Here is a 72,089-nt window from a genome sequence, read left to right as displayed (position 1 = left end):
GCTGTTTGATTTTATGTTTGTTTTTGATATAACAATAAATTCTCCTTTTATAGATGATTGCATACTATTCATACCGCACAGAAGATTTTTATATCTAAACAAATCCACAGAGAAAATTTGCAAAAAAGTGGGTTTTAAAAAGTGGGGGTTACAAAGAAATTTGGCAGAAATATATACACTCGAGTTTTTGAATATTTGCCCCACCATAAATCTCAATTATGAAAATCAACATCAGTGTTTTTAAATATTCTTAGGTATTGAAGAATAAGAAAACCATAAGCAGTATCATTCAGATACCCTTGAGTTTGGACCCCCCTTAGAACGAAAAAAAAAATTCGACTTATTCAATAAAATTCTTTTTCATTTCTTTATTTTTATCTACGACAGAGCTATCTACTGACGACGCTGTCGCCTCATTAACTGAAATGCAGGATTGCATGGGGCATTTACTGCAATACCGATGTTGCCAAATATGAATATCAAAGGATGACATTTAATATATCCTCATTCGGCAACGTTACCTATGTTGAGCGGGATTGAACATGGACTAAAAATATACTCCAGATTCAGAACGGGACTCTTCGACGTTAATTCCTATGTCGGCCTTGTATTTTTTTCGGGGATATCAGAATAAGCGTGAAAATTTCATTTTGGGAACAACTCCGGTTCTCTTTGGTGTGTTTGTAAACAGATGCCCATGCACTGCATATTCGAGAGAAAAACAGTCTGATTAATACATGTGCCATAACAAAACCACCATAAGCTTTCAAAAATCATCACACCATCTTTGGATACGTCTAAAAATCAGTATTAGCCCTACTAACACTGCTACATTTCCGGGTTGTAAAAAAGTGAATCTGGGCAGCGTTTTCCTTATTAAGCTTTCTTATGGTAATTGTGTGTAAACAAAACAATAACGGTATCATCCTTATTGAAATTTTGGAGCTTAATGGATAGCTTTTATAGATACAAATAATTTACTTGATTTTCCGATATCTTCTACCAACACATGAAATCGACAAAACTTTCTGGAGACCTTTCCTATCACACATAAATGTCAATATCAATGCAAATCAGTGAACAATAACCTATTCTATGGTAATTATGCAAGATTACAATTCATATGTAATGGGTATTGTATAAGTATGGTGCGCCGTTTGTGGCAACGAAATACAGAATCTTTTATTCTTCATACATTTCTTTCTACTTTGTCTGCTATACTCGTCTGCTTACAACTTTGCCATGTATTCTTTTTATGACTTCTTTTTTTCAATGTGATGGTTAATACTACCCCATAATTTCAAAAATAAATAAACCAAAATAATTAGAATAATTCTTTAATAATATTTTTCATTTTCCCCCTTTTGCAGTTTATTATTTTAAACTGACAATTATTAAACGAAGCCACCTAGCGGTTGAAAACATAACCACACACCGCATTCACTTTCCTCTTTATAGCTAGTGAATATCGGAACGTAGGGTCGGAATGCAACGGCAAGTTCCGTACCTGCTCACTGGCGGAACTCGCCTGCCAAAATTCCGTACGCGTAGCCAAATCATATTACTGAGACAAAAAAAAATTGCGACGACTAGTTGGATGAGTGGCATGCCCGCTATTTTATCACAAAGGGCCGCCTGTCCGTTGTTACAGTCGGGTATCTACGCGAAAATAATGAGGTTAAATATTTCACACTAGAACAAGCTCTAATAAGAGCGCAAGGTGCTAATTATTAAGTTGTGCACGATAGGATCAATTTAGCGCAATTCATTTCATCGTATTATCACGATAAAATAGGAAAGGTATACTCTCGGCTATCCCTAAGACCGGCGGATGTTTAGTAAAGTGTCCTAATATTCCCCGCCAAGTTAGCTAGGTTAGGTTATAGGGGTATAGGAAAATTAGGGGTTTTTCTTTCGTTATCTATAAAATTACTAATGAATGTGTCCAGAAATTGATTTAATTTAAGCTTTATTTAATTCACTGTCGTTCAATACCAAATTTATCTAGATTAGGCAATTTTTTATATGTTAAATTCGTGATTGAAATTCTCAATTTTGTGAAAATTAAGCCAAAAAACAAAAAAATCAAATGTGTTTTTAATAACTTATTTTTGTTTATTTTGTTTTAAAATATTAAAGATGAATTTTCAAATTCACTTTTTTCAAATTCACATTTTTTTTTCATATGAAAACCGTACTCCACCGTACTCCTTAACATATGCGGTCTTGCACTAAACGTTCAAGCGTTCAACAGGAGCGTATGAAGGCAGACCAGTATTTTTGTATTAGACGTTCACTCACACTTGATTGTTGCCTTTGCTGATTTTTCACATCTATCACGTTTCATTGTTACACAAATTAACAATTATTTCTATACGTGGACTTTGATGTGTTTTATTACAATTTTAAATTTGGACATAAACATTCATCATCCTCTTGAACAACCTTCCATTCAAAATCCTTTTAGAATACTTTATCGCCGACGGTAATGCCCTTTGGCTCTTATGGAAGATATGGGTGGGTGATCTTGAAACTTTGGTATAACTAGAGATGCAAAAGTTCTTTCTCTACCTCCCCTTCTGCCGCGTTTAGGTACAAACTCTTCAATACATGCTATAACTTGTGGTTTCAATCGCTAATTGGCATTAATTGTAGTTATAACGGCAATCTCGTTAAGCTTTTGCAAACGCAAATACTATTTTTTGCAGTTGCATCCGCAGATAATAAGATAATATAATAAAACGAATCGGTTAGTCAGAAAATAACAGAGCTATATGTTATCTCGGTTTATTCAAAATTCTTCCCGAAGAAGAAACCCCCTCACATTGCTGGCTTCCCTTAAAAAGTTCAAAAAAAAATTGGATGAATATGTTTTATTAAAAATGTCTCAATAAAATAAGATTTTTTAATCCGTGAAAAAAAGGAATTAACGAGCTTTAGTAATTGGAAGAAAAAATGTAAATTTCATGTTCATGTGAATCCCGTATATACCGCGATCATGACTATATAACTTCAAGCTCTAATTGTAAAATGGAAATAATAATCAGGACTATTGCCTTAGATCAAATTCTTTGAATTAACGATAACCTTGATATTAATGTCTTTTATAATCACCATCTATATAATTGCATAATATAACTTGGCGTGGCCTTTCCATATGTTATTCTTATGAAACTATGAGTTGAATCGATATTTCATGTATCAATAAGATACAAAAAGACATCTGTTCATAAAATAACTTTATCTATCCCTAAATATATCCTAAATACTTTTATCTTCCCCATTGTGACTTAGCTCCCTGCTCCCCATAACTGAATAGCTCTCATAGTTTTCTTTAAACAGGTTTCAAAGATGTTTTCATGCTTCGATTTGATTTTCTTACATAAAATTCTTTTTCTTTGTTTATAAGCTCATTGCTATTTTTTTCGAGCAGAATATATTACTCGATTAGCTTTCTTAGACTGATTAAAAATTCAAAAAAAATAACTGATACTGATGCTAGTAATTGGTTCCATTGAAATAATTTAAATCCGATTGGATTGCAAAAACTTTCGTGTTCTTCTACATGAACCCGGAAATGGCTAACTTTAATCAAATATTTTTTAAAAATTCCATCTAGATTAGTAAATAAAATAAAAATAAAATATTTCATTTTACCTGTTGAACACGTAATGAATGTATCCACAAAAAAAATTTCGTTTACGTTGTATAAACGAAAATCCGAAATTTGAAACATTGTTCATTGGAAGTCTTTGTCGATTAATATCAAATCCCTAAATTCTAAGCCAGTTTTGGTTTTTTGAATAATTCCAATCTGAAAATTGTAAATATATTTATGCCTAATTCTATGTTACAATAAATTGTTAATTTTATGTAAATAATTTGAATTACCTTCATTACAAGAGCAAAAATTGTAACGTATTCCTCGTTATTTTTTAAATGAAATATTATAAAATGATGTGACTGTCATTAGTATTTGTAACAACAACTTCCATTGTATTTTCGGGGCCTTTCAAAGTAGAAAAAAGATTAATATCACCATCCAAATCAATTTATCGAATCCAAAACAACCTTTCTGTTTGGAGATGCACAAATAATGGATGTTGGCTCATGGTGTACCGTAGGTAGTTCTTTGTCATTTTGAAAGTGGAGAAGGATTTATCTCTCGAGCAATTCATAACAGCTTTGGAGAAGAAGATTCGAAGGGCTCTCCATCTCCATTTGGAAAAGTAACTGGCAATGCCTTTTTTGCATGATCTTCAGCTTCTTTGGCCCGTAACCGATTACTATGAATGAAGGAAAGAAACTCTTGAAGTGGAGGCATTCGTTCTGTTTTGCGCAACATTTTGCGTAGCTTGTGTCAAAATATGTCCCCATTCAACGCTTTCCATGCGTTTATGAGTATATCGGTCTATGGACCAATTTATTTACTTCAATCTTTTCTTGTCCAGTTTCTTTTTGGGTCCGTCGCCATAAAGACAGTAAAAGCGCATCGATAAAAACATTTTACAACTAAAAATATACCAAGTTGTCAAAACTCACTAGATCGCTCCGATTCCCATAGCATTTTATCAGCTATCCTGACCCAGAGATTAGCTTTATTGCCAATCAGAATTCTCGTTACACGCGCGTATACTGGAACATTGCAGTTGGCTAAACGATTTTATTATCACGGGGGGATTAGACTATACACGGCAATGACATTTAAAGACACTGAAAATAAAAATAAAAAAAAGTAGCTCCACTTACATCAGATTCTGAAACGGCAATCGAATAGCGAGGAGGTCAAATTTTTTCCGTTTAAACTTGAATTTGAATATTTTTCAAAATAATAACACTGCTGTCAAACTTCCTTCGAAATTTTTTGAATTTCTGTTAACTATTTTATTGTCAATGTGTATCGATCGATTTCTTTAATTTTACACGGGGGGAGGAAACCGACTTTGCAGAATTCAATTTCAATTTGACAGATAGCCATAAGTGAAGCCGTGAAGCCATGTGTCGTCGTCGTCGACAACAAATTGTTCTCAGGAAGGACTTTGACCAAAATGGTAATTGTCACAATGTTTATTGACTAATTTGTTCTATGTAGGCTATGTATTGGATAATATTAATTTTAACTCATTTACTTTTTAACAGTTTAAATGACCATAAAGGATATGCTCGTCAACAAACAATAGATGATTGAGAAGTTAGAACTTCCATTTATTACTGCAATTTTGAAGATGCCATTAAACATTAAGAAAATGAAATGGGAAGAATATTTGGTATGTAAAATAGTACACACTTTCAGAGAATGCATTTACTCTATCTTTTCAATGAGTTTTTATTTTATAGAAATTAAAAAAAATCAAATTCAAGAAACTTCCAACACTTTACCTTGTCTCGTCGTTGGCGCTCTCTCATCTCACACTCTGCAGCTAGCATCGCCTGCTGGAAATTCTTCCGTTTGATTTATCAAAGCTTTTTCTTCTTCTTCTTCTACCATAATGTCTAAATGGGGAGAGAGAGTTTCCTTACACACTCAAATTGATTGGTTTTGAGAACGACTCCAGATCAGGCTTGTTTTGTACCTGACAACTTTTATCTGTGGATAAACGATCATCGAATTAAAAAAAAATTATCTTTTAACAATTCAAGTGAAGTGTAACTAAAAAGTTTTATGACCCGCCAAACTGGCACCTCTAAGCTTAAACCATTCTTATCTAATTACATTCAACTTGGCTATATTATTTTGGCGTCGACGTGAATCATGTCATAGCTTAAGATGGGATCCACGATATACTTCGAGACATTGACCTACATTTCGGACAATTTGTAGAAAAGAAATGAAATGCAATCTCGACCTTTTCAACCATACCCAAAAATTCGTTTGTCTTACAATCTCTTTAAACGTAACCTTTGCTTCCATACGTAGCGTGAATGGAATAGAAGTGAAATCTAAACTTTAATAATTTGCATTACCTTCAATACAAGAGCAAAAATTGAAACGTATTCCTCGTAATTTTGTAAATGAAGTATTATATAATGATGTGACTATCATTTGTATTTGTATCAACAACTTCCATGTATTTTCGGGGCCTTTCAAAGTAGAAAAAGGATAAATATCACCATCCAAATCAATTTATCGAATCCAAAACAACGTTTGCTGTTTGGAGATGCACAAATAATGGATGTTGGCTCATGGTGTACCGTAGGTAGTTCTTTGTCATTTTGAAAGTGGAGAAGGATTTATCTCTCGAGCAATTCATAACAGCTTTGGAGAAGAAGATTCGAAGGGCTCTCCATCTCCATTTGGAAAAGTAACTGGCAATGCCTTTTTTGCATGATCTTCAGCTTCTTTGGCCCGTAACCGATTACTGTGAATGAAGGAAAGAAACTCTTGAAGTGGAGGCATTCGTTCTGTTTTGCGCAACATTTTGCGTAGCTTGTGTCAAAATATGTCCCCATTCAACGCTTTCCATGCGTTTATGAGTATATCGGTCTATGGACCAATCTATTGCTTTCAATCTTTTCTTGCCCAGTTTCTTTTTTGCAACCAGCACGTATGTTTCAAGCTTGTATAACAGTTCAACAATTCGATTGGTTTTCACTCTAGTCCTTGGAGTTTGAGTTGATCAGCTGCCTTAGGACTTACTGGCGTTCTTCTTATCCACGATATCCTTCTTTTCCAGCAATATAAGACTTGTGTTCTTCGTCAAAGAAAAAACATGGCACTCAGGAGAGACTTCCACTTCTATTTAAAAACTCCAACCAATCATGGTCCGGCAAAAACGGCTATTAATTGATTTGTGAGCCTACTGCTAGACGTCGTGTCGTTCTCTCTCTGCTAGTTATGTAACTTTCTTTCTAGAGATTACTTGCCTTGATTGTGAATTCATGTGTGTCATCTTTTTTCTAAAGGTTCGTTTGTTGTTTTAGAATGTCTTCATGTTTTGAATTTAACATTGTTTTGTGTCTGCATGAAGTCTGGAAAGGTGGCTGTCTAAGTGTCTATATATTTGTATCTTTATTTTTTAGTTTGGTTGATGTGAGAAATTTCTTTCTGCTCTTGATAATTAATCCCATGCTTTGGAAATGCTCTTGATGCCGCCGCTTCTAGAAATATACGCCTGCTGGAAATACTCCTGACGCAGCCGCTGCGGGGAAGGAGCCTGTCAATGCCGCCGTTTGTAGTTTTGTTAAAAGAGCAGGTCATCGCGAAAGAGCAGGCCGTGGCAATAGAGCAGGCCGGAGCGGAAGAGCACGCTGTGTCAACAAAGCAGGAAGTGGCGAAGGAGCTGGTTTTGTCGAAAAAGCGGGACGTGGTGAAGGAGTAGGCCAAGGTGAAAGAGCAGGTTATGGAGAAGATCTGCCTCCATCCGATAACCTGCTGAAACCAGCTTGTGAAATAAGAGACGATCCTGAATGAGGACGAAAATTCCAAAATATTTTGACCGCCCTGGATGCACAACACCTGCGCAGGAGAGAAAATACAATGTAAAGACTTTAACAAGATTGTCTAAGAAGACAACAAGAAGAGTAAATATTATTTGACCGAGAAGTGGCCATGATTGAAGTACAAGAGAAAATTCGCCAAACAAGGAAACGGCAACGATTAACTTGTCTTTTTCTGTGGTAACATCTCTGTAGACTTATAATGAAATGGGCTGATTGTTGTGTAAAATTTTTGAATCCGAGCTTACTTCAATGCGTTTCTCTGCGTCTGACTGAAATACTTTTGTTTGACTGTTGCTTCCAGAGGCACTAGCGAATTCATTATAGTCTTCTAAGGGTCGTTTAAGTATGATTTGAAAATTTAAAGATTACTTATTTAGGAATACTAAATGAAGTTTTCGCAACGGCATTTTCACGACGAACAACTAGTTCCATTCCACACAACGGTTGCTTGAACCGAACACATTTTACGGTTAAAAAAGCTCTATTGTAGCCCAGGTTTTAGTTAATTAAAAACATTTCCTGTCATTTAAATTCACGAATAATATTATCGATTGGGATAAGTGTTTTCAAAATTCTCCAAGAGGAACATCGACATTCGTTTCTCTGGATGGAACAGACTTCACAATCATGGAGCCAACAGAATTCGATCCCAAATGTTGGTCACACAAATTCAATTGCTCTTGTTTGTGCTATGAATTAGCTTTTTGTATTCACACTGGGGACATAGTTTTGGGCAACGGTGGACTTCCTTGTGGCGAATGACCTGACCTTAGATTCGCTCGGAATGCGGCTTTTTCACTGTAGAAATGTGAAAACAGCCGGAAATCGTAAGTATATTTTCTGTTTTCACATTTCTACTATTAATCTACCATAACTGTAGAACTATGCAAAACAGAAAGTATAGTTACGAACCTCTGGAATCTTTTACATTTGCCCAAACAGGGGTAGCCAGGGCCAGCCTTTAGCTCTAGGCCGTAACTAGAATAGGCAATGCTCGGCACTTGGACTCGGCAACCATGTCTTCTTTCGTCCGAGATCTTTATTTGCTAATACTAAAATTAATCCCTAAATTACTTGTAATTCATTTTAAAGCACATTGAATGTGACTTATTCATTCTAATGATTTTGATTCATAGCAAGACTTAAATTATTAATTATACCCTTACCTTATCACATTTATTATGATAATCATGCAGTTTTTTTATTTTTGCAATTCGTTTACGTTTTAAACTTTACTTTTGCATTAGTACGAGTTCATTTGTACAGCATCGATATTTCGTTACATCCTGATGCAGTGGAAATTGTTTCAATTACACGATTTTAGCCTTTTATTCAGCAATATATATTCATCAAAGGTTTAAACCATCAAATGTGCTTTGAGAATTTGACGTTGTGTATCTAGTAAAATTTTAGTAGAGCATTTGCGATTAATAATTCATCACTTAATTACTCAGTGTTGGGGTTAGTTTAAAACAAAACGAGCAGGGATTCAAATTGTAAAGCGCAGCAGTTTGGATGTATTAACAATTGAAACTTTCTGTTATAAATACGGTTTATAAAATTTATTCTTAGTAAGTGTAAAGTTAGGATTAAAGTAGATTTACTTAATAACATTAACGGAAAGTAAGGCTGTGCCAATGAAATACAACGAAAATATTCAATAATTCTTCGATTCACATTTTTTTTTCTTTCATTTTACTTAAAAATATCTTTTATATTATATTATCTTATCTTTAGCAACAAAAAATCTGAAAGTATCTTATCTTGACCGTTGATAGACAGATAATTACTTGTATTGTCTGGTCTCTAAAAACAAATGATTTTTTCTGAAATTTCAGTTGAAAATGAAACCACCATTAGTTTTTAGAGATTACGTGACCGAAACTAATTTGAGCAACGAGTGCTCGACCGTAAGTCTTCTTCGTCTTTCCATCCTTATGTGTATTTTATTGTGTTGTAGTTTGTGAGATCCTTGGTTTTTTTTATTCCCTCCCACTCATTTTCTTTCTCGTCTGGTCGGCTTATAATTTAATTTCTTTTTATCGCTGCTGAGGATTTTCTAACACTTTTTTTATTGAAACTGCGAGACATATCAGACGCTCTTATAGACAGGCGCCTTCATGCAAGTGGTCTCTCTTCTCAATGACTACGTACACACACACACAATCGATGATCTGGAAATCTCGGTGGAATAAAATAAAAATAACAGGCTAAGTGTTTCACGAAGAAGACGGGAAAAAATGAAAAAAATTTAAAAAGGAAGACACTTGAGGAGGATGGTCGAAGAGTCGATCATCATGTTCGTGACAAAGAACAGCAGTTTCAGATGGGCTGCTACCTTCTCGACAGAGAAGAGAGTTTTTTTTTACTTAACTAAAGGTCCAGATGTTGATATTGTTATTGATCTCTATTTATAAATTAAGTGATACGGTAAGGGAAATAACTTGACGGGCCGGCTCCTGGCACGTGCGCCTCTTCTGCCTTGTAAAAAGTGAAAAAGAGTCAACAACAATGTTGCTTTCTTGCTTCACATCTACTGCGAAAATGTGTTGACAAAAAGAAAAGAACTGAAAACATTTCTCTAAATAATTAGCTTTCTGTCAGTAACTCAAGCATTATTTTCGAAGCAGTGTCGATTTTTGGTTACTTCTTTGAATTTCCTTTACCCCCTAAAACAGTAAGCAAGCTGTTACCATCAATAAATAAAAATTACCAAAATACTTAAAGTTAGAAGTCCAGTGTAGTGGCAGGTTACCAATCTTAATCATCGGTGGTCAGAACCAATAACTCTCTCATCTCTGATCCATCCTGGGGATGTCTGGTTACAGGCCAGTTATGGAGATGTGGAACTATTTTGGATCACAAAAATATCTCACAAGCCCAACGTAAATAATCAAAATCCACAGCCGATAACCCTTTTCGACGGTACAGAAAGAAAATTGATATGAAAATCAACAAAAAATACAAACAAGAAACAAAATTTTTGTAGGGGGAAGGGATAGGGTTTAAGTGGGTGAACATACCAAATATTGAAGCAAAATTTTGAAGCTGGTTGGTTGAGACATAACAAGCACCAAAGTGTCAACTGGTTGGTAGCAATTTCGGCAACATTTTCATCGGATGCCTTTGCTGCCAACTTTGAAGTTCGTTCTTATCTTGGGCTCATGTCAGAGGTTGCCGTGGAATGTGCGACAAACTTGTCAACCATTTCCAGCTGTGTTGGGAAACCGGGTCGGTTAAATCGACCGAACAGCCCCGGATTTCTGCACAAGAGTTAAACAACAAAAAAATCTCCCTTTCTTATAATGATGCGCTTATTTGACTGTCACCGTAGAACTCGAGTCGAGGGGCAGCTGAGGCTCACCTTTCACTCTGGTGCAGCAACACAAACAATTTTTTGAAAACTTCCTTAATAGCGACGCCACTTGATTGTCAGGCACAAAGGAAAGCCAAAGTTACTTTCTTCCTCCCGTCGTGTTCGTCCTACAGACGGCCCAGTCAACCTGATTTTTTCAGCATCCTCTTCTCGGTGGTTGGCCGTTGTACTGTTTCAGTGGCTGTCGCTCATCGTCCATTGGACATCGGATAGTGGTCGTTGGCCATCGGCATTCAGGCCGACGTAACACTTTTGCAGGACGTTACTATTTGCTGAAAAAAAAGAAACCCGAAAAGCACTTGAGTTGGGAGACAACCACCGTCGGCCATCACGACGTCGACAGACGGCCCTGTCATTCTGATAATGTCAGCCTCTTGCCCACGGTAATTTGTCTTACGCGTGGTAAATTGAAACAGTTCTCCTGAACAACTAGCTCTATAAATAAACTCATCATAAGAACGTCATCTTCTTTCTATAAATAGAACTTTGTTGTATATAGATAAATAAGTAATTCAATACTTACGTTCCTATTTTTCATTGTAACTACCTATTGAGTACGTAGTAAAATAGGTAACCAATTTATTATGCCATAATTTTATACATTTTTAAGCATTTACATGTTCGGTACGTATATATAGTACGACAGAATGTCTATTTTAATCAATCATATCTAGCATCGCGCATTAAAGGTACGGGTTTCAATTATTTTACCACTCCGATGGGCTTATTAGGACTTTTTCTGTGAAAAGTTTATAATACATGTGCAACTCTGGCAGTTATATCAGAAAATGTATAGCAATACCAAGTCAAAGCTTGTGTATTTTCAATATATTTTTTAATACATCGTTTATCTTTAGCTAACTTTTGGGGTCTCATATCAAAATACATATTAGAATGATCTACTGTTTTATATAGCACGATTTATTATACAATTTATACTTACATAAAATTCATAATTAATAATTTAAGGAATAATGTCTTTAAAAATTTTGTATTACTATAACAAAAAGGTTTTTCTCTTAATATGCTATCCAGCAATAACTAAACCATTCAACAAACTCTGCAGTAACCATTTATAATAATAATTATTACTAAAATGGCCCATGCTAACTTTGTACCTAAACTATGTAATAACAATGTAATAATTACATCACATTTTTACCTGGGCCTAAATATTTTTTAGTTAAAAAGAGACAACATTATCCTTAAAAGTATCGTTGCCAATTTTAAGTAGCGGGCCGGCATCCATATTTCCCCATTCCACGCATAACGCACTACTTCTTAATATTTTCTTCTTTCTGTGTTTTTTTTTGTGGTTCATTTGAGAAAATAAAATTAATTAAGATTTATTTAAGAAACCATTGAAAAATTAGCCCTGGTTTACACATCGCTTACATTGCTATCGGAATCTGATGATGACGCAAATTGCTGTGCAAAGCTTTGTTATGTGACATTGCTATCTGATAAACTGACTAAAAAAAACGAATGGAAGAATGAATTATTCTTAATAGTACTGAGTATAAGTGTAACATTGTCAGTAAGTCGGTATAGGGTTTTCATGTCAATGAATAGCAGGGAAACAACAAATTATTTTGTTATTTTATTTGCAAAAAATGATATAAAATCACACAATCAAGATGATTAACTTGCCACGGTAGGCAAAGAGAGAAATTCGTCGTTGTTTTGGCCAAGTGCCAAATTATTATAACCAATATGAATGTATTACGAATCTTGGCTTTACTATTATTTCATTAGAAACTTCTGAGTCTGCTGGCTCATCCCGCTGTAGTATCGTTTCATCAGTTAATACGGTTTCATCTGGGACAATGTCAACCTCGAGTAATAATCTAAATTTATTATAATAAAATTAGTTAAACCTATACAAAACAATTTGTTTCAGGCACTTCAGAAGTACCTTATGGGAATTTGCATACTCTTTCCGTGGAGTAAAAATGAAGGAATTTCTCTGGGTGCTGACCCTTTACATAGTTCAATCTATACAGCTACGGTCGACCGTTGAGGATGTACACTTTCGAGCACTTATTCATCAGAACGATCCCCGTCTTTTACTACCAAGCCGCAGTAAACTGACTCATTCTCTTTCACCCGAGTTGTATAGGGAGGCGAAATTAAAACTTATGCAGAAGTTATCAGCCGTCAAAGGGTTTCTCTCACTGCAGATGGTTGGACGTCAATTACTAATGAAGGTTATCCAACGGTTAACGTTCATTACATAAGCGACAAATTGAAAACTGTTTTCAAGGTACTTTCTACTTGGTTCATCGAAGTAAGCCACACTGCTGAAAATCTTGCTAGATATCCCAGAGATTTTGGTGTCCGAATGGAAGTTGACCGATAAAATAGCGGCAGTCGTTACTGACAATGCTAATAATATCGTCAAGGCCGCAAATGACATTAATACTTGGAGACATGTTCGGATTGTACCTTATTGTTTTGTCAATACTATAAGTTTCTCATCAGTGAAAGATGCTATTAAGAAAAATCTTCATTTGTTACGTAGATCAAACATTTAGGAATTAACTTTGAAATCAAACAATAATTACATTTGTTTTTTAATCAAGTCTCGTGAAATCGTGGCATTGTGAAATCGTGACATGTTTTCGCCATAATCCAGCCAGTGTGAAACTAATGAGTATCTGTTTCGCAAATGACAATTCTTGGTCAAAGCTCCATCAAGAGAATAACACCCATTCACTATTCACCATGATTGAAAGCCTTTATTTTGCCTTGAAGGACGAGGATGATGGGACTCTTTTCCTTATGCATCGTCCCGATCTGGTGTTAAGTGAACTTGAATGAAATACTCTGGCTGGAGTGAGAGACATCCTCAAGCCATTTGACGATGTAACGAGGGATCTCAGTTCGCAGTATTATCTTTCCTTCTGCAAAGTTATTCCTTCTATAAGGATTCCTCTTTTTTACCTTGGAGTGATGCAACTGACGCAACGCAACAAGGAACCGGAAAAACTGGTAAAGGACCTAACTGACAACTTAACGTCTCGTTTCGATTAATCACTCCAGAAACTCACGTCGACCCTTGTTACTACCTATCTCGATCGACTCGATCCTCGATAACATTCTTTTATAGGCATTCAAGTGTTCCTCTTTTAATTGCAAAAATGATTTATCTTCTGTCAGCTTCAAGAAAAATGAAAAGTTTCTGACAGAGGGGAGGAGTCTGTCTGCCGAAATTGCAAAACTCAGTGTTGAATCGGAACTGAGAGCAGCAGCTAGTAGATGTTCGTCTCCGACCATGCAGAGCTCTGTTGTAGTTCCATCAACTTCAGAGAAAATCATTTTCCAAAGCTTTCACGACCAGTTCGTTGGCTTTGAAAATGCTAACATGACGGGTCAGAACTCCAACATGACAGTCAATATTATCATCAATCTCAAAGATTACCTATCGCAACTTTTTATGCCATGGAGTTCTGACCCTTTGGAGTACTGTAAGTCGAAGCAATTTGACGGAAATTTGCTTCCTTTTATCGGAGTTGTAAAGCAATTCTTCTTTGACCCGATAACTTCCGTACTTTCATAGGCATTTTTCTCAGCAGCTGGTGACCTGATTATAACGAAAACCGGAGTCGGCTAAATTCAACTATCACAAAAATTATTTCCAAAATGGCCCTTCAAACCGGTTCACGGTACTAAGAACGAAACTAACTTATTTCCTTTGGTTCCTTGCAGTGGGAGGAACTGAAGACTGTACCTGCAACAACCCGGTGGCTCAGTTTGCCAAAGCCATTAACTTAGTGAAGGAAGCTTCAAAAGTACTCGTGGATACCCGTGACACTGGTGCGTGCTGGGATCTCCTTGCAAAACTGCTTGAGCTCCCTTTCTTTGAGCTTCTGCAAACTCAAGCCCCGCACTCTCTCTTGGTGCATCGATCATCAATTGAAGGGAAAGAGGCAGTTGCTGCTTGATAACGCAGAAGTATTGAACTGTTACCTGCGCATTACAAAAAGAGCTCTGCGCCACAACGCAGATCTTTTAGAGTCATACCGAGCCGCTGCTTGCGCTACCACAAAAAGTAAGGCTCTAGTGTTCGAAGAGGCGGCTCTTATCCTAGAGGATATTGTTGTTGAAAAGGCAACTGAGAAAGATGAAGAGCACGGGTGATTGTAAAATGAAATCTCTCACTCGAGTTCTTACATCTTTAGTAGCAGAAGTAGAGCTCAGCAAAAGTTTGCTGGCCTTAGGTTTGAAACCGGGAGCTAGTGTTAGCTTCGATATCGACCGTGAAGCTGATCCACCACCGCCGGAAATGGGAAGCTCTTCAACAAATTTTGGAATGAAACTTTTAAAAAACATGTACCTTACATTATAAGAATAAGCATAAGCACAAGCATACGCATAATCATAAGCATAAGCAGAAGTATGACTGTATATTTCCCTTCAATTTTTTTCATCATGGATCTGTCTTATTTAGTAAATCCGTGTAAGTTTGATTGGAATCCATTTATACAAGAGCAATTTAGTCTGCACAGAGTTTCTCCAGTGTATCTTCGATGAAAATATTTTCAAATATGTGTTTCATAACTTATTTCATTATGCAAGATGTTTTAATATTTTTCATCCCACTTCCACATATATCAAAATTCTTCTTCCCTGTTTTCTGTTTCCATAACTTCATAAGAAAGAAAGAAATTGAAGATTCTTTAATTTTTTTACTAAATAATTATTATTACTTTGTTGATAATAACGAACATCTCGCTGACATATTTTTTCTAAGTGGTCGTCTTTTTCATCCACTGTGAAGACCTTTCTAGAGTACTCGCACTTGAGGACTTCTTCGCGGTCTTCCTCCATGACGTTCTCCAGGTTGATATCACTTACCATCGCCACAAGGTAAAGGGTTTTTGATAGTTGCTAAAAATTAGAAAATTGTTATAACAAGTTGAATGCCAACAAATTAGGTTGTAAAAAATTACAGTGAAGGTTGTCCCAGATGCTGGTCCCACATTCACCATTTGTAACTCCTGGCTTCGTCCTCCCCTTTTTCTACAAATGTAGTACTTTTGCACGTACTCGCGGAAACGTGGATAAGGCTCCACTAGCTTTCCGTTGACGCTGTCCTTGAAATAATTTACGACCAAATTTTTTCACCAACCGAGGCCGTTTGCTTCTAGAACCTCTCAATGAAAGAACTCTGGTTCGTAGTAGGGTTCATCAGAAGTAATATCGTGACGAATAACGCACAAGAAGAAGTCATTTTTTTAGTTTTCTTTCTATAAAAAACATGTTATCATTAATAAGTATATTTCTTCTGTACGAATGGCGACACCCATAGGTACATATGTTATTGGAAATCGTGGTATTAGTTGATGTTTTCGTCATTTTCCTACGAAGCTCCCCCTTCGCAGTGAAAGATTTCCTTCTCTCAATAAGAAAATTTTGGTGGCGACCACGATCTCCTAGAGGGTCCTGGTCTTGGTTACGTTGATTGGGTTTACGGACCTGGCCTTGATGACAGGGATAGTCTAGATGGTCCCGGCTTTGGTGACCCTGCTCGTAGAGACAACCCCGACCTTAGTGAAGATGGCCTTCCTTGCCTATCTCCAGGCAAAGCATCTTATTCCCTCATTTCCATTGGGTGTCCCGGCCAATGGTGACGAATAAACCCATAGAAATAAGCTATAAACTCGCGACGAGGAATAATTGGAATATATCTTGTACGTACTGGCTTGTATTCGACTAGTTACTAGAAACTCTACGAGAGTGTTCCAAACCAACTGCATTTAACCTGAAACGACAAGAAAACACGGGCAGCATTTAAGAAAGCGCCATCATTTAGGGCAAACACTATATAAATTCACCTCTTCCACAGATATCAACGTAAGTGGTAGTTGTTGGCAGACTAGCAGAATTCAACGGCCGATTTCAGCTGATCGTGTTCCAGATAGCATTTGACCAGCACGGCCTCAGTCAATCACGCTGGTTACAGCCATTTCATGTTTCGAATGTCTACAAAATGCGCCGTTGTCCTCAAGAGCAGCAAGCAGTAGCCATGAAACCAGCGACAGAAAATCTCGCAACGCAGGGCAAAACTCGATCCAATCACACATTGGTACTTTGGAAATTATAAAAACACTAACTGTGTGGACTTTGCATTTAGCTCGTTTTTTCCGGAGATTCCGGTATAATTACGTGTATTTGAACCATAAACTCCATAGCGTAGAGTATCCTACCAAAAAAATCCAAACAACGAATTTTTATTTTAAAGCCACCTATTCATATTGTGGGAAACTGTGTTTTGCTTGTTTTGCTTTATTTTGCACCCCAACTACCAAAATAACAAATGTGGATGAAACCAGACAGGCTTTTGGAATAGCCTTTGATTCACTCATAAGATGAGATTTATTGAATCAACGTTTGAACGTTTCTGTTTCCATGAAACCCACTTCCCATCATGAGGCCCACTTCCCCATCATGAGGCCCACTTCCCCATCATGAGTCCCACTTCCACAAAGATTCTCAAAAATCCAAAATTAGATAGTAGAAGGGGACTTAATGATGGTGAAGTGGGCCTCTCAAAATATCTACATGTAATTTATATCGGCCTGATAAGAATTGGCAACCTGCCCATTTCAAGAAATTCCCGAATCTACAGAAAAAAGAAAATCCCCAGTTTTGTGGCGCAATTGTGACAAACGGGAAGGGAAGTAGTAAACAGCGTGTGGTGTGAAACATTATTACAATGCAGAGCACAATCTAACGCACAATTTAGAAAACTAAAATAATAATAATAGCTAATAAATATGTCGTAATCATGGTAATTATGTAACTTATAATTTCTATAATACATAAATAGTTTTAAATCAAAACCATATATTTTACTCGCTTTTTGTCGATATTAACAACATTACACCCTCAAGGTATTACATTTCCAAATTTTTTTCATAAACAGATTCCAAACACATTTTTTAAATAACTTGTATCGCTACGTCAAAAATTATAGCCTCAAGGTGTAAAATCCACCCCATTAACCACTAACAACGTCTAGTTACCCATTCCAGACAGTAAACCAGAATAACGTTATAATGACGAACTTAACAATCAATAACTGAATCAGTAATTCTATTGAGTTAGTGCAAGGTGGTTTATTATCCATTGGGCAGTGATTGTATTTAAGTGACATTGGCATGGTGATTCAAGTTTTCAATTAAAAATCTTGACAAAATGGTTTTTCTGCTCGACATTTTAAATGAAGTGACCATAAATCATCCACAGGGATGATTTACAATATGAACCAGAAAAAACAACTCGAAAAAAGGATAGTAAAGACCCATTTCCAGTGTAATAATACTTCCCTTCTGGTTCCTTGTCGTATCCTCTGCCCTGCAATTAGGATCACATGGATTCCAAAATGTAATATTTCTTTTGCTTCATTATTGCTAGACCTTGGTCTGTTGGGGTGGTCTCCCTCATAACGTTAGCCTACACCTAGTGAGAGGGGTGGCCACCCTAACAGACCCTAAACGCAAAGAGGGGAAAATGTTGTTTTCACGAGCGCTAGGTGGCTTATGGAATTAAGCCCGGCATAGCCGAAAAACGAAGAAATTTTAACGAAGAATTTTTTCAAAAATTTCAATCGTTAATATCTCGGCTTCTGAGTATCGAAAAAAAAAACAGTTTGAAGAGGTGGGCTATCCCATCATTTTGAAACAATTAGAATATTTTTAGGTGAAGCAGTTAACGAGAAAATTGCTGCACATGAAAAAGTGAAAATTTCGACTACCCCCTCTCAGTTTTTTTCAAATATCTCCTAAACTAAAAAAGCTAGGTGATTGCTATTTTTACCAATCGACTTAAATTTCACACACAACTCATGTTTATTTTTTATTTTTAGGACCCCCCCAGTGATGATTTCCGCAAAATCAAAAACCCCCCAAACGATCTCTTTGAGTCGTAGACGGCTTATTTAATGCAATGCATTATGCATTAGGGATAAAAGACAAACATTTCCATTAAAACTCTGCGTTTCTCTTTTTTACACACACTCCATAAATTAAATTAAATATTTTTACCAGATAGATCTGGAAATTCACTCTTAATTAGGGTTGACACCACATGCATTCGGCACAAATTTATAGTCGTTAAACTTAATTCACCACTGTATTTGGACCACTAACTTTGATTTGTAATTGTTTTCTTTTTTGTGGCCATAATTGGTCTTATCTTTAACTCACGTCGTGTTCAGCCCCTACGGCAGACATGCAGCAAGCGGTGCCTCTGTCTTAAAAACGACTTGAAGACCTTCGTTTATCGTACGGTTTGAAGAAATGGTCGATATCTTTACACTTTGTTTCTCGTAAAGCTGCATACGCTGTCCCCAATTGCAAGATAAAGCTTAGAAAGGACTTCAAGAATATTGTTCATAACAAAGAACAACAATATAGTACTGGAAGCATGCCTTTAAACACCGAAAATACCCAAAAGTCTCATCATTTATTTTTGTTTGACAAAAATTCATTTTGCCCATCAATCTATGGCATCTTACCACCCAGCCTAGTCGCCATTATTTATGACTCTCCCTCGCGTTCCTAGCGGATGACAGACGAAGCATGCGAGTTATCTACACCTCGGGCTTCATATTGCCGGCCACTAGACTATATGAAAAGGCCTACAGTATGTCCCCCGGTCTAAAGTGAAGGCCAGGAAAGCGTAGCTTCATCTGTCATCCGCCAGGAACGCGAGGGAGAGTGATAAAAAATGGCGACTAGGCTGGGTGGGAAACTGGTCAAAATTACACTTTACTAGATTGGGAATAACTCGGTCAATCTAATTCGGAATGTAAATTCCTTTTGGATTGGTATTAAGAGATGGCCGAGCAAACTTTTGGTTGAATTTGTTTTTTTTAAAAGGTTAGCATTTACCCAAAAAGCGATGCCAAAGACCCCCTAAAATTGTTAAAATTTGAAAAAACTCAAACTTTAACATTAAATATCTCCCGAACGGCAGAGAATATTTAAATTCTGCAAAAACAGGTGAATCCGGAGTAAAAAACTGGATATGCCTGAATTATTTCAGATTTCTTGGTCCCATAGCGGAATGGTAAAAAAAAGTGGGGTCCATGGATTTGGTGCGGTTGATTGGTGGATTGCTTGTTAAATATGAGAAAACAAGAGAATGCTCCTCTTTTTCCTTTTTCAGTGCGGTTTACGTACGTAAGGCTTTACACACTGTTCGACTCTAGCTCTGGCGTTGTATAAGCTTTATTCTCCTGTACTGTAATGTCGTACTGTCTCCTCCTTGGTTATCAAATATAAAGTCTATGTACGAATTAATATGTTCACCAGGTTGGAATTCAAGAGTCATTGCACCGAATATGTGCAGGTAATCAAGATTCAGCATTGCTAAATAGTAATAAATATGTAAAGTTGAATATACCTAATACAAAATGTTGGGACAAATAGTTACCACAAACTAGAACAGTGAAAAAATGATTTCCATTTATTTTGGTTGATCGCACTATTGGTGCAGTTACTACATGTCTGGTTAAAAATGCAAACAATTGAATCCTCGAGTTTTGTCATAAGGAAACGCCATGTTGTCCATGAAACCTAAAAGGAATGATTAATTATGACATTAAGTTAGCGTTTTGGCGGAATTCTTGAATCTATCACCCCCGCCCAGAATCATTCTCTCATTTGGGGCTTTGCAAAAAAAATTTCCAGCCAAGCGTTGTTTGAGTTGTGGTTTTTTTTTTGTTTAAAAGGCAACAGAAAATAGAGGAAAAGCACGGGACTATTGTTGAGTAAAATGTCAAAGTGGAATGGAAAACTCAGAAATGAAGGCCGGAAAAGAATTGATTTCGGGCATTAGACAAGAGCAGGTTTCACAGCGTTCGGTCCGAATCCCGCATGTGCGTACCACGCCAAAAGCGTCAGCGTGTTTGGGGGTATTATTGAATACCTCGCAACTGTCCGGAATCATTCTTTCATTTGGGGCTTTACAAACCAAATTTTTTTTTCCAATCGGTGTTTGTGTTGTGTTTGTTTTTAATTAAAAAGGCAGCAAAAAATAGGGGAAGAGCACGCGGGTATGGCGGGTTGGGTGAAATTTATAAGGCGAGTACTTACCCCTTGTAGTAACAGAAGTAGAGATCCGCAAACGTTTGCTTGATTCAGGTTAGTTTGAAACCGGGAGAGAGTGTCAGCTTCGGCATGGAGCGTGCTGAACCACCACCAACGGAAATTGGAACCTCTCAAACAAATTTTGGAATGAAACCTAAAAAAAAACATAGATCTTACATCATTAGCTTAAGCGCAAGCATAAGCATAATCATGACTGCATATTTATAATCAATTTTTTTTCATCAGGGATATGTCTAATTAAGTAAATCCATGTAAAATTTGTTTGGAATTAATTTATACAATAGCCATTTAGTCTGGACTGAGTTTTTTTCAATATATTTCGAATGAAAATATTTAAAAATATGTATTTCATAACTTATTTTATTATGCAAATTGTTTTAATATTTTTCAGCCCACTTCCACATTCTTCTGTTCTTCCCCTTTTTCTTTTTTCCTACCTTCAAAAGAAAGAAAGAAATTGAAGATTCTTCAATTTTTTTTGCTAAATTATTATTATTACTTTGTTGATAATGACGAATATCATTGCTAGCATATTTCTTCCAAGTGGTCATCTTATTTGGCCATTGTGAAGACCTTTTCAAAGTATTCGCACTTTAGGTCTTCTTTGTGGTCTTTCTCCTTTACGTTCTCCACGTTGATATCCCTTACCATCGACACAAGGTAAAGGATTTTTGGTAGTTGCTAAAAATAAGAATTTTTTTTACAAGTGGAATGCCAACATATTAGGGGTAAACAATTATAGTGATGGTTGTCCCAGATGCTGGTCCCACATTCACCATTTGTTACTCCTGGCTTCGTCCTCCCCTTTTGATACAAATTTAGTACTTTTGCAGGCACTCACGGAGACGTGGATAGAGCTCCACCAGCTTTCCGTGGACTCTGTCCTTGAAATAATTTCAGACAATGTGTTTTCGCCAACCGATGCCGTTTGCGTCGACAAATTCTCAATGAAAGAATTCTGGTGCGTGGTTGGGTTCATCAGAATTAATTTCGTGACGAATACAGTACAAGAAAAAGTCATTATTTTACTTGTCTTTCTATAAAAAAATGTTTTCATTAATGTCTATTTCCCCTGTAAGAATGGCGACACCCATAGGTAAATATGTTACTGGAAATTGTGGTAGTAGTTGATGTTTTCGTCATTTATCTACAAAGCTCCTTCTTCATAGTAGAATATTTCCTTCTCCCCATAAGTAGATTTTGGTGGTGACCACGATCTCCTAGAGGGTCCTTGCCTTGCGTACGTTGATTGGGTCGACGAACCCGGCCTTGATGACAGGGATCGTCTAACCGGTTCCAGTTTTTGTGATCCCGCTCGTAGAGACAACCCCGGCCTTAGTGAAGATGGCCTTCCTTGCCTATCTCTAGGAAAAGCCTCTAATTCCCTAATTTTAATTGGATTTCCCGGTCAATGGTGACGAATAAACACAAAGAAATAAGTTATAAACTCGCGACGAGGAGTAATGGGAACATTGTAACGTACTGGCATGCATTCGACTAGTTACTACAAGAAGATCCAATACAGTGCAGTTATATGCTTATTTAGTCGCTGGTTACTACTCAAAAGCTAGATACTACTCAAAACCTTCGATAAATATCTTTGCAAGATCTTTTATAGTGCTTAGAAAGAAAAAAAAAATTTGGTTTCTCCTTCCAATCCAAAATCCACCAAGACTTATTACCTAATTCTCAGTTGGTTTTCTTTCTAAGGAGCTCGTTTATGACGTGGTAAATTGGCCATATATTGATATTGTAGAAAACTTGTATATAGAGGAACTCTTGCATATAGGATACAGGAATTGATGCCCTACATCCTCGACGAAGCAATGTTTTTCTCGAAGAGAGCAAAGAAGACTTCACAAAGTTAACAGCAGAAATATCGAATTTCTGCCTTACCAGGAAATACTTTGCAAGTACAGGGTTTTGTGCTTGGCCCAATTGTATTCACCCTGTACACTGGTCCACTATATGACCTAATCTGTGCATTTGGTATTAATTGCCATTTCTTCTCTGACGACACCCAACTCTACAAAATCTTCCAGTTTTCGCGTCGTCTTGTGCGTCACGGTGGTTCCCAGCAAGAAACCTGTAGTCTTCTTGCGAGCTGCATTGCAGCCATTCAAGGCTGGACTGTAGAGAACAAGCTGTCCCTGAACGTGGCGAAGACTGACTTACTGACTGTTTCTACGGAGAAGGCTGCAGTTCCGGCATCGAAGATTGACTTTGGGAAGAAGGTAATAATCTCATCAGCGTCAGTTATAAATCTTGGGGTAATCTTTGATGCTAACCTCAAGATGGAAAAACCATGTGAGTGACCTCTGCCGTCGTGGTTTCTATCACATACGTCGCCTCGCTCTCATTCGCAAGTATCTTGACCATGACGCCACTGCCCACCTTATCTATGTATTTGTACTATCTCTCCTCGACAATGGACACTCTTGGCTCGTCGGCCTTACTGAAAAGAAACTCGACAGGCTGCAGTCAGTCCAGATTGCAGCTGTTCGACTCATCAATCGATCATCGAGAATGGATCACATCAAATCGCAATTGAAAGCACTTCACCGGCTACCAGTCTGCCCCCGCATAGATTTTAAAATCGCTACATTAGCTTACCGCTGTGTGCATGGTCTAGCTCCCTCCTATCTGGCTGAACTGGTCAGTCTTCATGAACCGAAGCGCTCTGGCCTTCGGTCTGAGACCGACATGCTGAAGCTTGTCGCCCCCCCCCCCAGCAATAATAGAGCGATGGGGTGAACGAACCTTCTCCTGTTGTGCTACTAGAATTTGGAACGCATAACCACGTCTGTTTAATGTTCAAATGGTTACCGGTTAACAGCGTTTCTGTGAGTATTGAGTAATATACGAAACTCATTCTTGTTTAAAGGTTTACTCGACATTGATTAATTTTCATCTGATGCAAGTTTCTCAATTTGCTATGGCTTATTTTGAAATGGCAAATTTACACAAGGGTTGTCTTATGGAATGCTAAAGTTGCACAAAATTAACTGCTTAAAATTTAGTTCTCTCTAAAAATAAATGCTCAAAATTAACTGCTCTCTCGCCCTACCTTCTAGCGGGCATTTTTTATCTTGAGGGAGGGCTATCATTTATCAGCCTTCTTTTGGGAGGATTTCTTTGCTATATTGATTGAAATTCGATTTTTAGCTTGCAACTCGGAACTGTTGGAACTCGGTTTGAACTTGTGAATGAATCGTACTAAAGAAATGTAACGTTTTTTTAAGGTTTGAATTTCTAAGAAGCAAGCGCTGTCTATAAATGAGAAAATAGATATTAGATATCAATCAATTTTTACAAAATTTAAAAAGAAATTATGCGTTTATAAAGGTTTTACTATCTTGGGGTCTTGAATTGACCGTTGATTACAATTGAGTGATTATGTTCAAATTTTGGGATGGTTTTAAAGTGAAGTATAGTTTTAATTTTTATAATTAAGTATCTCCATTTTGTTGAAACACTCACTTACAGAGATTTTTCATCATTCATTCATTCATTCATATCACTAAATAGACGACAGTAGCTGCCAAAAGTGATAATCTGACATAAAGTTACATCAACAAAATACTAACGTAATCAGATCATCTGAATACGAACGTATTCAGCGTTTTTGCTGTAGGCATTCGGCATTCGGCATTCGGCAGTCTTTGGATTAGACTATGCCGGATTTGCCGGTGAATAATTAAAATGATTTTGATACAGTGGTAAGAAGTACTTTTTATTGTATTCTCTAACGTGGCTGTATATGTAATGAAATAACGCTCCAAAAATATGTTAAACCTAATTTGATCAAAAACTTTGTAGTATTTTCCAGTATTTTGTTTTATCGATTTTACCATTCCGATCGATTTGTTTTTTTTCTTTCTTTTTTTTGTGTTGTCGTGAATCACGAAACTCGCCAATAAACGGTGTTTACTTTAACAGTCGTGTTGGTGTTACATGAACAATGAAAATAAAAAAAAAACATTGTTACCAGACAACCAACTAAGGGTAAACCAAATCATCATTCCGTCATCTGCATCTCTAGTTTAATTCGAACGCTTATCTTTTAGATTTACAGGCCCGCGCTTTACTAACTGAGCTAACTGAGCTATTTAAAAATAAATTGTTGAGGAAAACTAAAGAACATACTTTTTTTTACAACGGGACACTACGAATCATTCATGGCCTTGTACCCCCATTGATAGCATTCCAGCGATGTATTTCCAAAACAGCCTGGCCTCTGCTGGTGCGCAAGAACACTATTTCAATCAAGGACTGGCGCAAATTTTCATGGACCATTTTACTTTGAATTTCGAGTGGAAATAAAATTTTCAGTTCAAACAGTTCACAACAGGTAGCTTCCTCAGTCTTCCACGGAAGCGTCAGGAACCCCCAAAAATGAGGTTGATGGAAAAGAAACTATTTTCTTGGTATGGAACCTTTGAAAATTTGCATCGCAATCGAGCCACTAATCTAACCACTACACTATTAATATTTTATAATAGTTTATACATTTTGACGTATTTATATTTTTCATTATTTACTTTGGATTTGCAATTGTTTTATTTATGTAATCATGCTCGACACTTAGTATTGAACTCTGTATCGACGCATTAATATGTTAACTGGTTAGTGAGATTGAAATATTTATTGCTATCAAACATTAAAGCCATTATGAATGAACCTGATTCAATAGAGATTTTTCGGCTGGCTCAAATTGAATTAAAGTGCGGGAAGAAAACATGTACAATCGTTTTTTATCTGCCCTACAATGTAGCTCGTTTGCGTTTAGTTTAAATGGCACGGTTTAATTTATCGGTTTAATGATAAAAATGCAATTTTCCAACTAAAATTTTATAAAATTTTAATGTAAATTTGAAAATTATATTTTTATATTTTTATTGTATAAATGATTTCAACTGCTAACTTGTTTTAATTTATTTGGAAAAATTCCGAACCTAGATCATTGTGATTCGAATTTTTAAAAAAGAAATCTGCACATCTTTGGGTGGAATTTTTCCTTCCAGAGCTGCAAGTTAGTCTACCTTAATAAGTAATGATGCCTATATAATATCTTGAAAGTATAAAGCATTCATAGCTTGAAAAGTTGTGTTTTGAATTGAAGGTTAGGTGTGCAATACATGTTAGTGCGTTAATTCAAGTACTTAAGAAACTCTAGCATTTAGTTGACAACCCATACAAATTAAAGTATTAATAATAACACGCTAATCTATTTCAACATTAGCATCAGTCTTGCCACAAAATCATTTCTCTTTCGATAATTTCCGCTAGAAGTCGGTATAGAAATGATTTTTTATTTATTTTAGATCATTTTTTTTCGATAATTTAGTGAAATCTATCAATAGAAGGTAAAAGTTTGTTGAGGTTTTTATAGGTATAGAGGGGTGAAATGTGCGAAATGACAAAGAGATAAGAAAGACGGGGAAAGTTACAAAAACTCCCACATTTTAAGGGAAAGGGGTCACAAAATGATCGATAACAAAAATTTATCAAAAATGATTTTTTGGCCTTCTGAACGCAATTAAGATCATTTTAAAAAGATGTGATTTTCGATTAAATATTTGATCGAAATTTTGATCACGATTATTTATGAATCGCGATTGTGGCAGCACTGGTTAGCATAACGCAACAAAAGATTCCATTAAATGATTACAATTCATTCATTTCGTTGAAATAGATGTTGTGTCATCGTATCATTTTTTCCACGACCGCTAGATGTCGTGCGACTCGCAAGCGTCGGGACTTGAAGGAAGCGAGCAGAAAGAAGGGCAGTCTCCTTTCGTCTTAGCTCGCGGTCGTAAGCTTTGTTTCCCGTCTCTCGATTCTAATACAATTAGTTAACCGGAGATCGTTTTAGACTCACTAATCTAACAATTGAATAAGGGGATTATGGAATATCCTGCATTTTTCACCCCAAGGCTCTCTTCTGGCTTAACTCGGATTGATTCTGTAATTGACATTCATAGAAAAATTGGAATTGGAAAAAATTGAAATTTGCATTGTAAGCTGACTTAAAAGGGTTGCCCGGTCATTTCTAAGATCCTTTTTGTTCCCTACAACTTCTATGGAACTTAAGGACATTTTTTTTCAACCTCAGATATCCACCTTTGAGAAATGTTTAGAAGTAACTGCGGATTATCTACATGCAGGCTGAATTTATAGTTAGAAATTAATTCTTTCTCCTCGACATTTTGATTCTCCGCCCTTCTAAGGCTTTTTATGAGAATCAAACTGCTGGGAAAAACAAAAAAAAAGTTACTCTTCTGTCCCCTTTCTTGGGGAGGATCTTAAAAAGTTTTTCTTGGGTATCCAAAATAGAAATTAATTCTTTCTCCTCGATAGGACATAATCAACCAGTCTTCCTTATCTATGATTAAAAAAACACAAAATAAATAAGAAATTAATTTAACGGGAAAAAAACTTAAGGTCCTCGATTTGGTGAATCAGATACTCGATCTGTGCATCAATAATATTTCGGTTAAGCTGTAAACCCCTGCAATTAAGCAACAGAGTGATTAATAGCAACACGAAAGAATAATTAAATACCTTATTTTCTAATAAAAGTTACCTTAAATTTATTTCCTTTTTTTCTATTTTGACCGGCAATTCTTACTGAGGGTTTTCTTTGCTTGGGTTTAAGCAACTCTATCTGAGTATAGCGCACTTCATCGGTGTATTAGATTTTGCGCCCACTTTGGCCTCTTCGACCAGTTTAGCTGCTCGCGCTTGTCGCTAAAAATATATTTTCAAAATGAGTATGGATATTAAAGTATGGAATCGTATAACAATTTAACATATAATAAGAAGATTCAGTTAAGAGATCCTTAGCATCTGCAGAATCTGAAACATCGTCGTCAAAATATTTGTAACAAGGAAATAAAATGATAATAACTTAATTATGACAAAAAAAACACAAATAAAACTCATCAACACTGTCCAAATCCACATATTCAGCGTCTTAAGGCAAATCTATCAGCCTTTAAAAAATGAGAACTTCGGGTTCTAAAACCTACAAAACAACAATATCAACGACCAAAATTTTGTTGAAAGCATTAGAAACCCTCCGCGACAAAAAATGTTTTGCTAGAAGATTCAGATAACTAAGGTCTAAAGGTCTATTGATCACTGAGATGTCGGTATTATCCTAGATCATCATCTAGATCAACTTATTCAGACAAACAAAGTGTATCACATTAGTTAATTTCCCATTACTTTAAAGCTTTAATCCATCATTGATTCAAATCTGTCATTCATTATCTTTTATGTTTTAGGTCGCTTTCTGGTATAATCTTAGTTAACATTGAATTTCTTTTCTATTTTTTTTTCAAGATTTTAAAGGTTCTTGAACCACCAAAACAACAATATCAGCTACCAGAAATTTGTGCAAAGCATCAGAAACCCGCCAAAGCTCATAACAAATGTCTTACCAGAAAATGCTGATCGCTAAGGTCTAAAGGTCTACTGAAAACAAAGATTTCGTTAATATCCTCGTTCATCATTGACAAAAAGATTTTCAAACCAATGCAACGCCAAGTTAGTGAGTATTCTGAATATCAAATGGGAAACGACCAACTGTCGAGCTTAACAATTTGATCACTTTGATGTCGTCCATAGACAGTCCGATTATCGACTATTACCTGTCTAATTGTAATTTAAATATTTTGGCGAAAATTGGTTTGAAGAATCATTTTTTAATGGTTTCTTACTGTATTGCAGACGGGCAAGAATGGAAAAAAATAAGTGAGCCTAACGAACAGACCAAATCACAGCGGAATTTGAATGACTTTGCATGAACAAATGTCAGTACTACTATTCTTAAATAGGAATAAAAAAGAGAAATTTTTTAGCAATAAATATTGTCTTTGTTTATGTGAGGTGGGTTGTGGGTTAAATTAGACTGGGTTCGACCATGATAGGATAGGTTAAGATAAGTAGGTTAGTCTAGAAAAGGTATGGTTCCGTTAGTTTTGCCAAAGTTAGGTTTTTTAAAGTATGGTTTGGTTAGGTAAATTTTATCTGCATCTTTGCTTTAGAGTTTGTCGATGGATGATGACACATCCGAAAATTTCGTTCAAGTTATCAATAGATAACTTTCCACTACTTAAATCTCCCGAGAGAACTTCGGTAGCTAATCTCAACTTCTTCACTTGAATTTTGACTAGACCTTCTTCCACAGTTCCTCTTGTTACAAAGCGATGTAATTGAACGGGTTTTTTTGTCCAATACGATAAACTCGGTCAACCGCTTAGGCCTCCAGTTGTGGGTTCCAATGTAAGTCGGCCAAAAAGATATGATTACCTTCAATGAGGTTACTGCCAATTTTTAGTCGTTGGCTTAACTAGGGACGGACACGGGATAGGATGTAAATGTTAAAAGGTGTATCGTGCGACGCTTCCCTTTTTTTTGTTGGCTGCTGCTTCCTTCTCCTTTTGGTTATCGATGGAAGTTTTCATCGTGGCATTACCTACCTAACCTAACCTAACCTAACTGACACCACCACATCTTTGTCCTTTGCACGAAAAGTCATTCATTAGAAAAAACAAACGATTAAATATAAGGTTGTATTACCCGAGTATGTGATGACTTTTCTTGATCTCATTTCATATTGAACTGGTCATAATCTAGAAGTGGATGTAGAGTCGACTGGGAGGCTCCCACCAGGACTGATGGGAAACTTATGCCGAGTAAACAATAAATAGACATTTAGCACAATAAGAATAAATCAAATAAAAAGTTAGATGCTTAATTGATCTCAACACCTCTTTATTAAGAAATTATCGCAATGGAAATCTTTTGGCTTCCAATGTACCAAAATTGCCAACCCATCATTTTGAGTGAAACTTTCATAAACCACTGGGCCTGCCATTACAAGGCTACTGATACTGAAAACAAAGATTTCGTTAATATCCCCGTTCATCATTGACAAAAAGATTTTCAAACCAATGCAACGCCAAGTTAGTGAGTATTCTGAATATCAAATGGGAAACGACCAACTGTCGAGCTTAACAATTTGATCACTTTGATGTCGTCCATAGACAGTCCGATTATCGACTATTACCTGTCTAATTGTAATTTAAATATTTTGGCGAAAATTGGTTTGAAGAATCATTTTTTAATGGTTTCTTACTGTATTGCAGACGGGCAAGAATGGAAAAAAATAAGTGAGCCTAACGAACAGACCAAATCACAGCGGAATTTGAATGACTTTGCATGAACAAATGTCAGTACTACTATTCTTAAATAGGAATAAAAAAGAGAAATTTTTTAGCAATAAATATTGTCTTTGTTTATGTGAGGTGGGTTGTGGGTTAAATTAGACTGGGTTCGACCATGATAGGATAGGTTAAGATAAGTAGGTTAGTCTAGAAAAGGTATGGTTCCGTTAGTTTTGCCAAAGTTAGGTTTTTTAAAGTATGGTTTGGTTAGGTAAATTTTATCTGCATCTTTGCTTTAGAGTTTGTCGATGGATGATGACACATCCGAAAATTTCGTTCAAGTTATCAATAGATAACTTTCCACTACTTAAATCTCCCGAGAGAACTTCGGTAGCTAATCTCAACTTCTTCACTTGAATTTTGACTAGACCTTCTTCCACAGTTCCTCTTGTTACAAAGCGATGTAATTGAACGGGTTTTTTTGTCCAATACGATAAACTCGGTCAACCGCTTAGGCCTCCAGTTGTGGGTTCCAATGTAAGTCGGCCAAAAAGATATGATTACCTTCAATGAGGTTACTGCCAATTTTTAGTCGTTGGCTTAACTAGGGACGGACACGGGATAGGATGTAAATGTTAAAAGGTGTATCGTGCGACGCTTCCCTTTTTTTTGTTGGCTGCTGCTTCCTTCTCCTTTTGGTTATCGATGGAAGTTTTCATCGTGGCATTACCTACCTAACCTAACCTAACCTAACTGACACCACCACATCTTTGTCCTTTGCACGAAAAGTCATTCATTAGAAAAAACAAACGATTAAATATAAGGTTGTATTACCCGAGTATGTGATGACTTTTCTTGATCTCATTTCATATTGAACTGGTCATAATCTAGAAGTGGATGTAGAGTCGACTGGGAGGCTCCCACCAGGACTGATGGGAAACTTATGCCGAGTAAACAATAAATAGACATTTAGCACAATAAGAATAAATCAAATAAAAAGTTAGATGCTTAATTGATCTCAACACCTCTTTATTAAGAAATTATCGCAATGGAAATCTTTTGGCTTCCAATGTACCAAAATTGCCAACCCATCATTTTGAGTGAAACTTTCATAGACCACTGGGCCTGCCATTACAAGGCTACTGATATTACCTTAATTCTAAATTATAACGTAAGTCTTTACGTTGAGTGAACTAGACAGACATCAGACATCTTGGCTCAGGCGGCGCCAAAATTAAGGCATAGCTACCCAATCTTTAGGTAGAGCACGCGGACGATGGGTGGCATTTGGAATACTAATAAGCCAAGTAAAAAACTCTGCTATTATGGAATGGTCAATAACGTGAATGACTCTGTTTTTAAGGATATTGTCGCGTGGTCATGACCATGCAATACGATCTGGTCGGTATGCAGGCCAACCGGTAGTAGGACGTTGACATCCGCTGACTTCCAGCGACTAAATAACCATATTACTGCACTGTATCGGATCTTCTTGAAGTAACTAGTCGAATACAAGCCAGTACGCTACAATATATCCATTATTCCTCGTCACGAGTTTATAACTTATTTCTCTGGTTTATTTGTCACCATTGGCCGGGACATCCAATGGGATTTAGGGAATTAGAGGCTTTCCCTAGAGATAGGCAAGGAAGGCCATCTTCACTAAGGCCGGGGTTGTCTCTACGAGCGGGATCACGAAAGCCGGGATCGTCTAGACGATACTTGTCATCAAGGCCAGGTCCGTAAACCCAATCAACGTAACCAAGGCCAGGACCCTCTAGGAGATCGTGGTCGCCATCAAAATCTACGTAGAAAAAAAAAAGGAAATATTCTACTGTGAAGGAGGAGCTTCGTAGGAAAATGACGAAGACATCAACTACTACCACGATTTCCAGCAACATATTTACCTATGGGTGTCGTCATTTGTACAGCGGAAATAAACATGAATGAAAACATGTTTTTTATAGAAAGACAAGTAAGATAATTACTTTTCTTGTGCTGTATTTGTCACGATATTACTTCTGATGAACCCTACTACGCACCAGAGTTTTTTCATTGAGACTTTACTGAAGGAGCAAACGGCCTCGGGTGGCAAAAACACATTTCCGTAAATTATTTCAAGGACAGCGTCCACGGAAAGCTAGTGGAGCTCTATCCACGTCCCCGCAAGTGCCTGCAAAAGTACTACATTTGTATAAAAAAGGGAGGATGAAGCCAGGAGTTACAAATGGTGAATGTGGGACCCGCATCTGGAACAACCGTCACTATAATTTTTTACCCCAAATATGTTGGCATTCAACTTTAAAAAAAAAAATTCTTATTTTTAGCAACTACCAAAAACCTTTTATCTTGTGTTGATAGTAGGGGATATCAACGTGAAGAATGTTAAGGAGAAAGACCGCGAAGAAGACCTCAAGTGCGAGTATTCTATAAAGGTTTTCACAATGGCGAACAAAACAATTTGCACAATGAAATGAATGCTTATGCTTGCGCTTAAGCTTATGATGTAACATGTGTGTGTTTAATAAAGGTTTCATTCCAAAATTTGTTGATGAGGTTCCAATTTTCGTTGGTGGTGGTTCAGCACGCTCCATGCCAAAGCTGAGACTCTCTCCCGGTTTCAAACTAACAAAAACAAATTTTTTTGTAAAGCCCAAAATGAAAGAAAAATTCCGGACAGTGGCGAGGTATTCAATAATACCCCCAAACACGCTGACGCTTTTGGCGTTGTATGCCCATGCGGGATTCGGACCAAACGCTGTGAAACCTGCTCTTGTCTAATGCCGGAAATCAATTCTTTCCCGGCCTTCATTTCTGAGTTTTCCATTCCACTTTACCAATTTACCCAACAATAGTTCCGTGCTCTTCCTCTAATCTCTGTTGCCTTTTGAACAAAAAACACAGAAAACAAACAACGATTGGCTTGAAATTTTTTTGCAAAGCCCCAAATGAGAGAATGATTCCGGGCGGTTCCGATAGATTCAAGAATTCCGCCAAAACGTTACTTCATCTCTTAATTAATCATCTCTTTTAGGTTTCGTGGACAACATTGCGTTTCCTTATGACAAAAACTGAATGATGTTATTGTTTGCATTTTTGACCAGACATGTAGTGACTGCACCAATAGCGCGATCCCAAAAAAAAAAATGGAAATCATTTTGCCACTTTTCGAGTTTGTTGTAATTATATGTCCCAACATTTGTTATTCGGTATACTTAACATAATATATTTATTACTATTTAGCAATGCTGGGCCATTCTATGGTATTTCAATTTTTTTGTCGCGGTACCTCGCCGATTTTTTTTTAATACTTTGTGTTGCCTGTAATGATTATATTACACTGTAAAAATTTCAGATTTTTTTTTATCAGCGGTTGGGCGGGAATTCTCATTCCAATTTTCAGTTTTTTTGCGGTTGCGTAGTACGGAATTTGCTTTAAAACGGTAATAAAACGGCGGAGGATTGAGCGATTGAGATCGGACAAAAACCAAAAAAAAAAGGAAAAAAAAATGCTATGTTTTGGTTTTTGTCCGAGTTTTATTAATCATTTGCAAGATTACACAATCTTCATTAAAAAAAAAACTTTGATGGCAAATATCTCCGTTCTCGAAAGGCGGTTGAAGGGTCGCGACTTGCGACATTCGATAGACCGTCTTTATTTTTATTTATAACTGTAATAATTTTCGTCCTTCCGGTCTTAACATTCTAGTTATGAATTTTTAGAATTTTAGCGAAATCCCTATCCTTTAACACAGGCGGCAGCGCCCCTCAGAATTCGCCGAAAAAGGGGAGCCGCGCGCGAACCGCCTCATCGTTAACAGCTCCCATGGGTCTTCTCGACCTTGTATCTAGCTTGTTATGTATGACCAGATTTTTACGAAAAAAGAAGGTTCTCTTTCAGCGTAACTCTTTAAAAAAAACGGCAGGGTATTGGTGAATTGAGGTGCAGTTAAGTCATGCTTTAGTGCTGTGCCAGTTTAGTTTTTGAAAAATTGAGAAAAGTTGTTGTGTGGGGGAAAATAGTTGAGAGCCCATGCAATTTAAAGCATTATTCGTCGATTGCTGAAAGTATCTAGCTCTATAATTTAACATTAGATGAGCAGCGAGTGATAAAATTACGCGTTAAATCAGAAACATTTTTTTTATTTGCCGTCATCATTTATTTGTGTTCTTCACTTACTATGATAGGATTTGGAAGAAGTCTATGCTGTGATCCATATTCCAAACACGGAAATAAAAGTGTGAAAGGCTTGGGTTCCCTTCGGTTTGCGTCTCGCTTTTTGGCTTTGAATGACCTGAACCACTATGAACTATGAACTATGAACCACCTGGATATCCAAGAAGAGAAGAATTTTCCTCCTACGCCAATCTCCTGGCTTTCGAATTTGACCATGATGTACAAGATGACGATGATGTAAGATCAACATAATCAAGATCAACACCATCAAGATTACATTGATGTCGATGGACTCCTTGAAACGTTGACAGAAATTTTTGATTCTCCCTTCGATTTACAGTACAAAGGCTTTGCAAATATTGTTTGCGACAAGTCTTTTCTTCTGGATTAAATATATCTTCTCAATTAAACGACCAAGAGAAAAGGAGATTGAAAGAACATTTCTCCATACAGTCCCGTCCATAAGTATGGGATCACCCCATGCCGTTCCATAAGGTGGCGTGTATTTTTCTAGTTTGTTTTTCGGGTGGCAAAAAGGGAAAAAATGACATAATTCACAAAACTTGGAATTTATGTCATTTAATCTCTTTTGTTTTGTCTGAATTTTTTTCAGATTTTTTCGTTCATGGGTTAGGCCTCTAAATGTGGCTCCAAAAGTATCAGATCACTCCGACGCCCACCGTGTTATCTTACGGCCCAAACTTGTTTTCATATTGATTTTTATATATTTAATTTTCTAGAAGGAATTTTTATTTTCAAACCGTGTACACAATACCCTTTCATAAATTAACTGTGAGTTTTTCATGATTATCTGAATTATTTTCGAATTTTTCCAGATTTATTCATTTTCCGAGTTTCTGAAATCAGAGACTGCAGAAGACTTCATTTACGGTTTACAACCTCTATCAGCTGGCGTAGGCCGGAAAATTAGTTTCGTTTTTATACACCACTGGCGCTCTGCTTCCTTTTTTACTTAAGGGGCGTATAGAAACGATACTAATTTTCCGGCCTGCGGGAAGCTTGTTTCACAATTTGCTTTTAAATCTTCTAAAACCCACGACCACGATTTGGGTGTAATGAGATAGGCCAAACGTCTTCCTAAAGTTGGACAACCGTAGAAAATCTTGGATAGCTTGTAAAAATTCCTGACAGCTACCAGTGCATAGATGCTATGAGCAGGAATCACAACTAAATAAAACTAGTCTTATTTGAATGATTCGACTGCGATAACAAACACATACCATGGGCCAATTATAATAAGAACCTTTTCATCTTGCAAAATTACTTTTAAAGTTTAAAGGGATTTAAGAACATTTTGATGGTCTATGCACGGTCTACCAGGAGAGGTACCCAAACGCCATGGCAGCAGAATGTCCATGGGACCTTGAAGTTTCCCTAATTTGCCGCTTGCATTGCTGGCGTAGCTTGGTCACAACTCTTCAATGCTGCCATTGCCACCAATTGCCGATGGCGGCTGAGGGTGGGATTCCCCGAATACCCAGAAGAGGGGAAGACCACCCCCACCCTCCCTTTATGTCACACAGAGCTAGTGACCAAGCTACGCCCACGATCCAAGCGGCATTTTCATTGAAGCTTCCAGGTCCCTTGATTATTCTGGCTTACCACACAGATAGGGCGTTTGGGTACCTCTCCTGGTAGACCGTGGTCTATGCAGAACATATATTGATCCTCATTATCCTTTAGGCTTACCCAAACTTTAAATCCCTTTTTCACCTTTTCTTTCTCTAATTCTTTTCCTTAAAAGGTGAAAAAGGATTAAAAAATGGGTGAGTAGTTTGATTCCCAGTATACCTTCCGTCAACTTGAAATAAAAACACATAGAGCAATTTGCCTGCTCAAGAAATTAACAAGTGTGACTGTATTTAGCTAAAAACATTATATGCGGTTTGGGGTAGTTAGAGAGTCGTAGAATAAACTACAAAGAAAAATTTGAGATTCATTATTCATAGACTACAGTGTAAAGACTGAACTCCCGTACAACCCTCTTATGCGTATAACCCCCTCCTCCTATAACCCTTCTGAAGCGATGCGCGTGCGTGCCAGTAGGGTCAAGTCATCCGCCATTAGAAGGTAACATGTTTTCCCGCTTCCCTACTGTTTACGTGCTTCACACACACGTATTTTTGGGTATATCGTATATTTAATTCATATGGATTTTTCGATTTTACACCAAAATTTGACATACGCTTATCAAAATTAATAGTATTAAAAAAGTCATTTTAAAAATTATTTTTTTAACATAAAAAGATTTATTTCTTTTTCCACGTGATTATGAAAATTCATTTGACACTATTTTAAATTTAAGTTTCAAACTCTATGATAACCGAAAGTATTTACCTTAAGCAAATTAAGCCTCATCATAAGTTTCCAGAGGCATATTTAAATTCGTTTTCTAACAATCCCAGAAAAATCAGTCTAATCAGTAGTCATGAAAAAAGGAATTTTGCGTTGGACCAATAGAGTTCCCAACAATTCATTTAGTGATGTTGTTTTCAACTGCTTCATTAAATGAAAACGATCCACTACTTCTCAAAAAACTCTTTTGTAATTAGTTAAAAATACAAATTTGGCAATGCTGGATGTATTTCGAAATTAAAATTTTATAAAAACTGTCGGCGTTCCCCATTCGTCGGCCTAAACTATGGTGAATTTTAAATTCCAATTGGTAATGCTGTATGTTTTGTCTGCAATAAATCACAGTAAAATTTTTAAAATCGTAAGTAAAGAGCTCCCGTCTCTCGATAGATACGGTTCAATATAGTTTTATTTGATTGCTTAAGTTAAAAAAATGAACAAAAGAAACAGTTAAGAGGCCATATATTGGTTGGACTCATGAATTGTTATTCAACACCAATAAATGTCTATTGTAGATTTTTGGTCTTTGAAAAGGTTTTCAAGTACTATATTTTTTAACTTTGTTCGTAATAGCATTGTCGGGGATTTGTGAAAGATACTATCTACCACAAATCCCTTGGCAGGCATTTTTTGTACTCTCCGCCGCGCCCCTTGCGGAAGCCAGCTTGGTTCCACTAAATATGAAGGCCGATATGACTTCTATGGGTCTAAAATGAAGGCCAACAGATAAAACCTGCTGCTTGCTTCCGCAAGGAGCGCGGCGGAGAGTACAAAAAAATGGCTGCCAGAAAGAGAGGGAAAAGGGAAAAATGAGCCTCTCAGAAAATTAGTCATATCTCACCCAATAAAATTCGGAAAAAAAATTCCTTTTGGATTTTGTTGGTTGACTTAGCAATAAACCTTTCTATAAAATTAGTTTTTTCTCTAGCTCCCCCGCTTTTCCGAAAAGTGATGTAAAAGTCCCCCACTTTCTGACAAAATTCAAAAAAAATCTCGTAAACGGGTGGGAATTTCGTTTTTCTGCAAACGCAGGTAAATCCGGCGTGCAGAGACGAACATGACTATATTTTTTATATATTTTTAAGGGCGTTTCCGGATTTAGATCTGGAAACCCGCTCCGGTATTTCGGTCTACTTGAGTCGTGGATCGCTTGTTAAATAGTTCCTTGAAGACCTTGATCTCAACGTTTTACCCCAACCCTATAGCCTCCCGCCTAACGATTCAAGAAATTGTGAATATGGTAGATAGTCTCATTAGTCTTTCAGCTGCACAGACAACTTACATTTAGTTTGATTGTGACGAAATAATTGAATTTAACTTTTTAATTTCAGGTTGGGAACGAGTCGAGTGAATTCGGGAATTATTGTGTGAGTCACACGACGAACATCCCTGTGGCCTCCTTTACATAAATAATCGGAATCCTCATCATTGGTGGACGCTCAAATGCGTCCGTCGAAAGACTCGAAACCCACCCAGCCGACACTTCCCTGCAAGCCAAAACATCGGCCCCCAATCAACAACAACAACGTCAATCTCGATCAAAATCGACAAAGCGGTGACTATAAAATCGGCGGGTGTTGGATCTCGACCTACTTGAGAGCAAATAATAACCAATAAAGTTGTTATTGTTTGTATCGTTAAATACGGTTAAATAGATGAATGATAATTCGTCGTAAACAGAAAATCTCGGAGACGGAAGGGATGTCTCCGTCCTTTTTTGCCGATTGTGAGAAAGTTGCATTTACATTATTTAAGTCCAGTGCGGATGGGTGGTCCACCGAGGTGAACATATGTAGCCACATAGGACATACCAGATACCACAAGCAATTAAGTAAGTTACTTTTTTCCTTTTTTTTTTACCTGAGACAGGGTTAGCTGCGTTAACATTTGTTGAAGTTAATTATTCAGCCAGTAAAATAATTCGTTGTACAGCGCTTTTTTAAGGGATTTTCGGACTGATATATTTGACTAAAATATCAATAATTCGACGTTGAGGACTGAGGAGGTGCAGGATCGTATAGTTAAGCTCTTTTTCCGTTAGTCTACAGTACCCACCAAACTATTAGGTACACCCCCCTTTTTTCAGTGCATTCTTATGGCACTACGTGTTTTTAAAAAATGCAATAACTCTTGAACCGCTTGGGCTAGATTTTTTTCCTTTTTTACATGAGTAGATCTAATGATGATCTACATTTTTTATACACATGAAGTCGTCGTAGGATTAACCCCCACGGCGCTACGGTATCGTTCACTTTATTAGGTACACCCCGTTTTCCCTCATATACGCCGTGTTAAATACGGCGTTTTAAAAAATTTACAAAAAATACAAAAAATCAAGCTATAATCTTTTTCTTTGTGCCAAAAGATGCACAATTATTCACTCTATACGAATCTGAAGAATTATTTACAATAAAATCAACTCAGAGAACCCTTCCCTATACCTCAAAGTTTTCCACTTCAACATTTTTACGGCAAAATCATAACTGGCGCTGTCGCCACCAGAGGCACTGGGACGAATGGGGGAGAAGAGGAAACGTGGGTCCCCTTTTTTTTCGTACGCCCTCCTCCCTCCCGTTCTCCCTCTTCTCCCCGTTCTTCCCTCAAAAAAACAAAAACAAAGTTTTACATTTAAATTTTTAGCCGAAAACAATTTTTAAGTCCTAGTAAATTATACATAAAATTAACGACCGATATCTTACCTAGAGCACTGTGCAATTCTTTTGAAGAAATATTCCGAATTAAAAACACTAGATTTATTTTATTGAAGCAACTTAGATTTCTTATGGCCTTTGCCATGTAAACGGAAAAAGCTGCACACATCATGCGTTGCCGGATTTCTGGAAGTCGGATTTTCGCGACGTGAAAAAGCCCTATATGATTCATGACTGAAAATGGTGAAAATCCTAATTAAACGAAAATGAATCCTACCAAAATTATTTTTTTTCTTAAAAAGTCATAAATAAATAAGTACTGAATGTAAGCGATGTAAGCATGTAAGTTACAACTTTTACCAGAGCAATAGATCCCTGGTCGGTTCACGGCTGTGTTGGCTTCCCCATCTCGATTTTAGGGTAAACGTAAGCCGATTTTCAGGGGGTTTTAGGGCGGGGCCTGTCAGAATTGTGAAGTGGAAACTTTAAAAAGAGCCATCTAGGCTCTCAAAAGTAGCTGGACGTTGTAGCTGACACACTCACTAGAGGCGCTTTTTAAAGTTTCCTAATCGGCTTACGTTTACCCTGAAACCGGGATAGGGAAGCCAACACAGCCGTGAACCGACCAGGGATCTATTGCTCTGCTTTTACTTTCTTTTTTCTTTAGCGGTTTTCATTTTATCAACTTGACATTACGCATGTTTTGAATTGTCCTCACCCAGCTGATCAGCTTTAAAAACTCACAGGCATGGACTACTTAAGCTAGAGGACGGGACACTCGTCCTATCCCGCCGTGTTATAGCTTGTCGGGTGGATTTTTAATCATATTTTTTTAAGAAGGGTCAATCGATAGAGATTTAAAAAGCTATTCTAAGTCTCCAAAGCACCTTTCTTGTGAAGCTATTAAATTAAAAGATATTTGCGGTTAAATTTTGAGGGGACGGGAGAGGTGTTCGTTGGTTGTCTCCACCTAGCGCTAAGAATTCTAAACTATGATTTTTAGAAACAAACAGAATCCAGAGAATCACCAGAGAATCACAGATAGCAGACGCACCTAATCAAACCAAACCAAAACAAAACCAGAGAATCATAGAGTGGTAAACCAACAATCACCGCTAGGCGGCGACAACTAACGAACACCCACGTCAATTTCTAATTAAAATATCACCGAAATTAAATATTTGCCGCATAGGGATAATTTAATAGACTATAGCTCATTTCTAAAGCTCTATTGATTACTGTAACAAAAAAAAAATGGTAGCCGACATAGGAATTGACGAAGTGTCCCGTCCTCTAGCTTTAGTAGTCCATGTCACAGGTGGTCTAAAGTCTCAACTCTCACTCTCTCAGGAAAGGGGTTTTGTATGCCACAAATGTGAAGTAAAATTTTAAACATTTGTCATCAAAATAAATCGGTTTAAAACATTGGTAAAAGGTATTTTACATTGTAATAAGGCAAAGTCTGAAAGATTATATTTTTTATCCCTTAATTTGAATGATGAATAAAACAAAAAAGAACTCGCAGGAAATGAAGGTGTTTGTGGTAAAAAAGCAAACAACATTATCGAGCCATCTTTCATAAAGTGGATTTTTCTCCATTCCCAAATTTTAGCTATTACGGTAAGATCTGCTAAGATTGCTTTATACATCAACATTCCAATTTTCACCTTTTTTTTTCAAAATCTTGTGAAACCCTTGTACTGGTGTGCTCTGGTACTTCCCATTTAAAAAAAACATCTATTGGTATCCATTCCCTAGTCAAGTTTAAGAGAAAAATAATAGTGCTACATTTTTCCGTTCTCTTCCTTAAAATGAATTGGAAGTCATGAATATGCCATTTAAGTCATCAGATTTTTTACTAATTTGAACAAGATCTAAACTGAAAGAATATGTGAGGTTTTCTTTGTTTTTTGAATATTCATTGATTTCTCCTGATTTTTTCGTTTGGCAGGGAAGTGACTGCCCTCTTCATAGTTGGACGTGTCGTCTTTGCAAGGAAATAGGACAAAATCACACCCATTCTCTCTGACTGTCACGGAGACTCGCGACTCTTGAGGTAACGACGATTGATTTTCAGTTATGCCATATTATTTGTGTCTAAACTAGATGTTACCGTCCCTATAGGATCGCTTCCTTTTATAGTTTGGTTGCCTTTTTTACCAATGCCATTGCGTTGCGTTAATCAACATAGACGAAAGACCCTTAGAGTCAGGATGGATGGCGATGGGATCAGCTGGATCCTTTTATTCCGATGAGAGTATGTACCTTTTTATTTACTTAATGGTTTTCAGTGTGACGTCATCCGCAATTTCTCCTCCCATAACCACAGACCATTTAGCATTCATCTTCCATGAATATTCAATGCAATGCGGCGGTTGTTTGTTTTTATTATTATTATTTTTATTTTTATTTTTTTTTCAAATTTGCATATCTTTTGTGGTGGAAAAGAGCGAGCTCTGATTGTGCAACAGTAGGGAATTTTGGATGTTGATGTCAATGTTGGCAATTCTACTTTCAGCCGAATACTTCCGTCCGTCTGTTTCGCTTCAGCAAACCCTTTTGATATCTCGTTCTGGCTCTAAAACTGAATGAAAATGAAATCTTTTTTATTTTATGCATTGACATGCAGCAGCTATGCGAAGTTAGGAAACGCAGTGGGAGAAGGCAGAGTATTTTTGTTAAACTAAAATTATATTATTTTTTACGGATAGTGTCTTATTATTCCAACACGATACAATATCTATAAAATTTAAATTAGATTTGATCAAACAACTAGTGAACTCGAGTGGTTTTGATTGTTTGCTGTGATTAGCCACGCCTCCAGTCGAATAGAATCTCGGAAATTCGAGTCTTCTCGCGTGAGTAAGGAACATTAAAATGACGGTGGTTAAAGCACACGATCCGATAAATAACGACCTAATAGAGTGAGGTGATTTTCTGCCAAATCATGTTTTTGGTCTTGTACAAGATGAATATTTGATTGCATACAGTGGTCATAATTTCTTGGTTGACAAAGATCAATTATATGATCCCATCAACAAAGTTCCTGTAAATGAAGTGAAGTTGTCAGACTTTAATTTGTGTAAGTTTCCCGTTTTATAATATCCACGCAGTTAACTGTAATCGTTTGTATTTTTCTTAGGTCGCCAACATCTGGTTCTTTTTAATGTACTGTACCTAATAAGATGCTTCTAGAAATGAAAGGCTATTTTCTACAAGCTGGCCATCCACCCTGTTTTGAGACACAGTTTTCATCATTCAAGTCCGAGGGGACATTGCGCTGGATAAGATAAATGCTCAAATCAAAACATTGCCTCAATTTAAAGACGTACGGCGAGAATAGTTACAAAATTTTATTTTGTTAGTAATTTTTTTTTTTCTGTAATTTAGGTTGAGTTTGGTGAATTGAGTGCTCAAGCCATTATTCCAGGAAGCCATCGGGTAATTTCTGCCATCTCTAAACCTAGAACGGAACACGTATTTTTTAAAACTTCTTTGGTAAGTTCACTGTATTTTCTCCAGCTTTCTTCTCATTAACCGATAATTGTTTTTATTAGCATATTATAGCGCAGTTTTTAAAAAAAGACAGCATCGAACGTATCCTGCACAATGTAAAGGCAGTCAGTTGCGTGAAAACCCAATTTAAATAATTTTATTTTTTCTCCTTTCTCGCTGATCTGCAAATCACACCATCCTCCCTTAAGTGATGACGAGTGTTAGAAATGTTTTATGGCTCTGTATAGCTCTACGCTACGCTCTACTTCATCAACAACGCACTTGATTCTTTCTGTTGGGTATTCTTCGGAATAAACTATAATTACCTAAAATGTAAAAAGATCTAAAAAAAATGCCACAACTAAATTAAAATGTTCTACGAATCTAAATTTTACTTAATTGAATTTTTTTTCCCCTGCCATTGTATTTGCTGCGAACCTAAAGCTGGGGATCATTTATCGCGACGTCAAACTGGAAAACATTCTTCTTGATTCACAAGGCCACGTTGCGTTGACGGATTTCGGACTTTGCAAGGAATTCCTTCCACATGAAAAGGTATGTCGATATAGAAAACAAAAATCGAAATTATCACAACTAATCGACGGTCCTACAATGTCCTTTTTCTATTTTGTTATTGACAGAATGCCAGGGCTGATTCGTTTTGCGGTACCAGTGAATACATGGCCCCAGAGATTGTGCGAGGTGGAGGCGCAGGCCACGATATGGTAACATCTTTGATTTCATTTGCCACTTCAGTTTCAATTGAAATTTGAATATCTTTAAATTTATTCAGGCTGTCGACTGGTGGGGCGTTGGAGTGCTAACATACGAGCTGCTAGCAGGCGCCTCTCCCTTTACAGTCGAAGGAGAGAAAAACAACCAACAGGAGATTTCCAGGTAATGATTCGTACCTAAAAAAAAAACGCTGTTCATGACAAATAACAACATGCATTTGGTTAGCAATGATGATGAGACATTTGAAAACGGCCGTAAGACCCGAATTTGTTTGTCATTAACATTTGTTAGATTTTCAACATTACGTGTTGCATGTATTGATTATTGAATTGATAATTTGACCGAAATTATTTTGATTTTTGTGAAGACAAGATGGCTGTAACCAAGTCTGAATTATGGGAATATTATATATATACAGTACTACAATGACCTAATGCATTTATTTTCGTCCCATGTGAGTCAGAAATCAGAACCGACGAGCAGTGAATTTTTTAAAAAATTCGTTTCAAAAGTGTGATCAAGGAAAATTAAACCACTCATATTTCATACATACCTTGATAAGCGTTCTATATTTAGTTCTACACCCAGATCACACAAGAAGCCTGAGACGGGCACGCTTGGTCCTTGGTGGAAATAATAAACCAAGTTAAAAATTTCATATGCAAATTCTCTGACAAGAATAGATAATCTGTAGATGATTAGATAATAGCTTAATTATTTTAAAATTAGATGATTAGATATTAGCTTTATTATTTTAAAATGTTCTTGTATTTTTATTTCCAAAAGCGACAGATCAAAGTGAAAAAAAAATTGTTGCTTTTGTCTGTTCGAATACAGTTTGACAGTTCTACCGCTTGGTGCAAATCAGTATGAACGTCACTACGGCACTGATTTCATTTTACTCGCCCTTTCCATTTTAGAGGAAATCCAACTAGGACTACGTGACTGTGTGTCAGACTCCTGAGAAGACTGGTTTACATTTTTCATATGTGGTATTAGATCTAGATTCGTATTGTCCTACTGCTACAGTGGTTTGTGGGTTTTTGTTTCCAATCTACGAGTCTGTAATACTGCATACACCCTCATAAAGTGCATAGTTCCCAAAACCACCAAACGGTGGCGAGATTCCCGGTTTCCATACTCGTTATCTCTGGGGCGTTTCGTTGCAATATGGCGACGGTAGTGAAATTTTTGGAATGAAGTGCCAGGGATTCAGAGTCAAAGACGTATAAATTCATTAATTACCCATTGAGTTCTTAACTTAAGTAATTGTGCAATCTTTTTCTTGAATTGTCGCCAAACGTTTTCTTTCAAATAACCCCAAGTGAGAAAAGTTTTCTGTGTTGGTATGGTACTGGGTTTCAGTGAAGTGTCAATTGATCTTTTTGGAACTTCACTCAAAAATAATCTATGCTCGAGAGATTGAACTCGACTAAATATTTTCATCGATGTTACGCCTGTAATTCATGGATTTAGCTGAACGGTTTCAGAACAAACTGAGCATGGCATCAAGACACAGTCCGCATCAACAGCAGGCTGTACCAAATGGCCAGCAAAATCAACAGCAAAATAAGAACATAACTTCACTCTTGTCAAAACTGCATGGAGCATTTGCTGAAGCAATGGCTCCTCCTAAGTTAATGATTGACCGTCGTGCTCTAGAAAAAACATGGAAACTTATGGATAAAGTTGTTAAACTATGCCAACATTCTAAAATGAATCTGAAGAACTCTCCGCCATTTATCCTTGACATACTTCCAGACACCTACCAGCACCTGCGCCTCATCTACACAAAGTATGAGGACAACATGGTTGCACTTAACAATGAAGAATATTTCAAAGTGTTCATTGAAAACCTCATGCGAAAGTGCAAACAAGCAATCAAACTATTTAAGGAAGGGAAGGAAAAGATGTTTGATGAAAATTCTCATTATCGTCGTAATTTAACAAAGCTCAGTTTGGTGTTCAGTCACATGCTAAGTGAATTAAAAGCACTTTTTCCTGGTGGAATGTTTGCTGGTGGTCAATTCAGAATTACCAAAAGTGATGCTGCTGACTTTTGGAGAAATTCGTTTGAAGACAGGTAAGACATTGACAGCTTTGATCTCTGGTTTGCTCTTTGTGTTGATAGAATGATACTCTTTCTTCTTTTTAAAGGAATGCTCCCATTTGCTTAAAATTTTCCTTTTGTTTATTAATCTGAATAGTAATGAAATTACCTGAAATAATAAAATATTCACTATTATAATAATATAAATGCTCAGTATAGTATGTACTTGATAAAGTGTATGCATACTAAACATGCATATCAATGAGCAAATGTCTTCCTTGCCTCAAATTAAAAAAAAATTTGTCTTCCATAAACAGTATTTTAAGTATTTTACATGTAAGCTTGAATGTATTAAACTTGTCTAGATTGTTAAATTTCTTTAAGGACGTTCTCTCAGATATGGCCTACTACGAATGTATTCATTTTAATCTTGGGTTTTGCTCCCTCCCTTTGAAATTGTTTCGAATATTTAATAATTGGCAATGTGTTCATTTACAGGACCATAGTTGCATGGAAGATTTTCCGGCAAACCTTGCACGAGGCCCATCCGATTAGTTCCGGACTTGAAGCTATGGCTTTAAAATCAACTATCGATTTAACCTGCAACGACTACATCTCCAACTTCGAGTTTGATGTGTTTACTAGGTACGAATCATAGCTTGTGCGCATAAATTTATTAGCCTCATTTATAGAAATTTCGTCAAAGGCGTTTGGTTTGGTAACGATTATTTTCAGGACAGTAAAGATTGCTGCCCATTTCTCACGAGTAACCACTACATTTCAAATCAAAAACATTTTGATTTTCAAAATTTGTGCTTATAATTCGTATTAGCTTTAGTAGTTTAGAGACTTTAGAAGGTCTTTATGTTAAATATATATATTATTATTTTACAGAACTTGTTACCGTATACAGCTAATAACTATATTGTAGTGAATTTGAATACCATTTTTATCTTTGAACTGTAAACTTTTTTCTTGTTGAAAATAATTAGAACTGAACTCATTTGAAATTTCACTTCTGCAGATTATTTCAACCATGGTCCACTTTATTAAGAAACTGGCAAATTTTAGCCGTCACTCATCCAGGCTACGTAGCGTTTCTGACCTATGATGAAGTAAAAGCAAGACTACAAAAGTATATTCTTAAACCCGGAAGGTATTAATAATTTTTTCGATTTTTTCTATGATATATTTGTCCCATTAGCAATTATTTATGTCTAACACATTTTTTAATTCTTCTACGTAGCTACGTTTTTCGATTAAGTTGCACTCGTTTGGGCCAGTGGGCTATTGGATACGTCACGGCAGATGGCACAATTTTACAGACAATTCCTCAAAACAAGTCTCTTTGCCAAGCATTACTTGACGGATTTAGAGAAGGATTGTAAGCTAAACTGTTACCTGGTTAAAATCAATTAATTTAATTTCAACTAACATTTATATTTTTACAAATGTTTCTCTATTAATTATCTACTTGCAGCTATCTGTTTCCTGACGGACGGTCTGTAAATCCTGATCTAAGCTGGGCTGTAGCTGCAACGCCTGAAGATCACATCCAAGTAACCCAGGAACAGTATGAGCTCTACTGCGAAATGGGATCGACATTTCAGTTGTGCAAGATTTGTGCCGAAAACGATAAAGATGTACGCATTGAGCCCTGTGGTCACTTGCTCTGCACACCTTGCCTTTCATCTTGGCAGGTACGAGATTTTTGTTTGCATTATTTTAATTAGTTGACCTCGACTTACGAATTTTTATTGATACGGTAATATGGCAGGAGTCTGAAGGCCAGGGCTGTCCCTTTTGTCGTGCGGAAATTAAGGGAACAGAACTGGTGGTTGTTGATCCTTTTGAACCAAGCAAGAACAACATTCGATCCGTATTGAATTCTGCTAATAATAACAGTGCTCTCAATATTGCCATCGGAAACGAGTCCATCGGACATGAAGAGGTACTTGGCATCGCACATCGATGAATTATCATCAACCTTCCGCTGTTTTGTCTGCTTTCATGGTCTTTGCTCTACTATTCGTTTATCTCGTTTGGGTGTCTAAATTGGATTTGAGCTTTTTGCTTTCTACTCCTGAATAATTGTTTGTCTGCTATTGAATGTTACTGCAAGGTCACTTTCGTTTAGTTCCGTTTTAGTCCAAGTTTCAATACTTGCTTGTGGTTCCGATGACTGCAATCAGAGTTCCAAATTCATTTTTCGGATTCCCCTGTAACGGAGATAAGCTGTGATGTGGTTGTTTTTAACAATTAGTAACGAGATATAGAGGTGCAAGGGAAAGGGATCAAGTGCGTTTTCACTAAATGTGCCTTATTTCTTTAATTGTTCAATATTTTTTATATCGCTGTCATTAAATACAATAAAGCCAGGGTTCCGGATCGGCTAATTTACCGTTCATTGATGAATTTGTAGCATCTTTCTTTGTGTGTGTGTTGATGTACATTTCAACTTTTCCGTATATTTCCAAGCTTCGTTCTCCAGTGTTGTGTAATGTCGAATTTCATGATTTCGTACTGCCTTTCGTTCTCTTTGAATGTTTCTGGTTTTTTTGGATTGCTTTCCTCTAGTATTAAGTATTAACTGTCGTTTGGCACTCGACAGACACATCATGGCATGCCACATGTATAAGCATTGCTTGTCGTGACTCATTGTTAAAGTTTAAATTCTTCATTCAGCCAATTACTTTTTACCGCTGATCGCATCGGATGTTAAATATAAACAGGTCTGAATTTCAAAGCTGCCTTGAACAATAATTTGTTGTTGTCGCTTTTAATTGTAGTTGCACTGCTGATCCTGAATAAGGCAACGGCTTAATCAAAAGCGGATGTGATGCATGTTTTGTTTTATTCGGTTTTATTCTCAACTGTTACTAACCAAACCTCCTAAATACCCTTTATGTTGCATTAATTAGTAACAAAAAGACAAAGTAAAACTTAATAGTTATTGTAAAGTATCCTAGGAAAATGTATTGACATTGTTCTGCTTTCTATTCTCTACGTATTGTCAAGGATTGTCCTATTCTATATATACGTAATTTAATGGAAGATTTGATGGAATTCAGTAGTAGTAGCCTATTATTTCACTATTGAGAACTTTTTCTTTTCTTTGTTTATATGAAGTTGTGTTTTCTTTAACGGCATCAGTAGGCCTACTCAATTCTTTGCTTCCAATCGAGATTTTTATGTGGCATCATTCTGATTCATATTTATGAGGTACCCCTAATGATGTCTAAAATGGATAACTTAAAGAAATCTCGTCAAAATCAGTTGCCTTCTACATCAACAATCAACTCTGTGGCCCCTCCGTTGCCTCCGCGACGATCTTCGCCGGTGACATTATCTGGACAATCATACCAGAGGTACGTATATTCCATCTAATAAGTAATAGTCACAATGAAATAGATTTACCCCATAAGAATAACTTTTTTTAGGTTCTTAAAATGAAAGGCAACACAAAGTAAAGTAAAAAAAAAACTTTGTCTTGACGATAAGTGATGGGGCGTTTGGGTGGGGGGAAGGGATCAAAAATAGGAAAAATGATCGATTTTTATGAAAATTTACTCCATAAGAATAAAATCTAGAAATAAGCTTAAAATTTAGAGAATATCAAATATAATTAAGTTACATAAAATCTGACATGAAAATCTGGGGCTTTCATGTAATCAGACTGCGATGTGTAGCCCGACGGCTGTTTTTTTTTTACTTTGCCGTAAATGGCAACGCAGCATTCGTGGCGCAAATTCAAATTGGATCGAAAGCAAAAGACAATTTGGTGGAAGGATTAAGAGGAGCTAATGACCTCTAGGCATTTGACATCCTGTAGAGTTTTCGGCTGCGACACGGCTCGACCAAGGTCTTATTGGGTCATTCTTGCAGAGTATAGAACAGCGAAAGATCGAATTTTTAACTCGTTTAGATGAGGTATGGAGAAAAATGGGTGGGACTTCAAGTAAAGGTGAGAGTAATCGATATAAAATTGTCCAACAGTAAATTACATTGAACTTATTAGTGCTGATTTCATATTTCTATAAAGCCTTGCTTGCGCTGTGTACTACATGTAGATAATAAGAAGACTGGAGAGAAAGTAATTGCATTTAAAGATTCGACTGTAAAAAAATGCCAGCAAGTTCAAATTTCCCGTTCAGGCAAGAACTCAAAGTATGCCTCAATAGTCATTCCTTTTTCTTTGGATGCATTTAGTGGATATCATTTAAAGTGTTACAAGGCTTACACTGCCATTTCTTTGTGCAACCCCATTTTGGAAAAAGAAAATCCAAAACACGATTACGAGGAAGAAGTATCGACACATCTGAACCAAAATGAAGTTCCTCACGAACAAACGAAAAGAGATGCAATTGAGGTCTTAAATGATGTAACACCCGAGGTATTTTAGAGAAAAGATGTATCTTTTGTGAAAAAAAAACGACAGAAAGAACAAGGGATGTAAGGAAAAATTGCATCTGTGCCAGTCAAGAAACATCGAAAGCAATATAAGAGCAGATGTCGAAGCAGCAAACTACTTTACTTTATTTTACTTTACTAGTAAAATTTTTACACTTTTCATCTGCAGCCAGCTGCCAGCCACACTGCCAGTAGTAGAGGCGTTGCAGCTGAAAGCCGGGGGCAATCGGCCAAGTTGGACCAAGCGACTCGCAATGCTTGAGCCACTGTAACAGACAAAAAGTTACATAGGCTGCTGCGTTTCGCAATAGGGTCGTTGCATGAAATTTAGATTTGTTTTTAAAAATTCATGGTACGAATTAGTTTTTCAAGTTGATTCTCATGGTATTTTTTCAATATTTTTAAAATTAACCGAAGTATATGGATTTCCAATGCAAAGTTCGAATAAGCTCCTCCCATTTTAAACCGGGCCCTCAGCCATTTTTGGACGGTGCTTAATTTTGGATCCATTTGTAGACGACACTCACTACTAAATTTTAACTGAATTTGACACAAGATACAAAATAGCGAAAAGATACCAAAAGTATCCTATCTTATCTTATCTTAACTTATGTTTTACGAAAGATAGAATTCACTGTCCCAGATCCCAGATGCAAGAAGTGAACAAGATATCGAAGATCTTAGATGTCAACATTTATCCTCTATTGTCAGCGCCTCTTGGTATTAGACCGAGAAAAACCTTCAGAAAAACCGCAAAACCACCCCCCCCCCCTTATTCTCCAACTGGCTCTGGTGCTAATTTCAAGAGCTTGTGCTTTAATCAAACATTTATTCGATTTCTTCGCTCTATTTTTATTTTTGGAATAAAAAAAAATAATAGGGAGATTGGGGCGATCTACCGTTCGGGTCGGTAGGCTCAATTGATTTCTTGATGGGTTAGAATTGCAATAAAATATTCAAAAATCAGGAGATGTAGATGTTAGTAATGCGCATCTTAAAACTAAATTTCATGGTAGTACGACGAACGGTTGAGGAATGAAAAGTGAAATAAATTTTTCGTCTTAAAATTGGGTCGTCCTACTTTGACTTTCGAATCAAGTGTTGGCTTTCCCGATTACTTTAAAATTATAAAAAAATATGTAAAATACTCTGCGTTATCTCCTCTTCAAGCCTGTTTAGTTTGCTTTATATTTACAATGGTTTAAATAAGAGATATTCAATAATATACTAAGACCCCTTTGTTGGGGGCGCATCGGCCACACAGTGTCGGGGCTTTTTTTTACATAAAATTGCATATGATAGCAGTAAAATCATTTGTGTTCGACTTCTTCCGTGTTTTTAGTCAACTACCATACTTATTTAAGCTTTTTAATTGATATTCCGTTGATGGGTTGCATTATTGGGTTATTTTTTTTAACTTTAAGTTTCTACTGTCAGTCAACGGTTTTTCCGTAAGAAATACAGGGGCCGAGACACCCCGGCGGTGTGAGCAAGTGACCCCGTATCTGGGGCGGGTTTGCTCTTTTTTTTAAATCGGCAATAATCTAGTCTTAATTTATTTAGATCAGATTGAAAAAAATCACCATTTAAAGCAGGAAGGATTATCTTTCTTTTAAGATTTGGTGGGTCTAAATACAGTGGAAAATAAAGGAATGGGAGCTAAAAGAAAAAAAGTGAGCCAGATCGCCCCACTCTCCCTAATAATGGGAAAATTATTCGAAAATAAAGAATCAATATTAAACTACACATTTTAAGAAATAAGAATAAAGATTTATTCAAAATTTTATTCTGAATAAAGAATTTATTAGGTAGAACACTGGAGACCAGAACTATCGTGGACATTGTAGTTGGACCCTCCAAGTTGGAAAGGGTCATGAAAAAAAAGTTGGAATGGTTTCAAAAATCAAAATTTCTACAGTTTATTTGTATAAGCGTAAACGTTCTGCTTTATTTTGGGGGTTCATTTTTATTGAATCGAGGAGTCATCTCATTCCACGCCAAAAAATCCTGAGGTCGTTGCGACCATCTCACAGATTTTTAAATTTGTTGGTGGTTGGGTTCTTAATAGTTAGAAAATAAGGTATGCCAAAGGATTTTGCTTAAATCTTAGCCGTTTGGCTTATATAGGTGTCTAAAGTTGAGACTTTTTTCAAAAAAGTTGAAAAAATGTATTTTGCGCTTTTATTTTTAAAACCAACATGATCTTATGAATGAAGAATTTGTATTACAGGAGTGTTGAAAGGGTATACAAAAATTAATTTTAAGACCTTCATCGGAATTATAGTCCCCCCAGAGAATCGTTTTTTTTAAATAAAATATTTTTGAAATTCATTACTAGGCCTATTTACGGGGTACTTTTAATGCACCTAGATTAACGATTTTTCTGCTACTGGTTCGGTATCAAATCGAAAATCGATTTGACACCGGGTCAGTAGCAATCACAATTTCATCGAACTGGCAACTTCGGACGTTAGCCAACTCTATTCCAGTTAAGACTGTATTCAAAAAATTCAATGGGAAAATTATAAAAATCATTTTTAATTTTTCTAAATGTTTCTTAGTGCGAAAAAGGGTGAGAAGGATAGAAAATTTTTAATTTACGTGTAGTTAGCATGGTTTGCTATAGACCTTTCCCTAATAAATAATAACGAAAAATCAATTGGACAATTAACTCGAACATTTAAGAATAATAATGGGCTCAATAAAGAACTTCTCCGTTTCTCTACTGCCCTAGTGGCACTTTTCCTCCCTTGGACGTCCATGGCACTTCTGTACATCCCAGCCATATCTACATCCAAATTGAAAATTTCTGATGGAGACAAGACAGCCATAGAAAAGCAAGCTTATCAGCTCGCCGCGAAGGGATAGTCGTAAGCCAGTTGACAACTGTCTTAAATGAAAAATTCAGGGCCTATTGTTAAATCGGACTTTGTGCTAAATGCAATCCTAATTTTTCAGAATTTTTCTATAAATTAAATGTTTTTTCTATGAAATTTTGTGAAAAAAATTTTATTGCTAAATTTTGATTTTCCTGAGTCATGGTTAACAAAAAGGCATGGGTCAAAACAATATTTTTATTCTAAAAAAAAGTAAATCTATAATAAGATTAGAACCATGGCCCTCTTCATTATCATGTCAGCGCTATGACCAATAATCTATTTTTCGCATTTAAATTCGGTCCATTATTAAATGAAATTGATTGCTGTGCGACAGTGTCGTGTTTTTTATTGAAAAATTTTTCATCACGATATTTCGTCAGTTCCGAACCTAGACTACTCATACCCTAACCCATTCACACCGATGTTCACGATAAACGATGTTGGTGGGAGGCGGACTTGAACCAGTCAACTTCGCCACACGAATCTAAAGTCATAGTCAGAGCGGAACTGTGCTAACGTTGTAGATGATCTCACAGAAAAGGGCACTGAGTTCCAGATTGCTGGGCCGGCACATGAGAAGGAGGTTGAGCCATACTTCTTTGACTTGATTCTTGGTACAACAAACTCAGGACGGGAGGACAAACGACGAAGAGAACTGGCTGGCTCGTAGCGCGTGACAAGGGGAGTCAGATAGATTGGTGCAGTTCCATTTAGGCAATGAAACATCATCAGCAGAGATATCTTTAAATCAATGCGTTGGCGGACAGGAAGCCAATGAAGGGATTTAAGATACGAAGTGATGTGGTCTCGTCTGTTGAAGCCAGTCGCGAGTCGGGCAGCCCAGTTTTGAATCTTTTGAAGCACACATAACGGCCAGTAATTTGACTGATCGTCGGGACATAAGCTAGATTTCTTCAGAAGTGGTGTGATCAAAGCGATTTTTATCCCTTCCAGAAAAAAGGCACTAGAGAGAGATAGGTTTATTATAGTCGTAATTGGAATAGCCAGGACGTCTACGAATTCCTTGAGAAGGGAAGTTAGAAGTGGGTCAAGCGATGATGACTTAGCAGGGCACGACATGACCAGAGCGACTGTCTGGCTGATGGTAATAAGCAGAAACAGAGAGAAATCACTTTTCGGATTGGCAGATTCATCATGTCTAGGAAAGGAGTCAGTGGAATCTAAGACAGAACGAATGGTCGAGATCTTGTCGTCGAAATAAACACTGAATCGCTCTACCAAAGATGGCAGTGAGTCATGATCCGGGAGTCGCAGTGCAGGCTTCTTGAGGAGAAAAGAGTCAACCAGTTTGAAGAGAGAACGCTTACTAGCAGACTCGGTTATCTTCTGAGTGATGAAAGATGTTTTATAATCGAAAATAAGTTTCTTTAAGGTCTCACGGGCGCTAGTAGAGCACTCTCGGTCAATGGTAAGACCCAGTACTTAGATTTTTCTTGAGCTGGCGAGAGCAGGCAAATAATCATATGTATTTTATTCCAAAATTGACGGAAGGTTTGCACCACCCTTTATTTACTTATTTTGCGCTTTTTCTTTCTCTTCTTCCCCTATTTCTCTCATTCATCTTACTCATTATTATGTACAGCACTTAGAAGTTCGGTGGGCTTCTTAAATTTCCCTTCAGTCAATTTCAAATAGAAGCACATTGAGCTGTTTTAATTCTTATGAAACTTCTAAGCATGACTGTACCTGTAAAGTTTCAATTTCAATTGAATGAAATGGAAATTTTTAACAGGAATCAACAGTTCCCATATTACAACTCGAGCATTTTCCTGTTAAAGGAAGCTAAATTACCCTTCTTTTGGTTAGGCTTTTACGGGGTGTTCTTAATCATAGGAATGTTCCTGAAACTTAAACATTTCAATTGTTTAAATATTAAAAAAATCTTCACTTTGAGGTAGAAAAATTGAAAAGGGTAGAAAAAAGAAAATTTTTCGGGAAACACTAGAAAATTTGCCTTGTTTCTTTTACGGTATCTTGTGGGTTTCTTTTGGTAGATAATTGATTTACAGAAAATAATATAATTTCACCACTCATGTTGGTCCTTTAGGTCTGCTATAGAAGTGTTAACTGACCCTATACGTCGAACTCACCATCAACTAGACAGAAGAGGTTGGCATTTAAAAATTTTCTTATATTAACAAAATACTCGATTTTTTCCACTTTTAACAAACTACGAAATTATTCTTCATTTCAATTCAAACTTTGTTTAGATCACGAAACGCAACAGTCTAAGTCATTTTTTCTCTGCATCCAGCCGCTGTAAAGGAATAGCAGCTGTAAGCCTGGGGCAATCGGCCATGAAGTCATTTGGGTAGCAATTGACTCTCGCAGCACATAAAAAGTGACTTAGGCTACTGCATTTCACGATTGAAACAATGTTTACTAAATATGTTGATCAGCCCTATAGTGAAAATTGACTAATTTTTTATTATTCATTTTAATTTGGCACAGCTCAAAAGTCAAGAACTGGATTAATATGGATTAATGCGAAATCAACACAGCGACTTTCACCATCGATGGCTTTTCCAGTAGCTTCAGTGAAGTGTAGATCTTGCCCCACTCTTTGTTCGTTAGAAGATGATTAACAAAATGAAGCAACTGTAAAGATATTTACAATGTTGATTATCTGCTGCATCATGCTTTAAATAATGTTATTTTGTATGATTTGTAGGCCCACCATACAAATGTAATCTTCTAAGTTCTAAAACTTTACAACCTATATGAATCGAAGTTGTAATCCACTAGCAATATTGTTTACTATTATTTCCCGTTCAAAATTAAAGCTAAAATATTGCAGTGCAAAAGCATCTCATTACTGTTGAAATATCTTACACCCATTGTTTAAAAATATATAAATGAACAAAACTAAAATTTAATACACATTTTCTTTTGATTAAGAGATTTTAGGCTACATATAAAGAATTAGAAAAACGCAACAATCAAAGCGCCAAAGCAGGTGTAAGAGACTAAATGCTACAGGGAAAACCAGGATCAAGCTAGACGCATTGGCTGAAAAAAGCGCATCATTTAGTAGAAAAATCTATGCCATAACCAAAACAAAAGTATTCGCATGCGAAACTTTAAAAGCATCGTGGATAAAAGGCACAGTGGTTGCAGTGGCTGCTTGAAGTTTTGTTAATCGGTTCTTGTTCCAAATCCCACGACCAGGACCATTTTTTTTTTATTTCCCCAGGGCTGTACCGTATTTATAACACAATCAGTGTATCCGTAAAAATTATTTGATAACAAAATTCATTTTCCCTTTTCAATCTTTCAAGAAACCTCTTGTTCACTAAAGAGCAATGGGTTTAGTGGTGTTTTGATAATGATAAACTTAAGGAAGATTTGGTTCCGTTTTCGAATCTTACCGTGGTAATTTTTTAAATAATATTTCAAACGCAAGTCTATCAAAAGTTTTTCCCGAATTTGAACACAGGGCTGAAAATAACGTTAACACCATGATAGCACTAAACCCATGTTACCATGAGAAGAACAACACATACTTATACCCAATACTTTACTTTGTAATAAAAGGACAATTTATTTGTTCAAAAATTTGGACTATTTAGGCCGGTCCAAATTTAGAGACATTTTCCTACATGGTGACAAATTTAAATTCAAATTGGCAATACTGTATATTTTGTCTGCAACAACCCCAGTTTAATTATACAAATGGTCGGGAAAATAGCTCATATCTCTCGACAAATAGTATTTAATAAGGAAACCTATACAAATTTACTATACGTGTTTATTCTTTTGAATAGAGTATAATGGGTATGTTTTAAAAGTGTATATTACCTCAAAAACAAAATGGTTGGAAGGTCATATTGCTGGGCAACATGGAACTTCGTCAAAATAATGATTCCAAATAAATAATGAGTCTTTTGTGAATTTTCTGTCTTTGAAGGTGTTCCCAGTACTCTGTTGTGGTTTTTCGTTAGTAAAAATATTCTTGAAGTCCTTTATAAGGTTTATGCCTTCTCGGCCTTAAAGTATCCGGAACTCAAACGTACCAAGCATGGATTCCAAGCCGTCTTGGGATCACAGACAATGAGGCAACGGATAAACTTGCCAATAACGAGGAAGAAATTCCCTTCCAAAACTGAATTCGTAATCCACTCACATCCAACGAAATGACAGCCCTATACAAAAAGAAATGGTTAATGGCAACTCTCAACGATTTAAAAAATGTGGCAAACCCTGTGTCACATTCAAAAGCAGATTATTAGGCATAATCGACTGGCTGCACCACCAACACAGATCCATAAACAATTCACTTTACTACTTAAGGACTGGCCACAACAGATAGAACGCCTTCATGAGCAAGCTGGACATGGACAATGAACCACTGTGTCAACATGGCTGTTTATAGTTGGAGGAAACATACCATATTCTTACCACCTGCCTTAAGAAGATTACATCCTCGGGATGATCCTGTGGTACTTATTTATTTTGTTAGTTTTTAGAAAATAGTAAAGACATTTTAAGCTTTCGAAAACAACAAGTGTTCACTTGTTCAATTGCTTCGCTCTAATGCTTCCAGAGAATACAATACTTCTGCAGCTTTAGCACGACTATCATTTACTATGATTCCGCAGGCGGTTGTGTGTTTCTACCGTTGCGGATTGACCTCTTTCCAAGAAGTAACACAGTTTTTTTAACGCAGTTTTTAGTAGAGCAAGGGAAAAGTCCATACATCACAGATGGTGTTGGTCTTTGTGCGATGGCTAGTTAAACATTTGGTTTAATGAATGGTGTTGGGGAGTGGAGTAAAGTTGATCACTTACATGTGTGAATTTTGCTATGCAAAACGTTAACAGCAGCCTGATTACATAGCTAAACTAGGTAGGCTAAGGAGGTAAAATATGACCTCGTTAAATTTTTAGTAGAGCAAGGGAAAAGTCCATACATCACAGATGATAATGGTCTTTGTGCGATGGCTAGTTAAACCAACCCGTGTCCGACTGCACACGTGCAATATACCGCACAAGTCATGCGCCACTTTTCCTCTCGCTCTTCCCTATACCGCTAGTGTCGTATGGTGGGAAACGGCGACAACTCGTTTTCTGTCGACACCATTCTGGTAGGCAAAATGTCAGGCAAACCAAACTTAAAAAAGAAAAACACTTTCGATAGAAGAAAAAATAGCCATTTCGCTAAAAAAAAACTTGCTCGTGATAAAGGAAAAGCAGATGCTAGACGGATAAAGCGAAATCCATTAAACCTTCCATTTTTTTTCAGATGTGGGGATTTTAAAGAAGAAAAGAATAAAAAACTTGCAATAAAAGCTGTCAATAAAGTTTCTAAAATGAAAGGTAATCATATTTTGAGACCAAAGTTAATTCAAAAACATGATTTAATCTTTTTCAATATAGGATTGTTCAATAAAAACCCTGTTGAGGAAAGTGAAACAGACCTTCCGCCTCACAATGGAAATGAAATCGAACAACAACATTCTTCTACACCTGCAAATGATATTATGTCCAAGGACAGCTGTGCCAGCAAAGTATTGTTGTCCTGTTTGGCAAGCGAACCAAAGCTTGAGCCTCAAAGTGAAACTGATGCTAGTTTGCTAACAAAACGATTACTTACGGTAAAAAATATTGTCCCAGAAACATTCAAGAGTCTTACCTAGGTGTACTAATAAAGCTTTTTATTGCAGGCCCTGTACCGGGAGCGATTTTATTCAAAACGTCTCGATCTTTTTTTGAAAGCTAGGAGTATGACGGAAGCGGAAGATCTTCCGAAGTTACAAAAATTGCTCGAAGATGAAACCCCCCTATATTTAAGTAATGATTAACAAGGAGAAGGGTGCAACAATTTATTGAAGCCTTTCTATTGTAAGAACGTGTTATTAAATATCTTTTAATTTTAATTTGTACCAAGGCCATAATGGAAAAGCGACATGTCATCTATCCGATCTCCAATAAGAGCTTGAAGCTATTCATTTTGAAATTTATACTGTTCACGACGAAATTAGCAGTGTCGCAAGTATAAAAATTTTAAATTTAGTGGTAAAAAGCTCTTTGATTGATTTTTAAGCAGCTGCGTCAAAGTAAAGAACCAAACTGAGGAGACGCCAGACTATTGAAAGCCAAAGCAATAATTATCATTAATGAGATTAATGCAATTTCAAAATCTTTCAAAGTAACGGCAGAACATTTTTCCGAAGGGATTTTCCCGTGGGATTCTGCACATGACGGTAAATGGTGTATTTAGACCATAAAAATCAAGAGAACCCTAGTTTCTGTGATTATTGTTGAGTGACCTTTAAGGAGAACTTCAAAATTATAGATTGCCAGATTCTGAAAAAAAGAAACAAAGAACAAATCCATCAATCAAAAACGGAAATGAGGCAGTTCCTCCAGTTTCTTCAAAACAGCACGTTAATTGCTAAACAGAAAGTGAACCACCATTTGAAGGAAGAAGCAGAACTTAATATTTCGAAATCCGGAAGACTAATATTTGTGGAAGTTAACATGTTATCTGAATATGACGAAGAATTGTCATACCTCCGACTGCGAAACCCCCATTTTCTCTTAATCTTTGCTTGATGTTGATGAAAGTGATGACTACGACTCCGACACTGATAGTGAAAATGACGATGCTGTGTAGGATGTTGTGTAATTTATTTTTAAGCAGCTTGTGCCTTGTCTAAATTACATAATATGACTGTACAACTTGGAATATATCATACTGTACCTGCATACAACTGTATCATCAATTATGAATATTATACCGTGGACCGTGTTGATAAAATAAACATGGATTTTTATTATTTGTTTATATAAAGAATCAGTTCTATAGTAAACGAAGTCGAAACACTTACACTTACATGAAATTCGAATCGCCGCGAGAAAATGGCCCCCGTCTGTGATTGGTCGTTGCGTTTTTTGGATACATACCATACAAGACGGCAAAATTTTGCTGTTTTGTACACACCAAAACATTCCTTGTCTCACGAGGAATCTAATTATTGGCTTTAAAACATGAAACGAGCAAAAACAATACCCGAACGGAGTGCCCAAAGTTTGCCACTTTCTGTGGTTTTCCCCTCCCCCATGAAATCGTCAAAAATTAAAAAAGTTAATTATTGGACAAACTAATAATTCAAAATGAATGATCTAACGTGAAATGAATAGAGGTTGGTAAGGGCTATCGATTCCTGTAAAATTTAAAGCATGTTTTCCATAAGCAGAAATTTTTAGAACAAATCGTTTTTTTCTTTTTGTCGCCTAAGTCCAGTATTTCTCTGAAACGAAAAAATTGTAGAAATTTTTTTATTTTTTAAATCTTTTGTTGATGAAAATCTTGATATAAATTTTACAGGAATCTCAAATCAAATTTTCAGACATGGGTTGAGTTAAACATTTGGTTTAATGAATGGTGTTGGGGAGTGGAGGAAAGTTGATCACTTATATGTGTGTATTTTGCTATGCAAAACGTTAACAGCAGCTGATTACATAGCTTAACTAGGTAGGCTAAGGAGGTAAAATATGACGTTGTTAAATTTTTAGTAGAGCATGGGAAAATTCCGTACATCACAGATGATGTTGGTCTTTGTGCGATGGGTAGTTAAACATTTGGTTTAATGAATGGTGTTGAGGAGTGGAGGAAAGTTGATCACTTACATGGGGGTATTTTTCTATGCAAAACGTTAACAGCAGCCTGATTACATAGCTTAATTAGGTAGGCTAAGGAGGTAAAATATGACTTCATTAAATTTTTAGTAGAGCAAGGGAAAAGTCCATACATCACAGATGATGTTGGTCCGCATTGGAAGTGCCGGAATCGGAAACAAAGAACGAACAGAATAAAGATTCGGACTTGGAGATCATTGAACAAATTTCTACCTATAACGAACGGTATGATACTAATACTATTTGTAACGATGCAAATGCTACTGAATTTTTCACGTCTCTGTCGCAAAATTCACCTGGTACAGTAAACTGTTAACTATATTTAAAAATTGAAATTTCTTCACTCACCCCCCTTACCATTAACCCCACTTCCACTTAACATATATCAGTCATATTTGCATTGTCTTTCAGCGAAGTTGATCAGACTGCAAGTCTAATAAAAAAATTTTAAAGAGCCGTAAAGTTGTTTGAAGTAAAGTTATAAATATCACTTAAATTTTATCAATTATCAATTTTTATTTCTCTAGATTTGTTATGAAAAATGACCACCGAATAAAAATTTGTATAATATGTCTTAAGTGCGGTAAGCAATGCCCCTAATTTCGCATGCCTATTCAGTTTGCATCTCAATTGTTTGTTTGTTTTTATTTTTCTAGAAACTTATGAATTGTCCAAAAACAAATTGATTAATGAAATAGCAAAATTGCTTGTCTTTTTTAAATAAAATTGCAATGTCTGGGTACCAGTGTATTGAATTTGATGGTTATTTAGGATATGATCAAATCTTAAAAAATAAAAAGAATGTCAAATCCAAATCAAATCAAAGTGAAAATATTTAAAAAAAAATTAAAATGAAATCATTCAAAAAATTGATAAAATCCAAATCATAAAAAATCCAAATCCAAATAAAATCCAAATAAAATCCCAATAAAGTTTTTTTAAACTGGTGGGGTACCAAATGTCACGTCATGAATCATGGTTCAAAATGAGTGTCATCATTAAACATTTTTTGTTCTATTTTTTCTTTTCAGTATGCTGTTATTGCTGTGTTTTTCTCTCTTGTCTCGTCACTGTAGATCTGTCAACTGTGAGAACTTTTACTCGTTTAAATGGGAAAAATTCTGAATAGATTGAGAAATCTAAGCGCAAAACAGGTTAAAAAAAACCATATCTTACAGAAATGACAACAGACGAGTTTGTGAACTGTGCACTGAAGAACAATAAAACACCAAATCTGGGATCAATGACACTGCAATTTAGCAGTCTGAGTATTTTATATCTTTCTAATAACTTTGAAAAGTTCAGAAATTAACTTCTTAAAAATTATTTCTGCTAATAGGCGACGGAGAAATGTTAACTTGGTTATCATTAAAAAAAGTACATACAGGGTTCAACTAAACGAAATAGTTTAGACAGTCAGCGTCCTAGGTGAAACTCGTGGACCACATATGCAACCAGGTCATCAAGCTTCCTTCTCGAAAGTTTACATGGGAAACCTTAACTGTGACAGTTGTCATCATTATGGCCCGAAAACAAAGAAATTGTAAAAAATGGACACTGCGAAATTGGAAGTAAAATACTTCGACCTGCACCATTTTCCTTGTTGTGTTGGTTTCACGTTCTTCGAACAGTAGAAAAATTCCACAAGAACTATTTTATTCATTGAGGAATTTAATAACAACAGAAAAAAGGTATGTGAAATAATAAAAAAAAGTGATTTCAATTTGAATAAATATAGAATTTCCTATTACTTAATTTTATTTAGAAAAATATTTGAATTTATAATGGTGAAACTGGATTGGTACATGACATACATATCCTAGCAGAAGTTTGACATCACGGGTCCATTTTTCCTTGCTATCCGAAAGTGATACTTATGTGAAAAATCCTGAAGAAGAGCAACGTATATCAGCTTCTCAAATAACTGATCCTTTTTTTGCATTCCACTGCTATATCAATGGGGGATACCTGAGCAATTGTCCTGGCGAGTTGACGGGAAAGCTCTCTAATCACGCAATTAAATTGTTTTAATGTTTTATTTTACTTTGAAAAATATTTTAAATGTTAATACTTATCAAATCATTTTCTTTATAAAGATAAACAGTTTGAAGTTTCTGCAAAAGGGGGAAAATAACCCTCATTTGTTGTGTTAAAGCCTTACGGCGTATATGTAATATCGGACAGATGTGTTAAAAAAACTTCACTATCTTCACTGGTCAGGAACTGATTGAAAAACCAACAAATATTGGGAAGATGATTCTAATAAATATACTCATTCCACTGAAACTACAGTTGAGGAATATGTGTCTGGGATGCTCATTGGTAAAATCTATTTTTTTTTAACTTTTTGGCACAACACATAAAGAAATTTTAAATTCAGAATCAGGTACGTACTCGAATTGTTCGGCAATCGGTCGGTAGGAAAAAAAACAAATGACACAACAACCAATAATCGATTATCATTATCAAATCTACTCATCACAAAAAAAAGACAAACGAGAGGGGAGTTTCGCGTAATGGTTTTTCTCGTTCCTGCTCAGAAATGAATCAAAATAGAAAAAAACTTTTCATGCACGTAAACACACACAAGAGTTGGATAGGGGTTTGAAAAGAGTCATGTAGCTCTCGCCGATCAATCCCCATCTCTCGATCGTCTATTGATCTCCAGTTTTGTTTGTGTGCTATCAAATTTACAAAAAATATGAGGCAGAAGAACTTCTTTACGCTGCGTTTCCCCGTATTATCACAGTTTAGAAGTAATATCTATCAGAGTATGGTCCCACTGTTACCTCGTTTCTTTTTTACAGCTTCTCTGACAAATTATATTTGAAGGGTATCACGGCTTTCTAACCTAAATGAATTAGATTCCACTGTTGAAGAAACCCAGCCGAGACCCTGAAGTATTGGGTAATTTTTGGCCTATCTCTAATCCGTCATTCTTATCAAAGTTTCTTGAAAGAGTTGTTGCTCGTCAGCTGATTGCTTTCCTTGAGCAACGAAGTTTACTTGTCTCTGTGCAATCAGCGTACAGAGCAAATCATTCGAAAGAGACTGCCTTGCTTAAGGTGCTGAATGATCTCTTGATTGCTGTTGACGGAGGTAAAGCCGTCGCCCTTGCTCTGTTGTACCAGAGCGCTGCATTCGATACGATTGATCATGCTATTTTACTTGATCGTTTGACGGCACGATTTGTGTTCACTGGCTGTGTTCTTGCTTGGTTTGAGTCGTATCTCTTCAATAGAAGGCAGTCAGTCAGTGTTAAGGGAAAGTCGTCCCGTTCTGTTTTTCTGCCTTTTGGTGTTCCTCAAGGATCTGTTCCGGGGCCTATCCTCTACACCCTATACAACAGCCCTCTTCATGAGATAGCTTCTGCACACGAAATCTCGGATCAATACTGTGCTGACGACGAGCAACTCTACTGCTCATTCCGCCCGACCACTCAGGGTAGCGAACAACGACTGGCTTTCTCTGCTCTTTCAAACTGTGTCCTTGACACGAAAGAGTGGGCTTCGGACCATCGTCTTAAGTTCAATGACGATAAGACAGACGCGATGGTCATACCTGCAAAGATCATTAGAAAGGACAGCACAACGAAGATTGATCCAATCACTATCCCGTTGATCGTTGGAGAGGTAACTTTTTTCCCTTCAACAAAAATTTGCAACCGGGGAGTAATCCTTGATTCTCATCTCATCATGGAGCCTCAGATTTCTAACATCCGTCGAAAGGCATTTTACCACTTAGGAAGGTTAGAAAAAATCAAGAAATTTTGCTCTCGATCTGCACTGACCCGACTCATCCATGCCTTTGTCACGTCTCAACTTGATTATGGCAATGCTCTACTTATCGGTCTTCCAAAAAAGTCCCTTGTCTTCCTCCAGAGAGTCAAAAATGCGGCTGCGGGAGTGATTGTGGGTATTTGGAAGCTCAATCCGGTAAAACCTTATTTGAAAGCTCTTCATTGGCTCCTCATTGAACAGCGGATTGAATTCAAGATTGCCGTTTTCACCTATTACTGTCTCAATCGCCATGCAAAGTATCTACAAGACCTACTTGTTGTTGGGGACTAGTGCAACCATTCCATGAAGGGCATTAGTCTCTTGCAGGGTGGTACTAAACAGCGACTTATACTTGTCTGCTCTTGTCTTTTCAGCAACTGTAATACAGAGCACGCTTGTTCTCAACCCACTGAATCAATTGTAAGGATCTATTTATTTCCACACCTACAGAGTCATCAGGTACAATATATTATATATTTAAATGCATGTTAAAGATCCCTATACAACGAAGAGGCGCTCGCATATGAAAGCCCACCTCACGTGGCTACTCAATATCGTAACACTCATGTGTTTCACCCAATAGGTTATGGGCCCAGCTTTACGCTATCTAACCGAAGTTTAAAAATGAGCTCAACGACTCCCAGAGAAGTTAGCCATATCGCTCTGTACGATGGGATCAATTTTCAACTCTGGAGATTGGGACTATACACTCCATGAAGAGCACAACCTGGAAGAGATTTTCACCGGGACCTCAACCAAGCCAATTGAAGAAAGAGGGCCAGCCAGTGGTGACCCAACACAGCCAGGCTGCGTTACCAACGCAGCTGCCATAGCTGACTGGAAAAGGCGCGATTGCAAAGCCAGAGGCCTGATCTTATCAACCGTGAAGGTGGATCAGCAATTACTTCTGATTAGCTGCACGAATGCTCATCAAATGTGGGAAGCACTTTCAGCCCAGCACGTTGAGTACGCTGCTAACAACCAGTACAGCCTTCTCTCCAGCTATTACCACTACGGCTACAAGCCAGGCAACGACATGAAAACTCATATCAGCGAAATCAAGAACCTCGCCCAGCGCCTGAAAGATGTGGGAATGCCACAGACTGAGCAACAAGTGGTGACTAAAATCACTTGCACACTACCTGAAGAATATCAAAGCTTCGTATCAAACCAGCGATATGCACCCGCCACATCTCAAACTCTGGCAGCCATCACTACTGACTTACTCGAGGAAGAAAGAATGAAAGCAAGATGGAAGATTCCCACGGCGGTTTCGAGCACATCTTCAGCTCCCTCTGATGCGGCGCTTTTTGCTCAGCAGTCTGTCAACTCTTTTTCGTCTCATTCAAACCAAGGTCTCTTTAAGAAAAGGAGGGGAGCGCACAATCCCAATCAAGGCAACCCCAATAAATGGAAACCATCAGACCACTTTCAGGGCTCGCAAGAAAACCGACAGTCCGAAGGCGTGGCATATGAATACTGTCACCGAATTACGACGCCAAACCACGCAGATGACACATGCCGAACGATTGCACGACACCAACGAGTGATACAAGAAATGGCTGGTTTGGAAAAGCTCAAGAAGGAGGACAACGGAGCCATGGCCGTCTACGATACTAACAACATGAACACTCAATCAAAATTAGCCGTGAAGCGAAGTTCTACGAACAACACCGACTCGTGGACGTCCCTGGTGAATCATCCATCAATCTCGAGCAGCCCAACAATAACGACCCGGTCCAATTAGTAACCAACGTTCCTTCAGGCCCCGCACAACCAAATTCCATGGTCAATCTGGCTCCAGACAAGGTCGATTCTGATCAGAGGGAGCCAGCATGCAGATCTCTTCGCGGCCGAATACCTAGGCGGGAATGGGCCGCTATGCTACCCGCCGACCAACGAGACGATCCTGACGAACCGTACGAACCAGATCAATACAGCGATGCTATATGCTGTCCAGATTCGAACAAGTGGAAAACAGGGATGATGGACGAGTACGAGTCACTCATGAAGAATGAAACATGGATCTTGACGTCACTCTCCCAAGGACGGCGAGCAATCAGGGGTCGCTGGATCTACAAATACAAACCGGTTGCCAACGGAGAAAACCCGCGCTACTAGGCACGTTTCGTTGTATGCGGTTACAGTCAATGGCTTGGCATCGACTACAATGAGACGTACGCAACAGTCGTATCCCACGACACGTTCCGCATCCTAATGTCAACCGTCGCCGCACTGGACCTGGAAATGGTACAGCTCGACGTAAAGACCCTTTTCTTGTATGGCGACCTTGAAGAGGAGATTTACCTCGAGCAACCAGAGGGTTTTGTTGTCTCTGGTCATGAGACGGAGGTGTGCCGTTTAAAAAAGGTCCATCTACGGTCTGAAGCAGGCATCTCACGTCTGGAGCGCGCGATTCAGTGCTTTCCTCCATCAACAGGAGTTCAAGCAGAGTGATGCCGACCCTTGCCTCTTCATTCGTAAACGAGAAAAAGAGACCACGAAAACAAGATTGGCCTTGCTAAACGTTCAACCGAATCAAAAATTGCAAATACTTCAAGACCCCAACAACAATGTTATTGTCACGTGGATCTTATGCAAAAATCAACGATTTCATGGGAAGTTCGAAGGGGCAATCCGCATCCCCTTATTACCTTGTTGTTGCTAACGGAAACATCAATTGCCACTGCAACGGAAATCCATTGGCCATTTTTTTTCAGAAAAAAAAGAATTGGATGTACACCAAAGAACTCATTCCACGGGAAAATGTTACCTATTTATTCCCATTATTCTGTAATCTTTTCTCTACGTTTTTCACTTTTTTTTTAAATTCAGGGTATAAAGATTTTTAATATTGGATTTCGGATTCAGGCCCTATATTTGTGCATTGGTCTAAAGGATTTACTTAAGATTTTGGAAGTACCGCTAGGAGCTGCAGGCTAGAGAATGCGTCAAAATGGAATGGACAACATCAAGGGTAAACGGTTTACCCTATATCTCCACGTCCAATAGATATATAACTTCCACACGCACACGCGGTCTTTGACAATGACATTTGTCCGTCCCCGAGTGAGAGTTTCGTCTCAATTGATCACGTCACAAGACCTGGAGAAAAATTCGACTGGCACTTCTCCTATCGCAAATTGATAACAATTTTCTAATAGGTAAAACATTTGAAGTCTATACTACAACAACGCAAGAACTTCAGCGTGCGCCCCTGCGTTTTTCCATTCTTCAATAGTCCCAAGACGATTTTTGACTTACAGAAAAAGAAGAAGTACACGAACATTGTTTCGTAAAAAAGAGAAAAAAAAAAGATTGTTAGCTGTCACCGTGCCTCCGTCCGTCGAGGTCACATTCCATTGCCCGCGAGAAAAAAAGTTTCATTTTCCCGGTTCCGACTGACGACCCTTCAGTACGTTGTAGATGCTAAACTTGGAATTGCCGAGAAAATGTGCACATTGCCCACGAGATAATATCTACTCGTTTTTTACCACGTTTTGTAACACGGCCCAAAAAGAGTCAAAACCAGAAAACAATCAAGACAAATCATTTCACCCAAATAAGAGCAGCAGACGGTTGAAATCGGGCGTGATGAATTTGTAACCTCTTCGCGCCAAAAAGGTAAATAAAAATATGACACGATATCCCGTTTCGTTTCCTTGGTGGATGGGAGTTCCTGGAAGGAACTGCTGGAAACTAGGCCGTCCAGATGAAAAAAAAAAGAGTTCCAGGAATGCTACCGCCCTAGCTTCGTTGAATTGGGTAGAATTTTTATTTTTTAAAGTTGCAACCCACCGAGCTCTACTAGTTTTTTCCATGATTTTAGATGCGCTATATTACCAGTTGGCCTCTTACTTAGCGGCCAGGTCAAACAAAGCGGTTTATTATTTGTGCCCAAAATACACGTCGCATACCTCAACGTCCGGTTTTTGACGGCACTTTTCGAATCGTTAAAGTGGTTGCGGATTCCACTGAACTAAAACGTCCACCAGCAAGAGGTCAAGCAGAAAAAAAGATGGCTACGAAAAGTTGAAGAAGATTGGAAAGAAAACGTTCTCCTATAACAATCTGATCACGATGGCCATCCAGAGCAGCGCCGAAAAGCGCGTGTACACCAACGGTATCTACGAGTTTGTTATAAAGAACTTTCCGAACTACGTGGAAGGCAAGCAACGATTGAAGGATGGCCTCTACAGGAGTTTATATAAACACAAGTACTTCGTCAAGGTGCCATGCTACAAAAACGACCAGGACAAGGAGAACTACTGGATACTCGATCAGTCCAGCCCAAAAAAGCCCCCTCTCTGCCTCAGCCACTTAGTGCTTGTTCATCAGTTTTTTCCAATTCTTCTGAAAAAATCATGAATTTAAGCAAAAATGCTGTAAGAAAAAATGACACAAAACGACCGAATGCATATGCTAATCTTTTCAGCAAAAAATAAAAGGCAAAATCGGAATCCAAAAATGAAGAAACTGATGATGAAGATAGACGATAATTCTTAAAAATTGTGCGTTAAAATTCTTTATCATTATCTGAAGATTCAAGGCATTATTGCGGTAAGAAGTCATTTAAAATGTTTTTGCCTATTTTTTTTATTGTTTTTTTTATTCCTAGGAAAGAGAGGACTACATTTAGAAGATCTCTTAAAGGAAGAGGTGAAAAAAAAGAATGCCAATGGTTGTTCCTGTTGCGGCGTGTATGGATATTTAGCCTTCCAGTGTGTGAAAGGGTAAAACAAGAAGTATTCAACATGCAGCGATGGATGGACATCTATAAACTCGCTGCTTACTGAAACACTGAAAAGTTCAAATTCAACGCTACTAACAGGGACAGCAAGTGAATCGCTAATGATTTTCTGTGATGAAATTCGCTGGATTGTCTCTCCGTTGCACGGAATGATGCACATCTCGCAATCGATGGAGTTAAGACATAATTCTCCGTTACCAGTCGCTACTGGACCGAAGTGTCAGAGATGCTTGCGCTTCTGTGATACTCTTAGAATTGCAGAAACAAAACTTTGTTATTCATGCAATCAATTCAAAACCTATTCAAATAATTGAATATCATTTGGCACCAAGAATTTCCTACCGAAAATGATTGAAGAAGATTCAAATAGAAAGCCGGTCACGTGGACTTTTTATTGTGGTACAAGCTCTGGTTTTGTTGTCGTTATAGATAAAGATCACTTCATAACATTTAAAGAGTCCTTTTTAAATAGCGTGAGGTTAGTTACTGTAATTCCTTCATTTATTATTAATTAATTCCTACATTAATTTATTTACTCTTTTTTAGAAATTATGGGCCATTTGGACAAACAAATCGTTTTAGATATCCCTTAAAGGTCATTCATGGTGGGGTTTTTGTTGCAAGAGCAAATATTATCTCTAGCATATCATCCAGATTTCGGCGTCCTTCGAATTCAAAAGACAATTGGTTGTCAATTGGTGTGTTGCCAGAAATCTTGATTTTCAAGTACCGACCAATGGACATTATTGTTTTAATTATGTCCAAACTTATCGACGCGGTATTCAAAAAGATTCGTTATATTTCTTTTATTATGGGTTGGAATCTACGCTAAATCAGACACTTAATCATGAGACGGTGGTACTGGCTTCAGATATTCTCGAAGTGATGGAGAATAACATAACGCCGTACGGAAACGCCCTGGCCATTAAGCTGTCCTGTACGCCGCTATCGAAGGTAATTTTAAGTATTCTAAAAATACATAAAAGGTTATTTTTTTCAATATCTCATACATAACATTTTTTGTTATGTTGCAAACAACGACATACAGTACCTACCAATTGGAAACGCCAGAGAGAAGCTTATCTAGAAAGCTGATTTTCGTGGCGTTCCCAAAAATCCATTTTTTCACGGGGGACAACCAAATTTTTTTTGGAAGTAGCCATCCCTACTAACACAGCGATGTACCATGGATATGACTGAAGCGTACTCCCAAGGATAAGGGAGATACAAACAGCATATCCATGGAATGCTTCATGTTTATCCTTATTTCCCCTTCCCCGCACGTACCATTTGTATGTCCCTTGAATATACCGGTTTGTGTATACACAGTATCCTTAAATAACATCCATCTTTGGATATGATTTCTGTTAGAAAATAAAAGATAAAAGTTACCCCCGAGATTTGAATTACTGACCTTCAATTCCGTAGCTCATCTCTCTAACCACTCGACCAACTGTTCATACATTATAGGAACAAATGTTTGTGTGTAGTGAAAATAGAGATATTTTTTAGCTTTTTCGTCAACTGTGTACCTAATATGGTTATACTGTGATGCACATTCTGTGTATGTACCAAATGGTATCACAACAAAATCATACCCCCGGGTATATTACTTTGACGTACAATCAGTATGTTAATGAATATACGCTGGTGGATCTACGATGAATATTCTTTATTTGATCCCATCCTAGATCCGAATAAATTTATACCTACGCTATACTACCGCCCCCCAATTGCGACCTGGATCTATCCATCCCATATTTATCTACATCTTACATAAAGAGGATGGGCCGTGTTAGTAGGGATAATGGTCGGCTACTTACTGAATTTTTTTCAGATTTTTAAAACTATGGGGAGGGCAGCTAAAAATGCATGTGAAAGTTTGAAAACATGCTGTAGGGGCTTATTAGAAATCGGCTACTTTGACGGTCTCTAAATAGGGGACACATACACTTACAACGACGCGAAAAGTTGTGAAAAAAAGAGCTTCGTAAGCTCTACAACACGCGTCATGATTTGAATTTTTCACAACACATGTAGTATAACTAATTTTTAATTCAAAACGGGATTTATTATTTTATCCCTTTTCTCCCCTATTTTCCAACCAAACAGTGTTGCCGCTTTTTCCCTATTGTCGTGTTATCCGAGGGAGGGAAATATAGCCTGAATTTATTCAAGTGCCGCAATCCCGTTTTGAATTAAAAATTAGTTATACTACATGTGTTGTGAAAAATTCAAATCATGACGCGTGTTGTAGAGCTTACGAAGCTCTTTTTTTCACAACTTTTCGCGTCGTTGTAAGTGTATTTGTCCCCTATTTAGAGACCGTCAAAGTAGTCGATTTCTAATAAGCCCCTACAGCATGTTTTCAAACTTTTACATGCATTTTTAGCTGCCCTCCCCATAGTTTTAAAAATCTGAAAAAAATTCAGGACGTAGCTGACCATTATTGCTACTTCCAAAAAAAATTTGGTTGTCCCCCGTGAAAAAATGGATTTTTGGGAACGCCACGAAAATCAGCTTTCTAGATAAGCTTCTCTCGGGCGTTTCCAAACTTCTGGTAGGTACTGTAGAAGGCCACCTATTGGACGAACAAATTTAGTGGGGGGTACGAGACCTAATTCACAGACGATTATACAGGTAATAGACGATTTCCAAGTAGTTTACTGCAGCATTTGATTTATTTACAATAATTCTTCATGATCTTGATTTTTTTAAAATATTGCAGGATAACAAGGAACATTTTTTTTCAAAGAAAAAGGAATAACTAATGCAAATCATGGTAAAAATGCAAGCATTTCTTCTTGGTGTCAACACTACAGAAAGATGCGAACAAACAATGATGAAGAAGGTTGGCATACCTGACTTAACGCGCACTGTGGTCACCGACAACATAGCAGAGGGCTGCCTTTGTTCATGCTTGTTGATGTATTAGCTAAGGAAGCTCAACTTGTGAAGCTTTATGAAGAAATGTTACCCCGACATCACTGGTTAAGAGTTAAAAGAAAAATTTACGCGT

At 37.0% G+C, this 72,089-nt stretch overlaps 2 protein-coding genes and 4 long non-coding RNA genes across 28 annotated transcripts; 4 read left to right on the top strand and 2 right to left on the bottom strand.

Annotated features, from left to right (window-relative positions):
* The first annotated feature begins 4,969 nt into the window (after positions 1-4,969).
* Positions 4,970-5,965, top strand: LOC124321237. Its single transcript, XR_006914219.1, has 3 exons — positions 4,970-5,051; positions 5,140-5,267; positions 5,338-5,965. It is a non-coding gene; the product is annotated as an uncharacterized LOC124321237 (long non-coding RNA).
* A 20,304-nt stretch (positions 5,966-26,269) lies between these two features.
* Positions 26,270-29,704, bottom strand: LOC124321235. 5 transcript variants are annotated; one of them, XR_006914217.1, is made up of 3 exons: positions 29,521-29,704; positions 27,212-29,461; positions 26,270-27,102 (listed from the first exon to the last, which is right to left on the bottom strand). It is a non-coding gene; the product is annotated as an uncharacterized LOC124321235 (long non-coding RNA). The 5 variants fall into 5 exon arrangements; XR_006914213.1 differs by having other exon boundaries at positions 26,270-27,445; positions 27,521-29,461; XR_006914215.1 differs by having other exon boundaries at positions 26,270-27,684; positions 28,380-29,461.
* A 166-nt stretch (positions 29,705-29,870) lies between these two features.
* Positions 29,871-39,650, bottom strand: LOC124321236. Its single transcript, XR_006914218.1, has 3 exons — positions 39,360-39,650; positions 30,942-31,047; positions 29,871-30,882 (listed from the first exon to the last, which is right to left on the bottom strand). It is a non-coding gene; the product is annotated as an uncharacterized LOC124321236 (long non-coding RNA).
* A 978-nt stretch (positions 39,651-40,628) lies between these two features.
* Positions 40,629-43,970, top strand: LOC124321234. Of its 17 annotated transcripts, none has more exons than XR_006914204.1 (11): positions 40,629-40,746; positions 40,828-40,931; positions 41,263-41,367; positions 41,436-41,568; positions 42,124-42,393; positions 42,454-42,639; positions 42,702-42,809; positions 42,869-43,139; positions 43,251-43,361; positions 43,448-43,531; positions 43,600-43,970. It is a non-coding gene; the product is annotated as an uncharacterized LOC124321234 (long non-coding RNA). The 17 variants fall into 17 exon arrangements; XR_006914201.1 differs by having other exon boundaries at positions 42,070-42,393; XR_006914198.1 differs by having other exon boundaries at positions 41,760-42,393.
* A 465-nt stretch (positions 43,971-44,435) lies between these two features.
* LOC124321232 (E3 ubiquitin-protein ligase CBL-B-B-like) lies at positions 44,436-55,766 on the top strand. 2 transcript variants are annotated; one of them, XM_046784145.1, is made up of 9 exons: positions 44,436-45,624; positions 46,090-46,236; positions 46,616-46,747; positions 46,838-46,975; positions 47,072-47,291; positions 47,369-47,542; positions 48,850-48,959; positions 54,949-55,010; positions 55,353-55,766. In XM_046784145.1, exons 1-9 carry the CDS (start codon positions 45,008-45,010, stop codon positions 55,484-55,486), a joined length of 1,734 nt encoding a protein of 577 aa, XP_046640101.1. In that variant the 5' UTR covers positions 44,436-45,007; the 3' UTR covers positions 55,487-55,766. The 2 variants fall into 2 exon arrangements, with proteins under 2 accessions (XP_046640101.1, XP_046640100.1); XM_046784144.1 differs by having other exon boundaries at positions 48,814-48,959.
* Positions 55,767-57,678: 1,912 nt separating this feature from the next.
* Positions 57,679-59,632, top strand: LOC124327700. Of its 2 annotated transcripts, XM_046786708.1 has the most exons (5): positions 57,679-58,216; positions 58,277-58,494; positions 58,564-58,690; positions 58,788-59,103; positions 59,196-59,632. In XM_046786708.1, the coding sequence occupies exons 1-4, from the start codon at positions 57,940-57,942 to the stop codon at positions 58,829-58,831; spliced, it is 666 nt and encodes a 221-aa protein (XP_046642664.1). In that variant the 5' UTR covers positions 57,679-57,939; the 3' UTR covers positions 58,832-59,103; positions 59,196-59,632. The 2 variants fall into 2 exon arrangements, with proteins under 2 accessions (XP_046642664.1, XP_046642657.1); XM_046786701.1 differs by having other exon boundaries at positions 57,679-58,494.
* Positions 59,633-72,089: the final 12,457 nt, after the last annotated feature.

The sequence above is a fragment of the Daphnia pulicaria genome, chromosome 1 (assembly GCF_021234035.1).
Source record: "Daphnia pulicaria isolate SC F1-1A chromosome 1, SC_F0-13Bv2, whole genome shotgun sequence".
NCBI classification, from domain to species: Eukaryota; Metazoa; Arthropoda; class Branchiopoda; order Diplostraca; family Daphniidae; genus Daphnia; species Daphnia pulicaria.
Note: the sequence above shows the minus strand (reverse complement) of the source record. Positions and strands in the feature narration are given on the sequence as shown.

Bases quoted from the DNA above. Each gene is read 5' to 3' on its own strand.
- LOC124321232 (XM_046784144.1), top strand. From the start codon at position 45,008: ATGGATTTAGCTGAACGGTTTCAGAACAAACTGAGCATGGCATCAAGA. The intron at 45,625-46,089 runs GTAAGACATTGA...GTTCATTTACAG, and splicing joins AGAAATTCGTTTGAAGACAG to GACCATAGTTGCATGGAAGA. The intron at 55,011-55,352 runs GTTGGCATTTAA...AATTTGGCACAG, and splicing joins CCATCAACTAGACAGAAGAG to CTCAAAAGTCAAGAACTGGA.
- LOC124327700 (XM_046786701.1), top strand. From the start codon at position 57,940: ATGGTGGGAAACGGCGACAACTCGTTTTCTGTCGACACCATTCTGGTA. The intron at 58,495-58,563 runs GTAAAAAATATT...TTTTTATTGCAG, and splicing joins TAACAAAACGATTACTTACG to GCCCTGTACCGGGAGCGATT. The intron at 58,691-58,787 runs GTAATGATTAAC...ATTTGTACCAAG, and splicing joins TGAAACCCCCCTATATTTAA to GCCATAATGGAAAAGCGACA.